The sequence below is a fragment of the Emydura macquarii genome, unplaced genomic scaffold (assembly GCF_026122565.2).
Source record: "Emydura macquarii macquarii isolate MOO-44397 ecotype Brisbane River unplaced genomic scaffold, CSIRO-AGI_Emac_v2 contig_3345, whole genome shotgun sequence".
In the NCBI taxonomy this organism is placed as follows: domain Eukaryota; kingdom Metazoa; phylum Chordata; order Testudines; family Chelidae; genus Emydura; species Emydura macquarii.
In genome coordinates, this window is record NW_027133482.1 from 1,967,108 (window position 1) to 2,039,196 (window position 72,089).

At 46.8% G+C, this 72,089-nt stretch overlaps 1 long non-coding RNA gene across 1 annotated transcript; it reads right to left on the reverse strand.

The window, feature by feature from the left end:
* Positions 1-1,003: 1,003 nt before the first annotated feature.
* On the reverse strand, positions 1,004-7,725 carry LOC137143685 (uncharacterized). Its single transcript, XR_010917234.1, has 2 exons — positions 7,508-7,725; positions 1,004-5,357 (listed from the first exon to the last, which is right to left on the reverse strand). It is a non-coding gene; the product is annotated as an uncharacterized lncRNA (long non-coding RNA).
* Between the last annotated feature and the right edge of the window lie 64,364 nt (positions 7,726-72,089).

Below are 72,089 nucleotides of genomic sequence, written 5' to 3' on the forward strand. Positions count from 1 at the left end.
CCCCAAACCCCCTCCCAGCCACACACTAGAACCTCACCCCTGTGTGTGGAGGTACTTTCAACCCAGGCCAGCTGCAGGAAAGTCTAAAGCCCAGGTGTTACTTTTACCTGGGCTGGTAACCTAGCCACGTTGCAGTGGGGCCCCAGGCTAAACCACACAAGTGCCAATAGTCCTCCGGTGTGCCCAGAAGGACAGACGCCTTCTCCCACAATTCGCTGTGAAAGAATCACAGAGCAGTTCAGCTTACTGTAGCACCAAGACCCAGGGGAGGTGCCCCTGGAAGCCCTACCAATACAGACGGGGAGTGCAGCACCAGAGAGGGCCCCGTAGCCTGCACAGGGTTTTGCGATGTGGCCACTCACAGCCAGGCCGAGTGAAGTGAAGACACACGCCTGCTCCCAGTGGGTCTTTATCAAGGGTAGAAATTAGAGATGGAAAAGCCCAGCATCCATCTACGGTCCTGATCTGGCTCCCCACTACTGACTGAGCACCTCACAACCTTTATTGTATTGATCCTCACAGGCCGGGGCTCAGAGCCATTCACCCAAGGTCACACAGGCCGTCTGCGGCAAAACAGGGACTCCCAGATCCTTAGCCCATGGAGGACAGGTCCCTCACTGGCTATTAGCCAAGACAGTCAGGCTCTGGGTGTCCCTACACCTCTGACTGCCAGAAGATGGGCCTGGACAACGGGAGGAATCACTTGAAATCGCCCTGTTCTGTTCATTCCTCTGAACACCTGGCACTGCCCTGTCGGAAGACAGGATACTGGCCTAGATGGCCCACAGGTCTGACCCAGCGTGGCTGTTACATTCTTCAGCTAACACCCTCACCATGGGCCTATCCTTCATCTCCATCATGCAGTCCAAGACGGGCGCAGCCACAGGGGCAGAACTGGCAGCAAAACACAGACGCACAAGTAAAGCTTTAATTGTTGTAAACTTGGGCCAAACCCTGGTCCGGAGCCCACGCTGAGCCAGCAAGAAACATGCAGAGGACGCTAATGTGGGTCAGGGCTCAGCCCCACGCCATAAGGTAGCTGACGTGCCCTCAAGGCTGCTGGAGCTTCCCTGGCTCTAGTGCCCGCTTGGAGGTGCTGGGAGGGATGAAGTCCCACACTCAAGACAGGGATGCAGCACAGTGGTTGTGGCCCTCCTGCCCCAGAATCCAGTACCTGGGTCAACCCTGATCCGATTCTGCCCCCCTCAGACCCCCGTGAAATGCACACAGGGTCTGCTGCTGGACAGGTCATCTGCCCTGATGGAGGGGGTACGATTTGCCCTATTGCCTGGACATAGGAAATCAATGAAGCTTCAAATACTGTCTTGTATCCTACTCAGCCTTCACCCCCAAGACCCTGAACCTCAGGCCGTGTCTTTTCTTTCCACACTCCCAGGGTAGAAGTCAGACCTTACTCCACCAGTGGGAACTTCCCAGAGTCTCCCGGCATTTTGTGCTGAGACTTCAAGGCTTTTCATTCCTTGAACTGGAGAGCTAGGAGCTGGACTAGTCACAGTGCACCCAAATCTCCAGGGATAGCTGCATACAGTCACTCCCGGGCACCCCAGCGCTAGGCATGTCTACCAGAGAGCAAGAGGAGGCTGACTTTGCTCATCGCTCTGTGCTCAGCGACATCCCATCACACCACATGGCTGCAACAGCCAGGGTAGCAGGACAGCCTGCCACAGAGGTCTCCAGAGGCTTCTAGGCCTGCCACAAAGACTCCGGCTCACTTGAAGGAGAGACGTGTTCAGTTTGGATTAATTTTTAAAAAACAGTTTTTAAAACTCTCACGTGGCGAAGGATTTTTGCAGCATGTTTCAATGCGGTGCTTAAACTCTCACTCTCCATTTCACCCATATTTCAGACAAGGCAGCTGTCGGGCCTGCCCCTAACCAGGGCTTTGAGGAATGTTACGTTCCTCAGCAAAGAGGCGCAATAACTTCCCATAAATATCACGTGCCTTGCTCCCCCAAAGGGCTCTGTCAAGCTATACAGAGAAGATTTCTCTCCCCCACCCCCATGATGCAGCTACCTCTGGCATGGAACACACCACCTGTGAGGCAGCACACAGCAACAGCTGGAGGACAGGCAGTGAAGAATACAGGAGGTGGTTGAACATGCAAGGGAAGACTGTAAAATGATCCAGTCTGGCTACTTAAACTGAAATTTATTCAGGACACCTAGAATAATGCATTGGCTTGTGCACGTAAGCAGTGCCTACCTGTGTGGTGCTCTGTCCCCCCCGGTGACGACTCAGCCACCTAGAGATTGAGGCGCCTGCTACAGCCTTGGCTGAGAGAGGTAGCTCTTTTAGCTCAGCTAGTGCTCATGCCCCAAGATCCGGCGGTCCCAGGTTTGAGCCCTGCAGCTATCAACCCGCTCCGGGGCATCGCAGTTGCATGCATAAAGCACATCATCATCTGAAATGATCACCATGGGGTCTGGCAACCAGACTAATGGCGCATTCAAAAGATGGCATCACCAGTAGGCTGATATCCCTTGACACCAGGGTGGGACGTGGGTTCCGCCCTGACTTGGATGAAAGGTCTCAAGCTCCTAAAATCACCAGCATCACTTCCTGCGGAGCTTGGCTTTTGTGAAGGCTCATCATCCAATGAGTGACCAGTCCTAGCCCCGTTTAGCTCGTCAGAGCTGACGAGACCATCTGCGGAGGTAGCCGGCTGCAGTTACTAATAGATGACACTTAACTAGTGCTCTACAAATATTAACTAATCAAGTCACACAACACCCACGACAGGCAGGTAGGGAGCTAAGCAGGGTCTGGATTGGACTGGTACGTGGTGATTTGGTGCATTGGCACATCTCTAGAGTAGCAGATCGGTTTTCCAGAATATCAGCTGTCATATAAAGCAAAAAACGTAACTAGCTGTGGTGATCCCAAAGAAAACCTTGACAATGGGAACGGAGTGTACCCAATAGCAAAAGGTCTGCCAGAGTCTGCAGAGAGCCTGGAACAATTGTGTGGAGGGGTGTGAAATGTCCCCTTCATCTTGGTGAGGGGTAAACTCAGCTGCCCAGTGATAACTAAAACAATTGAATTGTCAATGGAAGAAAGAGGGGACGTGACAGCTGCGTGATGTCGGAAAAGGTTCTTCCTTTGATCAGAGCATTTGCCACCTAATGCTCCTTGCTTTTGCTCTGCATTACTATGGTGCTTAGTTAGCACAGCAATGGGCATGGCCCAAGGGTCTAGCTGTAGGCAGATACAGCCCGTCTCACTGGTACGCCTGTAAAAACTCTCCTTCATAGCACTGCAGAGCGCTAGCCTGTACCTGGCCAGGGCTACACTGGAAACTTGTGCCTAAATAGCATTGTTGCTTAGGGCTGGGATTTGCTTACAACACTTCTGTTCTGGCAAAAGGCCTAGGGGAGATGCAGTTAATACCAGCAAAAAAAGGGCTTTTGAGGAGATAGCTTATTTAGTTCCAAGAACGGGAGAGAGAAAGAAGCCATTGGTGTCAACTACCGTTCTTTACAAGCAACTCCTGTCTCACCCCTGACAAACTCACCACGCCCAACACATGGCTTTCTTGGTATTTATCCATAAAGGATAGCATGGGAGGTCTTTACTGAAAGTGTGTGATTCATCAATGACCATAATCATTGCAAGATATGTGCGCAGGCAATATTTAGGGTAATAATGTAATTTTGAAAATGAGACCTGTTCATGGAGTAAAAGTTAGTCACCGGGGAATCACAGGTCTTGGTGATGGCTTATTGAAGGAGGAGGCAGTTGTCACCCCTCCCTGACCAGGCAGTGATGTAGTTGAGCCTTGCATCGTTTACCCTCACCCCATTTCTGAGCAGTCAATGGAAAAACCATCAGACAACTGCAAACTGTCAGAGCCACATGGACATTAAAAGGGAACATCATAGCAGGCTGGGGAATCCCCGTCAGTGAATAAAGACAAAAGACCGATTCAGTACATCACAGGGTGGAGAAGACCTTCTGCATCCATTCACTGAGGAGACCTCTTGTTGGGTAGGGGTGTTTCATGAAACATTGGCTCCTGGTTCCAGGGAAGCTAGCCAGCTCTGCAGCAGATAGAACATTGCAGGGGATGGGGACTTACTTTATTAGCTAGGAAAGGTAATGATTGATTAATGAATGGTTCCCATTTTATATTGGAACCATTTGTTTCCAGCGCTCTCTCCTGTGTCTAGTGGAACCTCTGTCCCTTCTTCTATATTTTTTTTAAAAATAGTAAGTGCTCACAAGTTCTGTGTTATACAGGAGCAGTGATTGAAGGTAAAAACCAATAAAGTGGGGTCCATAGAACTTTTGGGGGGACAGAGGATCTGGAATTTCTGAGTAGTCAGCGTCAGGGGCTGGATATCACAGGGGAAAGATTCAGAGACACTCAGGGACAGGGGTGCAGCAATTGTTAACTTGCAAAGCCAAGCCAGGATTGGCCTAACCCAGAGGGGAGTGTTTGAAAGGCTGCTGGTGGTACGGGTAGGGAAGCCACCCCTCCCTGGAGAATCAATAGGTGCTGTGGTAGCTGCTGTCAGCTGCCTCCCACCACAGATAGGATTCACTCACACGGGAGGCAGGGGTCATAAGGTGATGCTCAGTCCGCGGTACCCTGAGAATGGCCTGGTAAAAAGTTAAATTCGCAGAAGCCCTCTTGTGCTGGTATAAGTGGTGGCTCTAGTAGGAGGATTTGCTGCTGTAAAGTGTGGTGCATTGAAGTTACACGCTATCACTTTAAGTGCAGGGGTTTCCAGTTTCTGCTTGCAGGCTAGGGAAGCTTGCAAGCCGGGTCTTCAGTCAACCGGCACAGAGCCAGCCCAGAACAAGGTGGGGTGAGTTGTGCCTTGCTGCGGTCGGCAGCAGCCTACTTTGTCTCTCTCTGTTTTGAGGGTCGTCTTTGTTGAGAGTCTGGAGTCTAAGAAATACAGTGGTATTGCAACCTGTCAGAGAGTACTTGGTGTTTTTATCTAGCTCGTCTGTGTTTACACCATCAACATAAAAGGACCAGCCAACCTTGTCTAGCAGGGAGTAGGCCATGGCAACAGCCTGCAGTTTTAAAGCAGGCAACCAGGCAGAATTCTGTTCCTCTGAAGAAGCACTGAAGTCCTGAAGTCCCCTTCTGAGCACGCATGCACGGAGAGAGAAGCAGGTGAACCATTTCTCTCTTCACCCTCAGTGGGCTGAATTATCACACTTCAATCTGACATTTAAATCCCGTAAGAGTTGAGAACAGCCCCAGTCTCTCTCCCGTCACATTCACACAACGCCGCTGTAGGTGGACAGATGGGTAATGAACTCGGCAGGGTGCTTTCATCAGCCTTGCCAGCCTCCTCATGGGCCCCTCTTGGACAGATTGCATCTGATAAGGCAGAGGAACAGAATTAGAAACCTGCTATTCAAGCCGTCTCCACTCAGACGGCACACAGCGGTGCAAATGCATTAGCCACCAGCTAATAGTCCTGCCTGCTCAGAAGAGCGTTGTGATTCATCACAATGCTGCCACCAGGTCATTAACAACAGGCTTGGGAGCGGAGCACCTCTGAGAGCAGTAAATCATACGGCACCTGCCTAGTGACAAGGCAAGTGGAACACCCAACAACTAACGCACAAAAACCCCTTCGTCAGGAGGCCCTGAGGGTTTGCGACGCACACAACGTACCTGACACCAACCCACAAAGGCAAGGAAATGAAAAGATAAGGCACCCAGCCATGCATCCCCTCTGCTCCCCCTACCTGCCTTAGCATTACCACATGTACGTAATGCCACAGACCCCCCACCCCCCACAACCTGAACTCTGCTGCCACCCCGTTACTGGAGTTGTGGGCACTTGGCTTGTTTGTGTCGGGAGAAGGTAGCTTGGGAAAGGGTTGTGTGTGAAAGGGTGGGGAAGAGAGGATGCTGGACAGCTGGGATCTTTAGAGGTGTATGTGTCAAAGCCTGGCTTAGTATGTATCATCATGTTGCCTGCTAATGGCTGGCACCCGTGATACAACAGCCTGCTACTTATCCATCTTTCAAGGAGTTCTCCTTTAGCTCATGGAGTGGAGAGATGGTGTTTTTGCCCCGACGATCCCAGGTTCTGTCTTCATCACGGACCATGGTATCTGCACCTCTGGGGTATTGGTTTATCACAGCTGGGCATTGCACCATCTAGAACGGGCCATGCTCAAAGACAGGAGAGCAGACTAGACTGAAGAATTACAGCATCAGCCCTGACTAACTGTCAGTTACTAGGAAACAACTAGCCCAGCAAATTACTTTCTCTGCTTGCCTTGCCCTGGCTTTTTGTGTACTGTTGTTCATATCGTGGCAGGGCCCGCAACGTGCCAGGTGCTGTACAGATATAGCAAGGAGGAGAGTCCCTGCCCCGCAGGCTCTGAAAGACAGGGAGCAGATGAAGCAGAACAAGGAGCAAGCGGGATTTGACATCGCCCCACAGAAATCTGTGCTTCTGCTCTGTCTTCCCCCCCTGCTGGCAGTCATGCATACAATAGCCTCTAGTGGCTGGAGCAGCTCCCTTGCACAAGGAGACCCTCTGCAGGAGGTATGTAAGCCGGTGGTTGGTCAGCCACACAGCACAGTAGTATGGCTACAGAGGCGGTGCCCAGCCAACAACACCCTCTCCCCCCAGAGGAGATTTCTTGCATGCATGGTGGCAAGCGTGGGTTTTCACAAGGGATGTGAAGGAGAGGTCGGTTGTCTCGCAGACCAGCTAGAGCAAGGCTGAAGAAAGCACAGAGGAAAAAGGGGGCACAGGAGAACCAGATTCCAGAAGCCTGGTGCTTGGCATTGCCACGCTGACACCAGGCTGGAGGTGTTGGTTTCCCTTCTGCCCCCAAAAATCCCCTTTAACATGACAATCGGGCAGCCCTGAAAACCCTCATTGGCACACGAGGGGAAAAAACTCACGTCTTCTGCAGGAGCAATGGCTATTTCTGCTGCAAGAGAACAGTTTCCAACTTCTAATTACATACGCATTTACAGAATTCATTAGTGCAAGACAACATAGCAAATATAAATGGGCTTGTGGGGTGCGTTTGCTGTGGCCAATAAACATTTCCATTTCAGGTCAACCACTCCGTCTGGCATTTGCAATCGGCAGGAGCTTGCTGCACTCTTAAGGAGTTCAGACTCACTGAGCTGCAAACGCAGGAGGATACAAGAAAGCATTCCCTCCTACAGAGCGTAACACGCATTGACAGGAGCATTTTGGATTTTACCACAGTTAAACACACACACACACACACACACACACAAAGACAGCAGGGCAAGGAGCCGGACGTGAGGGGTGATCTTTGCAACAGCACTGTGTCAATGGGCCGGCTGCCTCCCAAGCACTGCCTCACATCCCAAGGTTGCTCTGCAGTAGCCCTGCCTCAGTTTACCCACTTCACCAGACTCTCAAATCAGATTCCCAAAACCAACGCTTCTCTGCTTCAGCCTCCTTAGAGCTGGATTTATTAACATAACAAAAATGAATTCCCCTACCCCCCCCATCAATGCCTTACTCTTCAGAGAGTCCCTATCCCCGGTCTTCCCTGCCTGGAGACTTTTCCCTGAAGACTCAGATGTCTCCACTGAACCCTACTCAATCCTAGTAGTCTCTGCAGTGATGCTAAATTCCCAGCTGATTCCTCCTGGCTCCCTGCTGCTGCTGCTGCTGCTGCTGCTGCTATCTCACACCCAGTAGCTGTTCCCTGCCTTAGCAGACCTCTGCTAAAGCCTCTTACTCCAGCTTTGCTCCACTTGTTTCTCCCTGCTGCTCTTTATAGGATAATCAGCCCCTCCATCCCCAGCTGGTTCTCCTAATTAAACCCCACCCCCATCCCACGTGGGGCAGGCAGAGTTAATTGTACAGGGCTGGCCACCTCTGCCCCTTACACAGTGACTTACACTTCCAAAGTGCCTGGAACTCAAAAGCATCCCAAGCCCTTTACCAATGATATTCGTGCAGCAGGAACTTCACCACCGCTGGAATGTGCCCACCCGGGTGGCAGGGGGGAAGGGGTCATGACAGAGCACAGCAAACTGGAGAAGGATTGACTGTCAGAAGTAAAAGAAGCTTTGATGAAATTAAAGTGATGGGCGGGTGTGAAGTAATGACCTCCGACAGAGTGTGGGCAGCAGAATGGGCTAATACGCTTGCACAAATGAAAACAGGATCTTTGATCACAAAGAACTCAGGACCTCCGGCTTTACATCTCATGCACAAGGCAAGGCCTCCGGCAGCACGGGGCTCTGTAGCACCACTCCAGGGTGTTTCTTCATTGTGAATGCAAAGGGCAGAGCACCAGCAAGGCTTTCCGCAGCCTCCTGTGTCTCGCTGGCAGTTTGCCATCCTGGTATCTTCCTAATCTAGCTTTACTTTCAGGAGTTAAGAGACCACGAGAGGAGGAGTTGGAGTGGCTGCAGATACTGCTCAGGCGCTCAAAAGTTTTCTTTAACATCAGCATCAAGCTGAAGCCTCTGATGAGGCAGCAACCCCAGGCAGCGATGAGCAGCGACAGGGCAGCAGGCATGCTGCGGATGGACGCATATCCGGGTCTAACGCATGCACCCCCCCGCCAGCTTTGTGATATTTGCTGATAATGTAACAAGCTCAGATCAGCGCTGGAGTGGTTCAAGATGGCGAGGTGCCTCCCTTAATTAGATAGTTCCCAGATCATCGCCCCAGATTGTGCATCTAGCATGCAAGTGTTATTCTGCAGAATGGCTCACGGCGCTGTTCAGGCAACCGCCTGCTTGGCCGGGCACAAGGGGAACACACAGCAATATGAAATTGAGAGGTGAGAACAGCAGGGTCAGGTTGGGGGAAGAAAAGGGCTGGTACTCAGGCGCCACCCAGAATCCTAAATACCACCTGCTGTCTTCTTGTAGCTGGATGCTTCTGCAAACATGACATTGACATTGAGACTGACGTTGACATTGAAAAAAAATCCATTATTAGGCTCCAGGGTTAACCTGATTAAGGTGACTGGAGATAGTACATCACTCTTTTAGGACCAAATGCTGCCCCCAGAACAATGTCTGAGTGTAGGGGCTTTCCACTCAGGATCGAAGAGATAGCACAGAGAAGAAAAAGAATCCTTCACTTCCTCCAACCCAGCAGCTTGGTGCAGAACCGTTATTTACCAGCTTCACTGTCATTACTAAGTCCATGATCTGGAGTATCCGCGAGGGACCCTGTTTGTCCCTACAGAGGGGTAGGGAGCCTTGAATCTGTCCTGCCACTCCAACAAACCCCTCCTGTGTGCCGAGACCTCCTGCAGAACCATAGCAGCTCTGCTACCCGGGAGCAGGCATGCTGCCGCTAGCTCACTGAGAGTTCACATGAGTACGAAATCTGTCTGTAGCTGGGTCTTAGGCTTAGGGAATGTCTCACTACAACCGCTACAGCGGCACAGCTCCGGTGCTGCAGCAATGCCGCTGTTAGTGGTACAATGTAGATGCTTCCAACGTCAATGGAAGGGGGTTTTCTGTTAATGTAGTTAACCCACTCCCCCAGGTGTCTTCTGTCAACCTAGCATGTCTACGCTGGGGGTCAGCTAACACAACTGTGGCACTCAGGGCACGACCTTTTCCGAGTGACGTTTCTAGGTTGATCTCATTTTCAGTGTAGAGTGGGCCCGAGAGCGTCACCCAGGCATCTGCACTGGTTTAACGAAATCAGTTTTAAATCCAATTTAAGTTAAACTAATGCAACTTTCCCATTTAGACAAGGCAAGACCTTGCTCTCTTAACCCCTCATCCCTGACCAACTCTCTTAACCCTTCTTCAGTATGTCTACGTCTGCACGACGAGCTGGGGCTCTCCCCAGCTCACAGACACATACTTGCATTATCTCAAGGAGCGTGAGTATAAATTGCAATATCACCGTGGTAGCCTGGGCAGTGGCAGCACGGCCTTGCCGAATATCCACGTGGTTTAGGAGCGCTGGTACTGGTGCTAATTCTCACTGAGCCAGTGTGAGAATGTCTGTGCGAGCTGGGAATCACACCCCTAGCTTGCACTGTAGATGTAGGCAAAGTCTTCATCTTTTCTGCAAAAATAGATGTGATTTTACACCGAGTTAGCTACCTTGACATAAAATCTCTGGGGAGATAAGGCCCTGTAGTTTCTACCTCGATGTAGCTAGCCAAGGTCAACCTCAGGCATGGGGTTGATCTTGATTAGCCACATTGGGATAAAAATTTGCTTGGTCTCTGGTGGGATTTACATCCAGATCTAAATGTAAAAACACGCCTCTGTTTGTGGTGAAGACACAGCCTTATTCTCAAAACACCAACAAGCATAAAAATCAATGATTTAATTATCTTCTCCATCACTCACGTTAAATGGCATGCTGCAATTGAAAAAAAATCATTTGCCGATTTTTTTTCCCACTGCAGCTGAGCCCTCCCCCAACCTTCTCTTTTAATTAACTTCCTGGAGTATTCACACCGACAGTGGCCAAGACAAAGGATGATTTTTAATTATCTACTACATTTTTGGAGACTCAGATTGTCTTTCCTGAGTCATGCCAAGCACCATAAAGATAGTGAACTTTTTAATTAGCTTCTGAAATCGCTTTAACACATGGCGGGGGAAACTTCTTTAACCTTTCTATTGTCATTCTTCAACTGATTTCACACACCTGCTCCCCATACGTGGCCATCCTTCTCTTTGTTTGATTAACTCCTGCAGCAGTTTGACCAGTTGTCTTTCATGCTATTGTTTTTATTATCCCTCTAATGGTTTTCTCTACACCCAAACTGCACACTTTGGGGAAGGCACTGTCTCTGCTATGCATCTGCACAGTCTGTACTGCAAAGCGATTCATAATATAATAATTCTCTTCCAACTGCTATATATTGTCATCCAAGATGCACAGATGGAAAGGTGCCTCTGTGTAGGGGGTTCTCCCTGCCCTGATATGTGAATTTGCAAATCTTGTTAGACAGTAGGCATTTATTATAGACACAAATAAAACAGGCTTCCAACACAGATCGAGTCCCAGTTTTGTCTCCCTTGTTTACCAGGGACCACACCAGGCTGGAACTCTATGCAGCACACAGAGACATCTAGTGGCTGAATGATGTACTGCAACTAAACATATAATTGCACCATCCCTACAGTGTGGCAGTAGCATAAGGCCACCCCAGTGGCCCCATTCCCCACGACACCTCTGGAAGCCTTTCTGCACAATCTGGCACCTATGCCGAAGGAGAGAGGCTAGGCATAAGGATTGGATGCATATCACAAACTCCACCTCTGCTGAGATTATTCAGAAAAGACCAGGTCTGGGGCTAGGATTTCTTTTGTGCACAGAGGAATCTTTGGTAGTACAGCTCCAATGGTGCTGCACTCCCAGAGACTTGTGAGGCCACCATGGGACCATAAGTGGGTGTTCCTAGGTGCAAGGGCTGCCTTCGTGTCCATGCTGCCCTTGCTGAGTTGTGGAACAGGAGAAGGGAGATGCAGGGGACTCCGTACTGCTGAGTGGGCTTAGCAGAGAGCGTGGTACTGGTAACAAGAGGAGACAAAAGAGAAGACAAAAAGGCTTGTTACAGTGCCAGGGAGCTTTTAGGAATATCTGTCTCTGTAGCTTATCTGGCTCCCATTACTGGGATATCTTCCCCCCGCACCATATTTAATGCATTTATCCTCCCACACCCCGTGAGACAGGGCTATTATCCCTGTTGTACGCATGGGAAACGGAGGCACAGAGAAACTAAACAACTTGCTCCAGGTCAGGAAGCCCAAGCAGAACAGGACATTGAACACAGGTCTCCATGGCCCAGGCCTTCACCTCTGAACTATCCTTCTTCCGACCCAGGAACTGGTCCAGAGCCCAGGCTGCTGTTCCTGCTACAGAGGCCGGGAGCTCTGCAGAGCATCTAGTGGGCAGATTTCCTGAGAGACAGACAGCCGCTCAGACCCGCCTCCCAAGAGGATCCACCCATCCCAAAGGGCAGCCCGGCACTCTCTGGGTTGAGTACCACACACTGGGGTGCCTCTTTCACCCAAAGAAAGGCACTTGTTACCTTTGGAGAGCACCGATAAAAGGCCTCTCATGTCCGGCTCTTCCAAGGCACCGAACAGCATGATGACCGAATACCCTCATAGTAGCTGATGTTCTACTAGGACGTTCTCCTTCCATAGATTTTTGTACCCTTACCTCATCACAGCCAGCACCAGCTCAACCCCTTACCCCACCATCATTACTTATTATTTGTACTGCCATAGCACCTAGGAATCCTCGTCTTGCACCAGGACTCTGTTGTGCTAGGAGCTGTACAAACACAGGACAAAGATGGCCCTTGCTCCCCAAAAAGCTTACAATCTAAATATTAGGCAAGACCACAGATGGATGCAGAAAGTCACATGGGGGAGCACAAGGAAACAATGAGACTATTTTGGTCCAGCATGACAGACAGCGGTCTCAGCACACCAGCAGCCTAGGCATTTTCAAGTTTTTCGTAGGCTTCACTGGAAAGGAGAGTTTTGAAGAAGAACCGGGCGTTTATGTAGCAGATGGTTGCAGGGAGAAAGCACCAAGTTGTTTGTTTGAAGATTTAACAAGGGGGAGCAGGAGGCTGGGCATCTTGGGCTGACGGGAAGCAGAAGCCGTCATCTTGATAGTGAATTATGAGTGTTTATTAGTAGGGAGGGGATAGGCCATGAAGGGGCTTGAAGATGAAGACAAGTAGCATGTGGTGGATACGATGGAGAAGGGGGACCCAGTAGAAGGGATATAAAGAGAAGGGTGATGTGCTCAGAGCACTGCTGTGAGACTCCGCAGGGCCAGAACTTGGGCCTGTTGGTCCCTGAGTGACTGCCACATCCAGCAGCAATAGCTGGGCTGTGAGCCTTGTAAGGCCAAGCACCACAGGAAGGGACACCCCTGTGGGCCTGACTGGCAGTGTTTCCAGGTCCCTAATTGGTCCAGGCACACTGCTTAAGCCCAGAGGTGTTGTGAGAGGACTGGATTTGACATAGCTCCCAGCCATCTCGTGCACTTAGCCCCCGTAAACTGGAAGCGAGGAAACCACGGAGTCAGAAACCAGTCCTTGGTGCAGACAGATAGAACCAAAACAGCTGCAAGCTGCAGTTTTACTGACTGGGATAGATAGAGTGAAAGGACAGGTTCATGAGGGACTGGGGGAGGAAGAGGGCAGAACGGCGGAGGAATCATAGAAGCTTAGAGTTGGAATGGAAACTCAGGAGGTCATCTAGCCAACCCCCTGCTCAAAGCAGGACTACCCTCAGCTAAATCATCCCAGCCAGGGCTTTGTCAAACTGCAGCTTAAAAACCTCTAAGGCTGGAGATTCCACCACTTCCCCAGGTAACCCATTCCAGTGCTTCAGCACCCTCCTAGGGAAAAACGTTTTCCTAATATCCAACCTAGACCTCCCCCACTGCAACTTGAGACCATTGCTCCTTGTTCTGTCATCTGCCACCACTGAGAACAGCCTAGCTCCATCGTCCCTGGAATCCCCTTTCAGGTAGTTGAAGGCTGCTATCAAATCCCCCCTCATTCTTCTCTTCTGCAGACTAAACAAACTTAGTTCCCTCAGCCTCTCCTCATAAGTCTTGTGCTCCAGCCCCCAAAATGATTTTTGTTGCCCTCCACCGGACTCTCTCCAATATGTCCACATCTGTCCTGTAGTGGGGGCCCGAAACTGGACACAATACTCCAAATACGGCCTCACCAATGCCGAATAGAGGGGAATAATCACTTCCCTCGATCTGCTGGCAATGCTCCTACTAATGCAGCCCAATATGCTATTAACCTTCTTGGCAACCAGGGCACACTGCTGACTCATATCCAGCTTTTTATCCACTGTAACCCCCAGGTCCTTTTCTGCAGAACTGCTGCCTAGCTCGTCAGTCCCCAGTCTGTAGCTGTGCATGGGATTCTTCTGTCCTAAGTGGAGGACTCTGCACTTATCCTTGTTGAATCTCATCAAATTTCTTTTGATCCAATCCTCCAATTTGTCTAGGTCACTCTGTATCCTATCCCTACCTTCCAGGGTATCTACCACGCCCCCTAGCTCAGTATCATCTGCAAACTTGCTGAGGGTGCAATCTACCCCATCCTCCAGATCATTAATGAAGATGTTGAACAAAACCGGCCCCAAGACCGACCCCTGGGGCACTCCGCTTGTTACTGGCTGCCAGCTAGACATCGAGCCATTGATTACTACCCGTTGAGCTCAGTGATATAGCCAGCTCTCTATCTTTTTTATAGTCCATTCATCCAACCCATACGTCTTTAACTTGCTGATAAGGATACTGTGAGAGACTGTATCAAAAGCTTTGCTAAAGGAAGAGTATGGAAAAGGAAAAGTTTTGCAAAGGAAGAGTATGGAAAACTGACCTTGATTCTGGTTGTCTGTGCTTGTAAGATTTCTTTGCTGAGGCTGCTTTGCTGATATGTAGAATAATGAATTGTTATTGGCTGTTGCTAGGAAATTGTTAGCCTATTAGGGGCTATTATGAGTTATTTGCTTTGTCTGGAGAAAACCTATAAAGAGTTAAATTAGAAAGTGTGCTTTGGAGAAGACTGTATTTTCTATGAGCATGGAGTTGCTGACGTAAAAATTCTCCAGCAGCTAGGCCAAAGGCTGGTCACCGGAACCCTGTTGCTGTCATTTGACACTATTTCAGATTTTGGGTAACTAAACTTTTTTGAGGTGCACTAGATCAATTGCTAGGTTAGATGTGTGCTTTGTACCCAATAAAAAGAAGGATTGTTGGGTGAAAGCACTCTTGTGTAAACCAATCATTTATCGGACGGAAGTGCTATGTCCCCCATTGATTTATTTCCTTACACCACATGGAAAACAGAGACTAGTTACCACAGTTTTGGATTCAAATAACTCTGGGTAACAGAAGGAAGTGCAGGAAGTTGTCTATGCAACTGGGTGGATCCCCCAACTAGCTGCTTCAGTAGACCCTGCCCTTTTCACCTTGCTTTTGTTCCTGGCCTCTGACCCCGGCTCTGACCCTACACCAGGGGTGGGCAGTAATCTTCGCAGAGGGTCCACTCCACGAATTTTGGTAAGTTGTCGTAGGCCTGGGCCACTTCCAGCTTCCGAGAAATGGCCGAGAAACTAAGCTGCCCGACACGCCAATTATCTTGGCAACTGGAATGTCAGGCAACTTAGTGATTCTCAGCTGGTCGTTTCCTAAACTTCTTGCTTCCGGCCACATGACCAGAAGCTGGAAGTTCAGGTAGCGACCGGCCTGATGCTCCAGGGTAGTTTAAGCAGAGTGTCAGCAGCAGAATCAACGAATTGTGTGGGCCTGCTTTCACCCCAGCATGGCGGGCCGGACAGAAATGTTAGACGGGCCGGATTCAGCCTGTGGGCCATATTTTGCCCACCCCTGTCCTACGCATTAGGCCCAACTTCAGCTTCACTTGCTAGGTCTGATTGCCCATGCCCCAGCTGTGACAAAAAGGCTTGGAAAATTATCTTTGAGACAGCATTCTGAATAGATAGGAGCAGGGCAAGAGTGCAATCATCAAGACCAGAGCAAAATACGTTGCAATAATCAGGCTCTGAGAGGAGGAGAACTTGGCCAAGAGTTTCAGTTGTGCGGATGGATCAGAAAGGCCGTCTGTTAGAAATGTTCTGCAGAAAGAACTGGCAAGATTTCGACATAGCCTGGATGCAAAGCCCTGCAGAGAGGTAGGAGTCAAAGATGACACCCAGGTTACAGGACTGAGTGACAGGCGATGACAGGATATGACAGGATATGATGGTATTGTGTGCCGCAATCAAGAAAGGAGGCAGCAGGGAGGGCTTGCAGAAAGATTAAGAGTTCTTTTTTAGTCACATTTGCTTGAACTGCTGGCTAGACCATCCAAGAAGTAGGGTGGCCACTCACGCATTCCCAGAATACCAGTACTTCTGAGAACGGCATGGGTCTGCCTCTGCCAGGGTGACCTTGGATGCACGGTGTATGCGAGGTCAAGCTGCATGGGGGGGAGAACCATTTTTGAGAGTGCACCATGATGACCTCAGACACACAAAGTGTGCGAGGTCACATAGAACGGGTGCAGGATCGGTCACTCTTCAAACTAGCATCCCCCGTCTAATACAACATCACGTCCAGTTTTGTGTGAGTACCAGATGGGGGACAAACCCTAGAAAAATAGGAACATCCGGTTTAATACCTGCCATGAGGAAATGGCAGCTTAACTTTACCTGGAAGGATAATGGAACAAATAATCAAACAATCAATTTGTAAGCACCTGGAAGATATAAGGTGATAAGTAACAGTCAACATGGATTTGTCACGAACAAATCATGTCAAACCAACCTAATACTCTTCTTCGACAGAGTAACAAGCCTTGTGGATTGGGGAAAGCAATAGATATGATATTTCAGCTTCACTAAGGATTTTGATACTGTCTCACATGTCCTTCTCATAAACATAGTAGGGAAATGTAGCCTAGAGGAACCTCCTATAATGGCTCACAATCGAGCTGGAAGGGCATACCCAGTACAGTCCCATTATCATTTCACATCTCAATCCCCCCAACAGAGAACTGTCCTGGGTCCAGTCCTATTCAATATCACCATAAATCATTTGGATAATGGCAAGAGAGTACACTGATGATGATATCAAACTGGGACAGGTTGCAAGCACTCTGGAGGACAGGATTAGAATTCAAAATGATCTTGACGAACTGGAGAAATGGTCTGAAATAAATAGGATGAAATTTAGTAAGGACAAATACAACGCACTACACTTGGGAAGGAATAATCAACTGCATAATACAAAATGGGAAATGACCACTGAGGAAGGACTGCTGAGTAAAGGGATGCGTGGGTCATAGTGGATTACAAACTAAGTATGAGTCAACAATATCATACTGTTGCATACGAAGTGAACATTGTTCTGGTATGTATTAGCAGGAGTACTGTGAGGAAGAGATGAGAAGTAATTCTTCCTCTCTACTCAGCACTGATAAACCCTCAACTGAAGTATTGTGTCCAGTTCTGCGCAGCACACTTCAGGAAAGATGTGGACAAATTGGAGAAAGTCCAGATGAGAGCAACAAAAATAATTAAAGGTCTAGGAAACATGACCTAAGAGGAAAAATTGTAAAAAATGAGGTTTGTTTACTCCAGAGAAGAGAAGTCTGAGGGGGGACACAATAACAGTCTTCAAGTATGTAGAAGGTTGTTATAAAGAGGAAGGTGATAAATTGTTCTTCTTAAACATTGAGGACAGGACAAGAAGCAATGGGCTTTGAACAGATTGGGGTTGACCTGGGGTGTTGGCCTCAGAAGAAGGCCACACTGCTTCACTACGGGCAGGCAAAGGGTCAGTAGCCCTGGCCCTCAGTCAGGGCAGGGCAGGGACAACACATCATCTATAGCCCAGGCCCTTCAGACAGGGTGGGATAGGCAAGATAAGCAGTCTACGGCTCAGGCCCTCAGGCAGGGCAGGCAAGCAGAGCAACTGACTACAGTCTATTAAGGCTTACCAGGCCGAGGTGCAGTCACCCCAGAGTTGGGGTGGCCAAGGTGGAGAGGGATGCAGGCCCACCTGACTCCACGGCATCCCAGCTCAGGGCCCTGACAGTGGCAGGGCATCCCGCCACTGGATCAGCGGGGCTCCAGCCGAAATGCGCTGAACCCAGCCGGACCACAGTTGGCTATCCCTGGGCTACTTCCTCTCCTGTGCCCGTGTATCTGTGGCCCAGGTCGTAGTCCACTTCCTCGGGGTAGATTGCAAGGGGCAGTCTCAGCAGGCCCTGAGGGTCACTAGCGTCCGGCAGCTTCTCCAAGTCATCGGAAGCAGGCTGTTCCGGCAAGTCGCAGGCAACTCTTCCAAATCATTGGCAGCAGGCCGCTCTTCCCAGTCATAGGGGCCCAGTAGCTCTGGCAGGCCCTCTAAGCTCCAGCCAACTGGTAACTTGGGAGGCCCTTTAACAGGCTCAGGGTCAGGCTCAAATCCCAGCCCTGGGGTGGGGGAGAGAGACCTCCTTCTCCTTCAGCAGCTTCCCCCAGACTAAGCTGCAGGGCCTGGCTTTTATACTTCCTGTCCCACCCCACGAGTGGTGCGGTACCCAGGCCTGCCCACCAGGTGGCGTGCATTGGTCCCTCAGTGTCAGCCTCGGAAGGAGGCCATGCCACTTGACTACAGGCTTAAATAGCAACAAGGAAGATTTAACTGGACATTAGGAAAAACTTCCTAACCATAAGGGTCGTTAAGCACTGGAACAAATTACTTAGGGAGGCTGTGGAATCCCCATCACTGAACAAGTAAGACAAACACCTGTCAGGGACGGTCTAGATAATACTTAGTCCTGCCTCAGCGCAGGGGACTGGAGTCGACGACCTATCAAGGTCCCTTCCAGTTCTACCAGTCTATGGTTCCATGGGGAGACAGGCTGAGGTTTTTATTTGGACAGAAGGGGACAGGTCTGGAGTAGAGAGAGAGATCTGTGGGCTGCCACTGCCCTACCAGGAGAATGACAGTGTTCTTATTGTTCTGAAAAGCCAGCAGCTTTCTCCTCTAATGGCATTCCAACCCTTACGCTCAAGTGCGAAAAGCCAGAACTTCTTGCCTTTATTTTTTGTTTTGGTCCAAGGCAGTTTTGCCACCTAGGAGCAAACATGCTGGGTTTGCTGCCGCCCACCAGACAGATGACGAACCTTCTGCCTTTCCAGCCACGCATTTCTACATAAGGCAACGGCCGCTGAGTCGTCACATTTCATGGCAAGATGCATCCTCCTCCCTCTGGTTAGCTTGGTTTCCTACTCATTAACTCTAGGACAGCTGATCCTTCATCCTCCGGCTTCCCTAGCCAGCATGTGAGTTTAGGATTCAATTGCAGCCTTTTCTATTATTCAGTAGAGCTCCTCAATCTCCGAGTGAAACCCTGGACACAATGTCGCCCACACGCTGGTTGATAAAGTGGGAAAATTAAGTCAATTTGTCCTCCTTTCTCCTTGGAAAGGAGGAGGTAAAGAAATGGGAAGTGTCATTCCTTATTTATATAAAATGATAGAAATTAGAAATGCAGAAGATCTGTGAGTTCATCTAGTCCCTCTTCCAACCAATGCAGGATGGTTCCCTACAGAAATATATCCGAGAAGTTTTGCCCAGTTTTAATTACCCTAAGTGGCTGGGCTTCTTCCATGTCTTTTGGGAGGCGATTGCATACATTTATACCCTGCTAAATTAGGGATTAATCTGCAGCCATTTTACTAATGTGTAAACTGAGTCAGTGGGCAGTTAAGTGATTAGCCCAAGATGTCATACCCTCCCCGTGGCAAAGCAAAAAAGAAAACACAGGAATCTTAATAGATTCATACACTTAAGGGCCAGATGGGACCATTACACCCATCTAGTCTGACCTCCTGTTTAACCCAGGACAGAGAATTTCATTCAGGAATTCCTGTTTTGAGTCCAATAGCTTGTGGTTGAACTGGAACCTACCATTTAGAAAGTCATCCAATTATGACTTAAAGGCTTTAACTAGAGAATCCAACATATCCCTTGGTATGTTGTTCCAATGGCCAATTACCCTCACTGTTAAAAAACCTGCTTCTTATTTCAGTTGGAATGTTTCTAAGTTCAATAGCCAGTCACTGGTGCTTGTTACACCTTTGTCTGCTGGATTAAAGAGCAGAGCCAGGAATAGACACCAAGTCTCCAGACTCCCAGTCCAATTTTCCTAGCCATTGGAATTAAGCTGTCTACTCCTCCAGAAAGTTAACTTTACTCGTCACGCTTCTGCTCTCCTGTCCCATGCGCACACAGCTCCACAAATGCTTAACCCACAGAGATGCAGGACTGGAAGGGATCTCAATAGGTCATCTAGTCTAGCCACTTCTGCTGAAGCAGGACCAAGTAAACCTAGACAATTCCAGACAGGTGTTTGTCTAACCTGTTCTTAAACACCGCCAGTGATGGGGATTCCATAACCTGTCTGGGACGCCTGTTCCAGAGTTTAACTACCAGTATAGTTAGAAAGCTTTTCCTAATGTCCAACCCGAAGCTCTCTTGCTGCAGATGAAGCCCATTACTTCTTGTTCTACCTTCAGTGGACACGGAGAACAATCTATCCCTGCCCTCTTCATAACAATCCTTAACACACTTGAAGACTGTTATCATGTTCCCTCCCCCCCTCCCCAGTCTTCTTTTCTCAAGACTAAATACGTCTTTTTTTTTAAACCTTTCCTCATAGGTTAGGGTTTCTGAACTTTTGTTTTCATCCTTTTTTTTAAAATCTTTTTCAAAAAGAGTATAGTCCCTAGACTGCTCACTACACTCTGCTCCCACCAGTGTGTTAAAGGGGTTTGCTGATGTGGCCTGCCCTCTCCAATCACATCACATGCCACAGGCTCTGGGGTCCTGTGGAGTTATACAACAGAACTGGGACTGGAATGCTTCTTCCTAACCCTCCTCTTGACTGTGGCCTTGAGGGAAGACATGGTCTGTCCGTCTGTCTGTCTCTCTCTCACACACACACACACTTCAGACCTACAGCCACCCATACAAGTGGCTCGAAGCACGTTCTCTTCTCTGCCTTCCTTCTTTGTGCTTTTCTATTTATTTATCAAGCTCAGGAATGATGCTTCCAAGTGTAGCTGGACTCCTTGATCAATCTGGCTCAGCCTGCAACCCTACCATTAATCCACCCTTGCTTCAGGCCTTTGTCTGCAGCTCATAGATCATTGTTCCATTCGAATCAAATGCCTTGGTCCCCTCGCAGCCAAGCCTGTGAAATAGCCGTCTCCTCATGTGACTTCTTCAAATAATCTCTGTTCTCTTTGGAAAACCAGAATGGAGACACTACATCCTTCTGTGTGGGCAATGACCGTGGCAGATTGCTGTGATATGTGAAGAGGAGCAAAGGGACACAAACCCAGAGAAGTCAGTCTGCTCCGTGCTGAAGGGGAACAAACACAGCACCAAATATAATCTCCCCGCAAGGCAGAGCGGGAATAACCAGGCTACTGCCCTGGCGTTCAGTGGGTGCAGGATTGCCCTGGGTGCAGGATTGGGCCCTAAAGCGGATCGAGCTCTTGGCTGGGACTCAGGTGACCTGGGTTCTATTCCCAGTTCTGCCATGGGCCTGCTGGGTTCCCTTGGGCAAGTCACTTCCTCGTCCCGTGCCTCGGTTTCCCCAGTTGTAAATTGGGGATAACACTACTGACCTCCTTTGTATAGTGCTTTGAGATCTGCAGCTGACTTAGAGGGGAGTGTTATTATAACTCCCTTTAGGACATCCACACCTGCCCCATTGATGTAAGTTGGTCCTCATTGTGAGTGAGGGTAGCACAACTGGGTGCTAAGGCTGACACACACACAAGGGCCTACACACCACCTCAGTTCCATTCAGTCGCAATGTTGCCTCCTCTTTGCCCCATCCCTCCTCTGACTCTTTCCCTGCCCCTCCTGCAACGTAGGGAATCCAAGGCCCTCTGGAGGGGCGCTGAGCCGTTCAGGGCAAAAGGGGGTGGGTGGATCAATGCTATGGAGACTGCTAACATCTTGGCCATATGGGGGGTGTAAGATCCACATGCAGGTCTAGAATGATTCTCTCCTCTCCACCCCCTAATTAATAAGGCCTGTACCTTTAAAGCACCTGCCATGGGAGGATAGGAAAGCCCTTCGCAAAGGTGGGTAAGTGCCATTAGCCTCATTTTGCAAATGGGAAAACTGCTGCGCCGTGAAGTGAACACACAGCCTGCCTGAGAGCCGCGTGCAGCACAGAATCGTTGGAAGGGCTGGTGTAAAATGGAGACCGAGATGGCTGGACTAAAATTGGAAGAGGAAATAACCCTGGATACCAAGACAAAGAGTAGGAAGTGCTAAAATTCTGAAGCAAGCATTTGACAGGAGTGAAAACTGATTAAGAGACAAGAAACAAAGAGGAGAAATAAGCGGCTCTCCATGTAATAGGGTTAATATTGGTGTGTGCTTGAACTACAACTGCTGGTGGGTAGGGCTTCTGGCCTGATTCTCCACCCCAGGAGAGATGGACACTCAGCTCACACTCTGTTCAAACCCTTCCTTCAGACACAGCTTATTTTTCAGACCCAATAAAACAGTTCAGCGCAAGTTCCATATATAAACACGGTCTTTCCCCCCTGCCCTGAGGTCTTCTGCAGGATCCCAGAGATCTTTCCCCTGGCATGTCGTCTCTGCCTCTGCTCCACGGCCAGCGACAGGAGCAATTTTCCTCCCGCAATTATCCTCCACGTGATCGCTTGATCAGTCTCAGCTGTGGGATGTAGTTCATCATCCACCCTTGAGTCTCGGCTCTGTCCGCCATGAAGGGCCAGCCACCTTGGGACACAGTGTTCAGTACTTTCACTGATGAGCTGAAAGAGGTTTGACTAACAATGCTTCCTGAGGGTGGCATTGTGAAGCAGCCCCGAATCGCCTTCAGAACACAGAAATGGTTTGCCTTGTGTGAACCATGCATGCCAACTTGGTTTGGCACTCTGTCCCCCTGGAGTGGTGGCTAAACCAACCAGAGACTGATGAGCCTGCTACGGCTTTGGCTAACAGAGCAGGCTCTTTTAGCTCCGGCAGTAGAGGGTCGTGCATTCCGATCCAGAGAGTCCAGGTTTGAGCCCTGCTGCCGACAGCCCACCCAGGGGAGTCAGCATCACAGGTGATAGTTAGTTATCGCTTGTATTACAGTAGCTCCTGGCGATCCCAAGCGAGGCAGGAGAGCCATTTGGGCTAGGCATGGCGACAGATCCAGCTGCACACTGGGTAATGCACACGGATGATTTCTGAATTAGTCCCAGCCTCTCTGGGAAAATGAGCGCGCCGTCATTGCGGACAGCTCAGTGAAAAGTTCAGCTCAATGTGCAAGAGCTTTCAGGAAAGCAACTGACCTGCTGAGAAAGCGCAAGGTCTCTCTATACATGGACAGGGCAGGGTAGCAGGTTCATGCAGGGGCCGTCCTCTGCTCCCAAAAACCACTCGCAGACTTTGGCTTCGTGCTCCCACCAGTGCACTTTATTTACAGGTTGTTACCCGCCACCGTCGATCCAGACACAATCCGGCCTAACAGGGCCTCACTGCCTCAGCCACTGTTCAAGTGAACCTCACCCTCCTGCTGTGGCATCTCCCTTTCCTGGCTGTTTGTCCCCTGCCCTCCGCACACTTCCTTCCTGTGAGCCTTTCTAGCGCCTGGCTAACAAGCCCGGCAGCTGCTCCTCACTGGCCCACTCCATGCAGGCTTACACAGCCGGCCCCAATTCCCCTCAGTTAGGGCTCCAGCGGCAGGAGGTTGGCTCAGTCTGTTTTCACCCAGCCCCCTGTCTCAGGCAGCATCACCGAGACTATTTGGATTCCCCCAGCCTCAGGGGAGGAACTACTGGGCCTGGAACTCAACTAATGCCGGGGGACAACAAAGGAGAAAACAGGAACTGGTGTGAAGATCAGAGGGCTAAACAGAGGGAACTTGAGGGGGACACTGAGCAGAGAACCCCAGACAGTGCCCGGTGCTCCTCAAAGTAGCTAAGGAGTCAGAGGATGCTGCCCAGAGGAACTCTGCCTGGAGGAATGAAAATAGGCCCCACAGTCGCAGAGCACCCCCCTGGCCAACCTCCTCTCCCTGGCCACCTTGGCAGCATCAAGCTGTTATAGATGTTATAGATGTAACACCTCAAGGTGTTATAGATGTTATAGATGTAACACCTCAAGGTGTTATAGATGGCCGCCTTGGCAGCATCACCTGGTTGGGTCACCTTGGAAAGGCCAGCCGTAGCAGGAAGTGAAGGTGCTCACCCAGGACAACGATGACTGTTAGAGGAGCCGGGCTCTACAAACATTAAGATTACCAGATTTAGGTTGTTAAATTTGGACGTTAGGATGAGGGGATCAGTTGCAACCCTGATGTAAGTGGCTGATACCAATAGAAGTTGCATTTGCTCAGGCCCTGTTCCAGTGAGGCACTGCGTTCTTCTCATGTCCCGTCTTAAGTGATATGTGGGGGTCAAGAGAGGCAGCTATACGTCAATAGTGGGTGCAATAACACCTCTTGGATGAAAGGTACCCTGCCAATATCAGCTATTATGCCTGCTATCCCTGCACAGTGTGGGCAGTTACTAGTTTGTTCTTACTGAGCAAGAAGGAATGAATATGTGGACATACACCATGGCGGGTGGCTGAGGCAGAGAGATGGGAAGATGAAAGGTGCCTTGAATCTAACAAGCTTATGTGTCTCTATGTGTAGATCAATCCCATCAGTAGAAGGGAAAGTCAACAATGACCCACCTAGTGAGCTCTGCTAGTCAGTGTGTTAATAATACCTTGCTAATTAAACTACAGCCAACAATGCACACTTCATCTCTGGGCAGATCTAAGTACCTAGGAGCAAAGTTCCCAGGTTAATTCATCAAATCCCACTTAGAGGAGTTCAGAAACAATGAGTTTGCCTCTCTGTGCTTAGCTATCTAATCAATGTCAGGGGAAATACATTCAGAAATTCAGAGGAGGATCATATCTTCAAATGACTCCTTTCTAATAAATGGGAAGTTAATTCATAATAGGAGTGAGTGCCTCACTAAAACCTCCAGGAGAGTTCACTGGATTATTCATCTTAAAATATTCATTGCAAATGCATTTTTCATTTCCAGGCTTTAAAATTGAGAAGCGACGAGGCTGCTGCTAGTGCTGGAGCCCCCCCCGCCTCAAAGCCAAAACAAAATGCAGTCGTCTTGCCCTTAATGAGAACAACAGCAGGTTCAGAGAGAGACTACACAACAGCAATTTGCAGTGAGGGCCCCTAAAGCATAACATGCTATGAATTAACATCCACAGCACTTGGTGGGTTGGCCTCAGGTGAATGCAAGAGAAGTTCTTACGCAACCCTCTTCATCCATAATGCATGAGACTCATCAAAATTCAGTGGCAGCCGCTGGGGTATTTCTGATGCCTCGCTTCAAAATTCTCCGGGGTCCTGTCTACCTCCATTTTAGCATTTCAAGTCCATTTGGAAGAGACCTAGTGGCTCATTCTCTGATGCTTGCTGCTGAGTGAGTTCCGGTTCTCAGATATCTTCTACTGCAGTCTTTTTAAAAAATGTGCACAGGCCTCAACTGTAATGTAGGCCCAATTCCAACCTCCACAAAGCTGGGGCTGAGACAGATTTTCTGATCAGACTGCTATATTATAGGTGTTACAAACAGCATCACCTATGGCTAAGATTGTTCGACATTTCCCATTATAAGATCCCGGTTTTCAATTGCTTACAACTTTGCTAAACTGAAATCCATTTAGGCTGATATTTTCTATGCTGGCTGTCTGCCTCAGGATGAATTTGTTTTTGAGACATTTCAGGTAAAACAGGTCAGCTGTTTCCAAGAACAAAGTTAGAGGAAATGTTTTGCTCATGTTAAAAAAAAAAAAATCATGCCATTTCACTGAGAGCTTCTAGCATCTCTATGCTTTAGAACAGGGGCTTTGAATTTGGCAGGGGGTCACCCTGGGATCCAGGCTGTGCTTTTTTTACTGTCCCCGTGAAATGTGGCCACGTTATGAGCCTTTGAAAAAGAATCTCAGTTTGCACATGCTCAGTAGAGAAACGTCAGTGTTTGGCTGCTAAATTCTCTGAAGATTCTAGCTGTGCTGAGCATGCTCCAGCATCTCACAGCTCCTAGGTGTGACTAGGCTGCACGTGAGCATGGTCCACCAGCCCAGGGATACAGGAGCTGAGCAGGACTTTCCCTGCTGTTGCTTCTCCCAGCCCTTGGGGAGGGCTGAGAACAGGCACAGGAAGACTGTCTGGGGCTCCACAGTGGGTGCTTAGGTAGAGGGGCAGGGAAGGAGCTAGAGATGGGGATGGGTGGGAGGTGAATAGGCAGAGAGGGTGAAAGGGGATCATTGGCAGGAACAGAGCACTGGGAGGAGGATAGGGGCAGGAGCAGTGGGGGCAAGACATGGACTGGATCTGAGGCAGGAGCCAGGCGGGATAGCAGCAGAGTGGTAGGGGCAGGGACAGGAGCTGGGGAGGTAGGACAGGAACAGGGAAAGGCTGGGGATCAGGGGCAGACTGCGTTTGTTACGACTGCAGTATACTTCCCTGCAGAACTTGGACCCCAACCCATTATTCCCAAGTCTCACCATTCCTTTCCGGACTAGCATATAGCTATTAAACCCACTAGCAAAGTGTATGTCCCCCTCTAGTGTTAGGTGAAAAGAGAAGATAACAGCCTTCTACTGCTACCAGTTACTTGGTTAGTTCAAGTACTGTAGTAGGGAGAGAGTTGTGATGTGGATCTAAAGGTTGGAATCCTGTTGATGACACAAGTTGGAGGTCAGCATGGTTCCGCATAATAGAATTACTTCTTTTTACATTGTTTTTTAAAGTAGGAAATTACATTTAACCTCCTCCCCACATTAAAAGAATGTTAAGGTTGCAAAGTGAAGGATTCAGATGTTAGACAATGCCAGAAATTAAGTTTGCTCTGAGAAATAATCCCACATGGCATATGTTTAAACAGATCAGCTGACACAAGGGGGAATTTTTATATGATGGATCTCCTGGGCATTTAGAATGGACAATGACGTTCTCATTCTTGCTAGTAAATGGTGAGGAAGGCAGAAAGGGGAAGGAATAGAAAGCAAGATAAAACTAAACCCTGGGCCTGAGTATCCTCGCTCACACTGCGCTAAATAAGGAGTAACTCCAACAGAGCTACAGCAGTGTAAACCAGGGGCTAAATTAGGTCCAATGTCCTTGCTTGTACTTCCATCTACAATATTAAGCCACTTCATTCTACAGCTGGCTGGAAAACAAGAATGCCATTTGGTGAAAACATTTCAAGGTTTTGACATTTGGTTTTGTTCTGATGCGGAACAAAAGTGAGACCCTAAAACAACCAAACAAAAAACCCAGCCTAGCTCATATCCCAGTGGTCAGGGCACTCATCTGGGCAGGTGAAACCTAAGTTCATGTTCCTGCCCTATCTGATTTGGATCAATGACTTAAACTTGGGTCTTCCACAACCAGGTGTATTCCCTAATTCCCAGGACATAAAGTCAGTCTCACTGGCCCAACTGCTAGTACAAAATGGAACAGCTTCCACACGACAGAATCATAGAATATAAGGGTTGGAAGGGACCTCAGGAGGTCATCTAGTCTAACCCCCTGCTCAAAGCAGGACTAACCTCAGCTAAATCATCCCAGCCAGGGCTTTGTCAAACTGCAGCTTAAAAACCTCTAAAGATGGAGATTCCACCACCTCCCTAGGTAACCCATTCCAGTGCTTCACCACCCGCCTAGTGAAAATTTTTTTCCTAATATCCAACATAGACCTCCCCTACTGCAACTTGAGACCATTGCTCCTTGTTCTGTCATCTATTACCACTGAGAACAGCCTAGCTCCATCCTCCCTGGAACCCCCTTTCAGGTAGTTAAAGGCTGCTATCAAATCCCCCCCTCATTCTTCTTTTTTGCAGACTAAACAAACCTAGTTCCCTCAGCCTCTCCTCATAAGTCTTGTGCTCCAGCCCCCTAATCATTTTTGAATGACAGAGATTGACTGTAGTCCAGTGGTTAGTGGGTCAGAGACCAATGTCTCTGCTCTCATTCTAACACCCCCTGGAAGTGTCCTACCCACTGGGCGATTGGCTGTTCTGTGGTCTCTTCTTTTGACCAGAAATTTCATCCTGGGCTTGAGAAAAAATCCCAAAGAAAGTTTAATCAAAACCAGTATGTTTCTGTATTTCTATCCTGCTGGGTGACCTTCGGCCATGCCTCCTCTCTCCATGCCTCATTAGTCATTTCCCCATTAGTGACATGCAGATAATGACACTGACCTCCTTTATAAAGCGCTTTGAGATTTACTGATGAAAAGCTATAGCAGCATTATTCTTCATACTCAGCCATCGAAACGGCAAGGGGCCTCTTCGGTCACCCAGCCCATCCCCGGCTCCCCTGTAAGATGCTCTTCATAGTTTCATAGGAACATCCCCACTTCCACTCAGTATCACATGGTTATTGGTGAGCAGGGTATGCACCTATCCACTGTGTGGCATCTCTCCTGCATCTGAAGAAGTGAGCTGAGGCTCACGAAAGCTTATGCCCACTGAAATTAAATTTGTTAGTCTTTAAAGTGCTACAGGACTCTCGTTGTCTTTGCTGTATACAGACTAACACGGCTACCCCTCTGTGACATCTCTCCTGTTGTGTTACATCCGTGTCCGGCATGTCACATGTCTTCCTCTGTTCCCATATTCCATCACATCGGCACTAAAAACATATAGCTTTTTATAAACATATTTTTATAGATAGCTGTCGGAAAAAGTTAAGGCCCCCCCAGTAATCCCAACTGAACCCTGTCGTACATACGTCCCTGACATGACTCAGATCTTCCACCTCTCCTGAAATACATATGGCCATTCTCCGCTCTCAGAGGTTAGTCCTGAGCCCATTGGAGTCCCTGAATCTGTATTACATGACTGAGGTTCCATTGTTCCCGGTCCTGAACAAACACGGCTGTGACACTGAGCCAGAAAGGGTGAAGCAACTAGCAGCCTAAATGTGGGAGTGTATTATCCATACACTGACCTGATGCCTACTTAAGTGGAAAGTTACAGCAGGCCTGGTGGTGGACACCGGGTCAAGTGAGGCTGCCTACAGGGAGCTGGAAGGTGGCCACTTTCACTCAGGCGCCTCACTGGCGGCGAGTTCCGCGGACTTGGCCGCCATCCACTAGATAGTAGAAAGTATCCAAGATCGTAAACAAGAAAGCTATGTAAGCTAAGAAGCTACCAATAATATGTAAGCTGTTCCCATGCTAAGTGTGTGAAATTATATAATAGCCAATCAGCAATTGTGTGACCATTGTATGCAAAGATGATAAAAAGGTATATAAGCTGGAGAACAAGATGGAATAAACGATTCTGCTTGCAATCATATTGGTTGTTGTGCTTTATCCATCCCGCATCCTCTGCCATCAGCAGTGGAATCCTCCCTCGTCCTCTGCTATCAGCATTGGAACCCGACACCTAAATGGCCCAAATTCAACTTTTAAAGACATATTAGAAAAGTATGTAAATGGCCCATTAGGGCCATTCCTTATAAATAGCTAACAAAGCCATGTCAGATAGGCTAGAGCTTTGAAATGCAAACCTGTATTGTTAGAGACACAGGGGGGAAATAATCATTGCGTTTGTACATGTTTACTTAGATGTTAACCATGTAACCAGATTAGTTTGTGAATGCTAATTCCCTTTCATGTCTTCATTACACAATATTAGGCTTGCGGATGGTTCAGTGAACCATAAGATCAAAGATGCAAGATATTGCTGGAAATAACATTACTTACATTGTCTTCAGTTTACATTGTCGGTGCCATAATGGAATGGGTTGATGGTTTGAATGGATAATTGTATTATGTTAATTGATAGTTGACCTGTGTCTACATAGTAAATAGGGATTTTTACTTTAAAGCAACAATGTGCGTTCCTATTTTTCATTCAAGGAACACCTGTTGTGTTATCACGCTGCCAAGAGGCTACAGTAGCCTGCCAGAGATCTATACAAACTCTAGGACCTGGTCTCAGATCTGATTAAGCTTGGTTAGGAGAAGCTTGAGTTGCAAGATTGAGGTCACCAGCTTCAATCCAGACTACCCTGCTAATTCTCATGGAAGAATTTGAACAGATTCTACATCTGGATTGCTTATTGGTTAATAACCTATGGAACCGCTTCTGAAAGAACTTTTTGCAACTCAGCAGCTCACCATCTCTACTATGAAATTGCCCTAAGAACTTTATTCATATCTGTATGTAGAATGATCTTTAATTACAATATTCTCTCTCTTCTCTTTTTCAATAAATCTTATATTAGTTCATAAGAATTGGCTGTAAGCAGGTATTTGGGCACGATCTGAAATATTCATTGACTTGGTTGGTAATGTGTCTGATCTCTTGGGATTGGGAGAGCTTTAGATATGATGAACAAGATTTTCAGTAATCCTCATCATATTTGACGGGGCTGGCTGGGTGGGAGTCTAGGGGCTTTAAGGGAGCTCTGGTTTTGGCTTCCGAGTAACCAGTAAGTTATTGCAGAAGCTGTTTTGTTGCTGGCTTGGCAAATCTAATTATTAGAATAACCATCAGTTTTGGGGATCATCTGCCCTAGTCTTTGCAGTTTGCCCTGATTGAGCAATCTCATTGTGGCCTCCCCTCAGCGACCACGGTCACAACATCATACAAGAGAGTCCCTGCTCCAAAGAGCTGAGTTCTACTGGGTCTACCTTGCAGTCAGTGCCATGCACCAGGAACTGTTTATGCCCCTATAACTTTCTGTTGAAGGCAATGGGGCTCCACAAGGGTTTGCCCATGTGCATCAGACTGCAGGGTCCTGGCCAAATTTAAGAGATGAGGCAACAAGTGGGCGAAATAAACAAGGGAATGGGAGAGGGAGGAGGAGGGTAACAGCGGTGGAAAATATTCTACTAGCTAACATCTGCCTATCATCTCTCTCTCACTATTGAGCTGTTGACCGGCCTCCAGTCAGGCCATGATGCCAGCCTCTATCGCTTACTTGTTAATTTTTCAAACACCTTCCTGCTTTCTCCCACGCTACCCCTCATGCTGGGAAAGAGCTCCCTGTAAACACCTCATTGTCCACCTGCTAGTCCCCCCTCAAACACTGTCCTCTGCGGTGATGCCTACAAAACTCTTGACAACAGTTAGGCTGCTGCTCTGCTGAGACCACTGCTGATCACAACGATCAATATTGTCTCTTTGTTCACTTGTTCTCCACCATCTGTCTATACCCATCTGCTGTCTCTCAGCTTATACTTAGATTGTAAATTCCTTGGGGCAGGGACCATCTTTCTGTTCTGTGTTTGTACAGTGCCTCGCTATGATAATACAAAGCACAATTAGGGCATCTCTGTATTGCATCAGAGAAAGACAACATTAGCTGATTGTTCATTCCTCCCTGTAAATTAGGATCTTCTGAGTTCAATTAAGATCAGAGAAACCTAGTCGAGTGATGAGAACATTTCTAAAAGTAGACAATCAGAAACCTGTCTTCTCATAGAGACACTCACAATGAATGTTGCAGGAGGTCCCTGTTCCCCATCATACCTTGGGGCAAAGTCCTTGCTGGTAGTGTCACAATGCAAGTGCAGTGCTGTATGAAGTGCCACTTTGTAGCTACTAGGGGGCTTCTTTACACGGGGACGCTCAGGAAAGATAGTGTAAATTAACTTTTACAATAGATTAAATTACTGCATTCAGCCCTGGCGTGGACACACCTAAACCCGATGAGCCCAAAGCTCCAGCCTCAGCGGGAATATCTGCCCTGCTATTTTTAGTCCCATAGTGCGAGCCCAAGTCAATGAACCCAGCCTCTGTGACTCATTGTTGTGGGATTTTTTGTGTGTGGCTGTTTAGACGTACCCTTGCTCAGAATTCAAATGGCTTAATTCACTTCCAGAGTGTATTATGATAAACCAAATTAATGCCACTTTAATGCTGAATAAGAGCATCCATCCACAAAGGGGTTTAATCAAATGTGGTTTAACTAATCCACTTTACATTCACAGTTTGTTAAAGCACTTGGACCTAGTCCATGGCAGGCTAAGGGAATGTCTACACTGCGGTTAGACACCCAGTGCCAGCTGACTCAGGTTGCCGGGGCTCAGGCTGCGGGGCTGTTTCATTGCTGTGTGAACGTCCAGGCTCAGGCTGGAGTGGAGGGTCTAGGACCCTGTGAGGTGGGAGGGCTGGGGACCCTGGGTACGTACTCTGGTTGCTAGCCCATGCCGGAGCCCTTACTGCCATGTCTTCATTGGTATTGTTACCCATGCCAGCTAGATTAAAGCTAGCAATGGAGATGTCTATCGGTGCTACAACCATACCTTCATTTCCAGTGTAGACATACCCTAGGTGCAAGGCGCTGTCCAGTGGCCAGGCTAGATCAGTGGCGTACTGTGGGTCTTCAGCACCCAGGGGCCAATACGTGTATTTGCACCCCCTCCAGTCGGTGGCTGCGACAGCGGCAGCGCCCCACGGGGGGAGGGACTGCGGGCCCATTTCCCGCTCTCTCCCACTCCCCCCCTCCACTGTGGGGGCGGCGGGTGCAGCAGCAGTGGCGTACCGAGGGGGCCATGCCCCAATGGCCCTGCCGACCCAGCCTGTGGCTCCCTTGTTGTGCCCAGCATGGGACGGAGGGGCTGGGAAGACGGGAGGTGGCGGGGCAGGGCGGTACAGCCGCTGGGGGTGTCAGAGGGGCGGCAACTCCTCTGAGGAGGGCCCGGCTGGTGCCTCCCCCAGGCCAGCACCCGGCAGCACGGCTCCTTCGCGCCTCTGACCCCGCACTTGGTATGCCTCTGGGCCAGATACCATCACTTGTGTTAAAAGAGCATCAGTGTGATACAATAAAGCTCATCCGAGCCTCTTTGCGAACATGAAACCCTCACAACACCGCCATGAGGTACAGTCTATGAGCATTATAACACTGGGTTGGCAGGCATAGAGCAGTTACAGGCTTTGCCCAAAGTCACCCAGACAGCAGCAGGGCCAAAAACAGAACCCAGGAATCTTGTCTCGATCTCGATTTCTGAGGTTGCCCAGCCCTGTGGAGTCTGAGTTGTTCTTAAGACACAGAGAGCTGCTGTTTGGCAATTATTTTTATTTCAACCTTACGTGACACAGCAAGAAGAATCTACAGTAAAAACTGAAAGCGAAGACACTGTTCCACCTCCTGCAGTCCTGAGCCACTATTGCTAACTCCAAATGTGCAAAAATCACGAGTCGGGGCCTGCAAAAATCATGGGATTGGCTTAAAAACCATGAGCATTTTAAAAATGATATTTATGGTTATTTTTTTCTTGCCTGGTTCTGATGTTTGAACCTTGAGGATACACTGAGTGGTCGCATTATCAATCCTTTCTCCACAATCAGGAGGGCTGGAAACGTTAACGTTCTCCCAAAATAAAATGAGTTCAGGAACAGAGGCTTTAAAAAACCCTGCCTGTTATCACAAGAACAGTCCTAAGAGTTGGCAACTCTGATACCTTCCCTCCAAAATGGCAGATGACCGTACGTCTCTGCAGGCACACATCCTTCCATAGCAACAGCCACTGGTCCTGCACAGCATCCGAGTACCTAGCCACTAAACCATCTGGGATCACTCCGTCCCTTTCTCTTGCCCAGCTGTTTGCTTTCTATAAGTGAGCTGAGTAAGTGAGGCATTTACACATACACCCCCAAGATGCGCCTGCTAAGCAACCTGGGTGCATGCCCCAGATATATGCAACATGGATTTTTAGAGCACGTAGAGTCAATCTTTAAATAGAAAGCTGGTCTAAACCTTAGTTACAGCAGACCTGTCGGTCCACCGTAATAAAGAGCTTCAGAAGGCGCTGCAGATGCAGGGGAAGATCAGAGCCGATATAGCTGTGGTTGGTCCTGTTGTGAGCAGGGGGTTGGACTAGATGACCTCCTGAGGTCCTTTCCAACCCTAATCTTCTATGAACCCACCTACCTGTGAGAACTTGCACGAGTTCCCTCTGACACAAGGGAAGGGTAGCGGCTCATGTCAGAGATGCACGTGCTAGCTGTAACGTTCCTCACTGCAAACGCAAATGACGAGAACCGGACGTGGGGTGTCGTGGGAACGGTGATGCTCAGTAGCCCATCAGCCTGCAAAGGGAGCAGAGAAATAATATTGCTGGTCTGAAGCAAGCCAGTTATGTTTACATGATGAGCAAGTGCATGTCATTGTCCCCTTTTCAGCGGAGCAACTGGAGCCATTGCTGTGGCTGGCATCTTGGCCTTGCTATTCCTCTCACCCCATATTCAGGGAAACTTTATCTAAAAAAAAAATCTGTGCCTTGCTTTGCTTTCTGCTCTCACTGTCTCTGTCTCCTTTCCTCTGCCTAAAACCAAAGTCCTGATTGTTTGTTATCCATAAAGTTCCCTAGGCGCTTTTCACAGGAGGTTGGGTATTGAAATGCAGTTTCTTGGACAACTTCATAGAGAGGAATGGTGACTGCTATGCTGGATCAGACTAGGAATCCGTGGAGCTTGGCACTTTGTCGTCAGTAGAAACCAGTGCCAGCTGAGTCAGAACCCCCAAAGCGGGCAGGTCTGACTTGGATAAAGCTGCTTTACCTGCCTACATTTCCTGTGCCATTTCATCTGGACCTGGGGTTACAGTGGACAAGAAGCTGGATATGAGTTAACAGTGTGCCCTATTGCCAAGAAGGCTAACGGCATATTGGGCTGCATTAGTAGGAGCATTGCCAGCAGATCGAGGGAAGTGATTATTCCCCTCTATTCGGCACTAGTGAGGCCACATTTGGAGTATTGTGTCCAGTTTTGGGCCCCCCACTACAGAAAGGATGTGGACAAATTGGACAGAGTCCAGCGGAGGGCAACAAAAATGATTGGGGGATGGAGCACAAGACGTATGAGGAGAGGCTGAGGGAACTGGACTTGTTTAGCCTGCAGAAGAGAAGAATGAGGGGGGATTTGATAGCAGCCTTTAACTACCTGAAGGGGGATTCCAGCTAGGCTGTTCGCAGTGGTGGTAGATGACAGAACTGGGAGTAATGATCTCAAGTTGCAGTGCGGGGGATCTAGGTTGGATATTAGGACAAACTTTTTCACTAAGAGGATGGTGAAGCACTGGAATGGGTTACCTAGGGAGGTGGTGAAATTTCCTTCCTTAGAGCTTTTTAAGGTGCGGCTTGACAAAGCCCTGGCTGGGATGATTTAGTTGGGGTTGGACTAGATGACCTCCTGAGGTCCCTTCCATCCCTCATCTTCTATGATTCTGTGACCTGGCAACCTCCTTCTTCATGTCTGTCTTAAACGGCTAAGGCCTCTTAAACCGGCATCCGCATCCCATTCCAGAGGTGGCTGCTTTTCTCTGGTGCAAGAAATGGTTCCAAAACCTAATCTGCAAAAAGCCACATTTTGGTCCTGCTTTATACCCTGGTTGTGCATAAGTCAGGGCACAAATGGGAACCCCCAGTCTGGGCGTTTGGCTGGGATGCTCTGGGCGCCAGCAGTTGCCTCATTACAGTGTGACAGGTGTGTGTCACCTTCCAGAGAGTGTGCGATGTAACCCGTGCCCTGAGTTCACCCGCCGATGTAAATAGAACCAAACTGTGTCGACAGAACATTATTAAAGTTGCTTGGTGGAGCACTCAAGAGTTAGGAAAGTCCAGAGTTAAGGTGGCCCATGAAATCTTAACTCAGCCCCTTGGCTGCGAGCATTATGATACAATCATTATGTTCATGACACATCCTATTTTTTTCCCCCACAGGACCCCAGCCTCATTCAATGCAGTGGATGGAGCTGCTCTGGGGACGAAGCAGGGTTGTGTGAGAGAGGCTGTTTTCTGTAGGATTCCTGACACATTTGTTACAGAAGCTGGATGGCGTGTACCATTTGTGGGCACTGGGACGGGAGGGTCTCGGCCCGCCCAAAGGGAAAGGCCCACCTCCTCCATCGAGGGGAAGGAGCCGTTGGACGTAAGCCATAAGAGACTACCGGGCACAGCAAAAGAAAAGCCAGAGATGGGAGTAAAAGTTAAAGGTTAAAAATACAGGAACCAGAGGGAGTGAATGAGGCAAGGGATTACAGGAAGCGATAGGCTGGTCCCATTGTTAAGGCAGTTTGAACAAGCAATTGGATTCTATTCTTTCCTCTGCCACACAGTTCCTGTGTGATGCTGGGCAAGTCACTTAACCTGGACTTTTCCCAGGCGGTCACTAATGGCGGTCACTAATGGCACATTCCTGATTTTCTGGGTGCTTGCCTTGAGACTCTGGGGTCTGATTTGTAGCATTGCTGGGCACTCACAGTTGCACTCAAAGTCAGTGAAGTTGTGCGGAGACACATCAAGTGCTATCGAACACTAAGGGCTGTGAAAAATCAGGTGCTAGGCATTTCACATTGGACACCCAAAATTAGGAGCTACTTTTCCCTTTCATCTCTTCATTCTTCAGTTCCCTAACTGTAAAATGGGGCAACTTTAATAACAGGTGATGCTACCAGCCCTGCCTGTAATACAAACGGTGTCTGTGTGGTCCTGTGACTAGTTAAACAATCTGAGTTCTATTCCCAGCTCTGCAACTGACCTGCTGTGACACCATGAGCAACTCTCTCTGACGCTGAATCTTTCTGAAACTCTGTCCCCTCCCCACCCTTTATCTAGTTAGATCATACGAGCTTCAGGACATAGGTGCTTCACATACTATTGTAATACAGAGAATAATATATTGCAAAGATACTATAGCGATAATCATAGATGCAGTCTTAGAGATTTATGATTATTTAGGTAGAGATGGCATAGTGGAGGGAGGCAGTGTTGCCTAGTGGATAGAGCATTGCACTGATACTCGGGGGACCAGGGTTATAGTCTCAGTTTGGGCATGAGCCTGCAAAAATCACTTCCCCACTCTGCGCCTCAGTTTCCTTCTTTTGTAAAGTGCTGATAAAAAAGCACTATATAAGACCTCGGTCTTCCAACCTCTCTAGAATATCTATAAATCAATTCTACTGCCATTGTGGGACGACGTTATACAGTCCCAAAGAGAAGAAGGTGATATTGCAGAAAACATTTAGTGATGGAAGTGAGAACTATAAACCCATCTCATAATCAGCAACAAATGCCACCTCAGCCTTTTTCAAAGTTCCCCGGGGAGACTTGTGTTTTCATCATTAATTACCACGTGACATCATCTCTAATCTGCTGTATTTAGCAACACATAGCAGGCTCCAGCCTGTCATTGTAATTAATTATTCTGCCTTTGTTTCTGCAGTTAAAAAACGATGCTGATTAAAAAGTTAGCTTTACTATTAAAAATGTTTCATAGACGTGCAGGCCTGAAAATATCCAAGCTTCAGGGAACAGCTCTCCATATTTACTGCAGAGATGCAGAAGTTAACCCACCGGAGTAAGTCTTGTCCCATTCTTATGTGCTGTTTTCTATACAGAACATCACCTGGAACACACTTTGAGCAAAGCCAGCTCTTAGATACCAGTCTGGTGCTCAGAGCAGCCATATGTAAAGGGTTTTATTGAAGAGGTGTTTGCTGCAGAAGGCAGAGAGCTGAGCAGGTATGGGACAGCATTGGCTATTGGACACACACTTTCCATTTCAATTTGGAGTATCATTTAGGGTCAGACAATTTATCCCAACTCAGAGCAATGATTCATTTAAGCATTGATAGTGGTCAGGGTCAGAATATTTTGTGGGCAGGCATGTGTGCATCCCTTCTCCCTCCCCCATGCCTTAATTTATAACTAACATAACAGGAATACATTCAAGGAAATCCTATAGTCTGTGTTATACAGGAGGTCAGACTAGATCATCACAGTGATCCCTCCTGGCTTAAAAATGTATGAATTGCTACATACATTGTTGTGTCTAGAAATAGGGTAGAATCCCTTTAGGTAGTCTGTGAGCCCTCATAGAATCGTAGAGTTGGAAGGGACCTCAGGAGGTCATCTAGTCCAACCCCCTGCTCAAAGCAGGACTAACCTCAGCTAAATAATCTCAGCCAGGGATTTGTCAAGCCGCAGTTTAAAAACCTCTAAAGATGGAGACTCCACCACCTCCCCAGGTAACCCATTCCAGTGCTTCACCACCCTCTAGTGAAAAACTTTTTCCTAATGTCCAACCTAGACCTCCCCTACTGCAACTTGAGACCATTGCTCCTCGTTCTGTCATCTACTACCACTGAGAACAGCCTAGCTCCATCCTCCCTGGAACCCCCTTTCAGGTAGTTAAAGGCTGCTATCAAATCCCCCCTCATTCTTCTCTTTTGCAGAGTAAACTAGCCCAGTTCCCTTAGCCTCTCCTCATAAGTCCTGTGCCCCAGCCCCCTAATCATTTTGGTTGCCCTCCGCTGGACTCTCTCCAACTTGTCCACATCCTTTTTGTAGTGGGGGGCCCAAAACTGGACACAATACTCCAAATGTGGCCTCACCAATGCCGAATAGAGGGGAATAATCACTTCCCTCCATCTGCTGGCAATGCTCCTACTAATGCAGCCCAATATGCTATTAGCCTTCTTGGCAACCAGGGCACACTGCTGACTCATATCCAGCTTCTTATCCACTGTTACCTCCAGGTCCTTTTCTGCAGAACTGCTGCCTAGCCCGTCAGTCCCCAGTCTGTAGCTGTGCATGGGATTCTTCCATCCTAAGTGGAGGACTCTGCCCTTGTCCTTGTTGAACCTCATCAGATTTCTTTTGGCCCAATCCTCCAATCTGTCTAGGTCACTCTGTATCCTATCCCTACCTTCCAGGGTATCTACCACTCCCCCTAGCTTAGTGTAATCTGCAAACTTGCTGAGGGTGCAATCCACCCCATCCTCCAGATCATTAATGAAGATGTTGAACAAAACCAGCCCCAGGACTGACCCCTGGGGCACTCCGCTTGTGATCGGCTGCCAGCTAGACATGGAGCCATTGATCACTACTCGTTGAGCCCTATGCTCTAGCCAGTTCTCTATCCATTTTATAGTCCATCCATCCAACCCATACTTCTTTAACTTGCTGATAAGAATACTGTGAGAGACAGTATCAAAAGCTTTGCTAAAGTCAAGGTATATCACATCCACCGCTTTCCCTACATCCACAGAGCCAGTCACCTCTTCATAGAAAGCAGTCAGGTTGGTCAGGCATGACTTTCCCTTGGTGAATCCGTGTTGACTGTTCCTGATCACCTTCCTCTCCTCCAAGTGCCTTAAAATGGATTCCTTGAAGACCTGCTCCATGATTTTTCCAGGGATTGAGGTGAGGCTGACCGGTCTGTAGTTCCCTGGATCCTCTTTCCTCCCTTTCTTAAAGATGGGCACTATATTTGCCTTTTTCCAATCATTAGGGACCTTCCCCAATTGCCACGAGCTTTCAAAGATAATAGCCAATGGCTCTGAAATCACATCAGCCAACTCCCTCAGCACCTTCGGGTGCATTGCATCTGGCCCCATGGACTTGTTCCTTCAGCACTGCGGGATGTTCACCTCCTTCCCATTCTGTGCCGCCCAGTGCAGTAGTCTGGGAGCTGACCTTGTCTGTGAAGACAGAGGCAAAAAGGACGTGAGTACCTCAGCTTTCTCCACATCCTCTGTCACCAAGTTGCCTCCCCCATTCTGTAAGGGGCCCACACTTTCCCTAATCTTCCTCTTCTTGGTAACATACCTGTAGAAACCCTTCTTGTTCCCCTTCACATCCCTTGCTAGCTGCAACTCCAATTGTGCTTTGGCCTTCCTGATTTCATTCCTGCATGTTCGAGCAGTATTTTTATACTCCTCCCTAGACTTCTTGTAAGCTTCCTTTTTGTGTTTAAGTTCACCAGACTTCTTTGTTAAGACAAGCTGGACGCCTACCATATTTGCTATTCTTTTTGCACATCGGGATGGTTTGTTCTTGTGCCCTCAATAAGGTTTCTTTAAAATACAGCCAGCTCTCTTAGATTCCTTTCCCCCTCATATTAGCCCCATATTAGCCCTCCACTGACCTTCGCTGCGTTCTGTTTCTAGAAGCTTTTCAGAAACCAATGAGAGCAGCAGGATGTAGGTGGCTAAGCCGTTTATGTTTATGTATAGTCAGTAAACACAGATGTTTGGGACACAGCTTTGCCTGTGTTTCTTTATATCATTTTTGTTATGTAACGAGCAACAGGCACAATATATACAATAATATACAGCCTGGCCCCAGCGGGTGCTCATGAACTAGTGTTCTGAAGCATCCTATTGTTATTTACATGAGCATGAGTCTGGAGGGAAGTTAAGAACTCAAATGGACTCCCTCCAGCTCACACTGGTGAAGGTTCAGTGAAACCCAGGGAGTCTCTCTAGCTTTCCAGCAGGATCACAGAGCAGAATTTGGCCCATAGTGAAGAGAGATTAGAAAAGGAAGTCTCTCTAACATCTGTGTATAAAGGAAAGAGAAAATGTAGATTAGATTAGAAAGTTCCCTCTGAGTCCAGAGACTTTGGCAACAGGGATTGTTTCTGTTTGCGTTGATGGCCAAGTAGTTGCTTTATAGTGTGGTTTGGAAATTCTGTTTATCACTCGCATTTCCAAAGAACATAGCCACAGGATCTAGATGTGCTGAGGCAATGGACAGCGATTGTATTTCAATTGTGAGTCAAGGTGATTCAAAGGTAAAAAGAAAATCTTATTGCTCTCTTTCCCTTGCTCTGAGCAAACACTACGGCCAAAGTTCAGACTTGATATAACTGATTCTGGTGGAAATGAACCGACATATTTTGTGTCTGAATTCGCCCCCCCACCCCTTCAACAGTGGATATACAGTAGAGCCTCATAGTTATGAACACCTTGGAAATGGAGGTCGTTCGTAACGCTGAACAAAATGTTATGGTGCTTTCAAATGTTGACAACTGAATATTGACTTAACACAGCTTTGAAAATGTACCCTGTAGGAGAAAAATGCTGCTTTTAACCTTCTTAATTTAAATGAAACAAGCCGAGAAACAGTTTTCTTACCAAATGAGGTGTGTGGTAAACCGGTCACTTTGTAACTCTGTTGTTCGTAACTTTGAGGTTCTACTGTAATTCTACTCTCAGGCCTGCTCTACACTCGTGGCGAAATTCGGCGGCAGTCAACAGGAGATATGCAAGCTATATAGAGTATCTCCCATCGACCTCCTAAATTCTAATTAGCGTGACATCCCTACTACACTGCACTGACGGGAAACGCCCTCCTGTCGACACAGCGTTACTCTTTTTGCGGGGGTGGATTTACTGAGTCGACTTCCAGATCAATTGAGTGGATTTCCAGTGCCGCTCCATCGATCCCGCAAAATCGATCTGGCATCACCGGCAGTGCCGCTGTGAATGTAGATATACCTTCAGTCACACTGGAGTCCAGCTGAAATAACTGAATGACTCCGCTTTACCCTGATGTGACTGAGTGCATAATCTGACCCACATTCCCTCAAATCAATAAGATACAGGGTGTTCTCCCATCAAGATAAAGCCTCTTTCCCTACTGCAGCCAGCGGGATGGGGAATGAACACACAGAAGGCAGGCTGAATGGAGGAGAAGACTGGTACAGTGAGTCCTCATTAGAAATACATAGGGTATCTTCTAATCTTATTAGTATAGTCATTCCCATCACTGCAGTATGACACCTGTCCACTCATGGCCCTTGAGGAGCTCTTGCCAACCATCCCTGGATCGGCATACCGTATTCGTAGATTCACAGAGTTTGAGGCCAGAAGGGACCATTAGATTACCTAATCTGGGCTCCAGAACATCACAGGCCATTACATTTCACTCAGCTACCTCTGTATGGAGCCTAATAATTGTGTTTGGTTGAGGTATAACTTCCAAAAAGGCATCTCGTCTCAGTCTCGAACCAAAGCTGTCAAAACTTCCCCCGAAGAAGTAGGAATTGGTCATTACTCAACAAGACCCATGCATTGGTTTTAAATATAGAACATCATGGCCTACAGACGATGAGATGGGCACATTTTGTATGTTAAAAATTAAACATGCTGTGCAGAGATTAAGACTTTAAGGCCTGCAGTGATGTGCAAAGGGCATTTTGATCCTTTACCTCAACTTCCCCTGAGGTTTTTGCTGTCTGTTCAGCTGGTTTCCTCAGACCTATAGACTGATGGCAGGCAGGCAGCAGGAGGGTCTGTGGTTTGGTTAAGCACTCAGAAGTTGGGATGCTTGTCTGAACAGTCTAAGCCCCTTGGATCCGTCTGGTTAGGATGGAAGGGTGCAAGAACAGGTTCTCTCCTGGGATTTCTGCGGCTTTCCGCTTCCCCATCAGCCCAGAAATCTCCTGAGAACTCACGTCATCCTGGCACATCAGCTTCCAGCTGTTATTATTTCTTGAGTGCCAGGCAAAGTAGCAGATAGGATAGCTGTCCTGAAGAATGTTCAGTGTAACTAGACAGATGACACCAATCAGACACGAGGGGGGAAAGGAGGGTGGTTCTCAGCTTGCAGTGTTTATTACAGTGAGTGGGAGACGGTGCTTTGTGGAAGTGGTTGGCACTGATGCGCTGCAAGGGACAGGTGAGGTCTCGGACTGGGTTTGGAGTAAGAAGATAGGGCCGCTGTTCCGGGAGGGGGAGCCGGAATGGAGCTGTGGAGTGGACCGTGGGAGAAGGGGACGGAAGTCTAGTGGGCTCAGTGAAAGGGATGATGGGAGAGAAGATCAGAGATGTAGGCTGGAGCTGGGACGAGCCTTGGAGGTCAAGATGAAGAGCGTGAATTTGACAAAGATACAGGAAGCCTGTGGAGGGATATGAAGCGAAAGTGGGTCTATTCATGGTCTCCGAGGCAAAAATTTAGACAGAGGGCAGTCAAGTGAGAACTGGCTCCCGGCAGGCACAGACAAGGCCTGGATAAGCCTAAGGACAGGTGGTGGTGAGATGCCTCCCAATGCTGGGGGTCTCCAGGAAGCATCACTAGTTACCTAACTAGATCAAGGCAATTTGAGTCTGGGGCAACGGTGTGAAAGTTTGTTTTATGTGAAGCTATGTGCCCAGCCCTAGCCCAAAACAATTCATTAGCTGAGACCCACAAAGCTAATGAATAACACAGTACTGAGAGCTCAAAAGGGGTGCTGCACAATTCCCAGGCACTAGCTAACAAGATTCTCACGGGGCTGCGTATTACAGTCACCACGTTAGCAGCTGAATTCATCCTGACCAGAGTTATGACAACAACATAAAGCAAAGTAATACACAATCAGTTCTGTTAAAATACCCCTGGCAATGATAATGCTTGGCCATTGATTACGAAGTGCTGTCCAAATCCTCGTTTTGTTACAATGCCGCCGTGTTTAACCCCGTAGCTAGCTGATAAACTAGCTAACAAGCCCTGCCTGGCAGGCACTTGAGGATCAATATGGAGAGACATTTGGAAGAGGTTCATTGACATGAGGAGAATATAATCACTAGGATATCCAGCTATCAAGGAGAATGGGGATCAGGTATTTAAAATGATGCCGGCTCCACACTTAAGCTATTATGGATCAGTAAACTGTACAAAACACAGCATGCATCATGTCCAACCACGGTCAGCTCTCAGACTGTGGCATGACACTGTTTGGGCTCATTCCACCCACAGCCTCTTTTTCTGGTTAGATTCAGTCTGAAATTGCATGACACAGGCAACAGCCGCCCTAGATGCTGGAACTTGGGATCCAGGGGGTGATGCTGCCCTTCCTGGCTTGAAGTGGTTTCCATTATAAAGAGAGATCAGAGTTTGGTTCAGTGGCTCGCATCACCCCCACTATAGAAATTGTTCCAGCTCCCCTGCCATCCACTCTACTGTGCACATGGGGCAACCTATTGTCAATGGAATTTGTTTTCAAGAGTAGTAGAACAGCCAAGCTAAGGTCCTTTTCATCCCTGACAGAACCGCTTTCTTTTTTTTTTTAATTTTGGAGTACCTGAGAGAGGGCCTATTATAATGGGTCCCAACCCCCAATCCCAGATGTGAACACTACACACCTGGGGACAGTCCAGGTTTGAGCCAAACTTGGTTTTGAGCCTATCTCAGGGTACAACAAAGGGTTAAGAGGAAACCACTTATCAGCTGGTTTGGTTTTTTTAAACCAGAACCTGCCACATCCCAATTCACGTAAGTCCTGGTGGCTGAAGAATCCCATTCACTCCCTGCTGACGACTGTGGTGTTTGTAGGGAGTGGTCTAGGCTGGTTATTCAGAGAGGGATCTAGGCTGAAAAAGATCTGGATTCCCCAGGCATGGCTTGTTTGGATCCAGATTCAGGAATGATAGGATCAGAGCTTGGACCCACATTTACTAAAAATCCCAACAGAAAGGAAAATACAGCTACTGACTATTAATTTGTTGAGTTCTGGAAGACAGCAGCTCCAGTAATTGCTGTGTTTAAGAAGTGTGAAATTGGATTGTTTTATTTAAACTTGAAATGCCATGTCCTGGTTTGCAGGGTGAGGGTTGGATGCAGGGATCTGTGACCAGAAAAGACTGTTATTAGAACCTACCTAAATAAGTGAGTGCTTAACTGGAATACTTCCTTCTTTCAGAGAGGAAGTGCAGGGAAAAGATATTTACTTTCCTTTAAATTCTTGTCCAGCAGGAACTGTGCATGGTGTGTACACACACAAACACCCATCTACCCTTCAGGTCAGAAACCAAACACAATAATGGATTACTCTTAAAAGGGACAAGGCTGTGTGTGATGTGATTGTTTGTTCAATAGCCTTTTCATCTGTTGGGGACTGAAGTTCAGATCTGGCTAAGGTCACACACAAAACAACTCACCCGGTTTTAATTTATGGTAGTCACAATTGCTTGTCATTTGGCTCAAATCCACAGGCTCCAACCGGTGCGGAATTCAGCTGCCCGTCTGCCTCTATGGCTCAGGCTGCCCTGAGCGCATCAAGCCTGGCCTCAACTCCCTCCCCTGGCTCCCAGTCAGCTTCAGGCCTTGGCCCTAGCTTTCAAAGCAGTTAATGGATCAAGCCCCGGTTGCAGAGGTGGAATTTCCATCTCTGAATCACTGCGATAGCTGAAGAATGGCCCCTTCTCTCCATATTTATGGCCCAGTTTTTGGAGAGTTCAAAGATGCGTTCAAACGTATCTGCTGGACAATTGCCCTTACTCCTCATTTTGGCCCATGTACCTGGTCTACTAGGAACATCAAAGAGGTCACCAGAGAGGCAAAATAAGAAGAACCAGATCCTCAGCTGCTATAAATTGGCCTAGCTCCACTGAACCTGCAGGTAGGCTGGTTTACACCCGTTGGGGATCTGACCCTATAAATAACTAACTCAGGACAAACAAAGGGAAAGAAAGTTTCCTCTCCTTGTTTTGTTTGTTTGCCCTCTAGCCTTAGTGGCCTATGTTGGGGTTTTTTAATTATTATTTTCAGTCCTGAGTCCTCAGAGGGCGACTTTGTGTGGTGGCAAACAAATCCAGCTGCTAGGTTGTGACGCTTTGGGGTTCAACTCAGACCAGGAAGGGGTTGTGTCATTGCCTGCCCTGCATGCCTTAAATGCTATGTTGTCATGGCTATCAACCACAGCATCAACAGCCAGCCTACACGCATGCAGCTCACACACCCAGTTACTTTTTGCAGAGTAACCTCAACACCCTCCAGTTCCAAATTTCCTCCAAACTGTTTGCCAGTCTGACAACCTGCTGGGGCTCCCAGAATTGGGAGTTGCTGTGTTGCCCCCCACCCCCTTAGCAAGTGAGAGTTTTGTTACTGCTAAGCTGGGTGACAACTCCCTGACACACCAGCTTGTCTGCCTTGCCAGCAAACACTTCAGAGCTCTGCCATTCAAACCTTGCCTTGCAGGTAACAAACACACACGGCAACTCCCAAGGTCCCCGGAGATGTCTCGCTGAAGTACCCAGCCTGGAACACTCCAAGAAGCTATTTGTTGCTCTTTTAAACGGGACAATAACACTACAGCTCATTCATTGAGCTGGGCTTTGACAAACACTCGTTTTTATCACAGCACTAAACTGGTTTATAGTAAAAAGTGAAACAAGTTTAACTTAACAAGAGAACATAGGAGTAAATGATCCCAAGTCTAAGGCAGAGATATTGAAAGGGTTACAGACAAACAGGAGTAAATACACACTTCTCAAGGCTAAAACCATTTCAGCCAGTTACAATCTTTGTTTAAGCAGGTTTCTCACCTAGTCTCAATTCCCAGAGACTTCAACCCCCTTGGCTGTAGGATCCAACATTGTGACCACCAAAACTCTTTAATTCCCCAAGTGAGGGATAACTCAAATGTCTTTATTCCCCCCACACCTTTATATTACCCCACACTTCACCGTCTCTGGTTCAAGACCTAGGACAGCTCCCTGCTGTCTTTCCCTTCCTCTGGGTTTCCCAGCCCCCTGCTGATTCATCTGCAAGGGGGTAGTATAATAGGACTGCCTACAATGGCATGTGGACCATCGGCAACTGCAAGTAGGCAAAATCCCCAACAGCCCGGCATGGGACCCAAGATGGGGAGGGCTCTGAGTTACTACAGGGAATTCCTTCCCAGGTATCTGCCTTGTGGGTCTTGCCCACATGCTCAGGATCTAACTCATTTCCATATTTGGGATTGGAAAGAAATGTTTCCCAGGTCAGATTGGCAGAGACCGTGCAGATTTTTTGCCTTCCTCTGCAGCATAGGGCCTGGGTTGCTTGCCAGTTTAAACTAGTGTAGATGGTGAATTGTCTGTAACTTGAAGTCTTCAAACCATGATTTTAGAACTTCCGTAAGTCAGCGACAGGTTAGGGGTCTATTACAGGGGTGTATGCGAGAGTTTCTGTGGCCTGCAATGTGCAGGAGGTCAGATGAGATGATCATGATCGTCCCTTCTGACCTTAAAGTCTATGAATCCTAGAATCATAGAAAATTAGAGTTGGAAGGGACCTCTGGAGGTCATCTAGTCCAACCCCCTGCTCAAAGCAGGACCAACCCCAACTCAATCAACCCAGCCAGGGCTTTGTCAAGCCGGGCCTTAAAAACCTCTAAGGATGGAGATTCCACCACCTCCCTAGGTAACCCATTCCAGTGCTTCACCACCCTCCTAGTGAAAAAGTTTTCCTAATATCCAACCTAGACCTCCCCCACTGCAACTTGAGACCATTGTCCTTGGGTCACCAGGACCAGATGATATTCACCCAAAAGTTCTGAAGGAACTCAGATATGAAATTGCAGAACTACTCACTGTGGTATGTAACCTCTTGCTTAAATCAGCCTCTGTACCAGATGACTGGAGGATAGCTAATACAATGCCAATTATTAAAAATGGCTCCAGAGGCAATCCTGGCAATTACAGGCTGGTAAGCCTAATTTTAGTACCAGGCAAATTGGTTGAAATTTAGTAAAGAACAGAATTATCAGACACATAGATGAACACAATATGTTGGGAGAAGAGTCAATACAGCTGTTGTAAAGAGATATCATGCCCCACCAATCTATTAGAATTCTTGGGGGGGGGGGGACAACAAACATGTGGACAGGGGTGATCCAGTGGATATAGCATACTTAGACTTTCAGAAAGCCTTTGACAATGTCCCTCAGCAAGAGCTCTTAAGCCAACTAAACAGTCATGAGATAAAGAGGGAAGGTCCTCTCATAGATCAGAAACTAGTTGAAAGATAAGAAACAAAGGGTAGGAATAAAGGGTCAGTTTTCACAGTGGAGAGGAGTAAACAGGGTAAACAGCGGGAGATCCCCCAAGACCTGTACTGGGACCAGTGTTGTTCAACATATTTATAAACAAACTGAAAAAAGGAGTAAACAGTGAGGTAGCAAAGTTTGCAGGTGATACAAAAGTACTCAAGACAGTAAAGTCCAAAGGGATCTCACAAAACTGGGTGACTGGGCAACAAAATGGCAGATGAAATTCAATGTTGATAAATGCAAAGTAATGCACATTGGAAAACAATCCCAACTATACATATAAAATGATGGGTCTAAATTAGCTGTTACCACTCAAGAAAGAAATCTTGGAGTCATTGAGGATGGTTCTCTGAAAACATCCACTCAATGTGCAGTGACAGTCAAAGAAGCTAACAGAATGTTAAAAAAACCTTAGGAAAGGGATAGATAAGAAGAAAATATTATAAAGCCATTATATAACTCCATGTTATATGGCTACTGCATGCAGTTCTGGTCACCCAACCTCAAAAAAATATATATATTAGAATTGGAAAAGATACAGAGAAAGGCAAGAAAAATGATTAAAGGTATGGAACAGCTTCCATCCGAGGAGAGATAAAAAGGCCGGGACAGTTCATCTTAGAAAAGCAATGACTATGAGAGAATATTCTAGAGGACAATCAAATCCTGAATGGGGTGGAGAAAGTGAATACAGAAGTGTTATTTACACCTTCACATAACACAAGAACCAGGGGTCACCCAGGGACATTAATAGGCAACCAGTTTAAAGAATATATAAGGAAATACTTCACACAACACAAAGCCTGTGGAATTTGTTGCCAGGGATTGTGAAGACCAAAAATATAACTGGACTCAAAAAAAGAATTTGGTAAGTTCATGGAGGATAGGGCTATGGCTATTAGCCAAGATGGGCAGGGATGCCCGGGATGTCCCTATGCCTCTGACTGCCAGAAGCTGGGACTGGACAACAGGGGATGGATCACTGCTGATTGCCAGTTCTGTTCATTCTCTCTGAAGCATCTGGCACCTGCCACTGTTGGAAGACAGGATACTGGGCTAGATGGACCATTGAGCTGACCCTGCAGGGCCATTCTTATTATGGTCTTCATCATCAAAACCATACTTCTACTTGAGTTAAAGGAGGAAGTCAATTGGCAAATGCCTATAACTGAGTATTACCTTTTTGCTCTGGCTATCCAGCCACTAAAGGGAGACATGCTCACATGTACTCAGTGTGGTCTTTCCAGATCAGATCTGATCTGGACAAGCTTTTCATAGATTTTAAAGGCCCAAAGGTATGAACATCTAGTCTGGCCTTCTACTTAAAACTGGCCATAGATCCTCACCCAATAATTTTTGCATCAAGCCCATAGCTAAAGTGGTGAGCTAGAGCAGATCTTTAAGAAAGATATCCAGTCTTGATTTAAAAACTTCAAGTGGCAGAGAACCCATCACATCCCTTGGTAAGTTATTTCAATGCTTAATTACTCTCGTTGCTAAAAATGCTACCTTTATTTCTAACCTGAATTTGTCTAGCTTCACTTTCCAGCCATTGGATCTTGTTATGTCTCTGTCTGCTGGACTGTGGAGCTGTCTCCTCTCACAAACCTTCTCCCCATTTAGGTACTTTTTCTAGGCGTCCCTGTTGAATGGACTATTGCAACTATTGCCCAGAAAATGAAAACAAGGATCTACCAGCAGGGATGGCTTTGATCTATAAAATCATAGGAGATTGAAAGGGACCTCAGGCGGTCATCTAGTCCAACCCCCTGCTCAAAGCAGGACCAACCCCAACTAAATCATCCCAGCCAGGGCTTTGTCAAGCCGCACCTTAAAAACCTCTAAGGATGGAGATTCCACCACCTCCCTAGGTAACCCATTCCAGTGCTTCACCATCCTCCTAGTGAAAAAGTTTTTCCTAATATCCAACCTAGACCCCCCCCCACTGCAACTTGAGACCATTGCTCCTTGTTCTGTCATCTGCCACCACTGAGAACAGCCTAGCTCCATCCTCCCTGGAACCCCCTTTCGGGTAGTTGAAGGCTGCTATCAAATCCCCCCTCATTCTTCTCTTCTGTAGACTACCTTCTACCTGCATATAGGTAACCTCAAACCTGACTAAAATTAGCGGGCGTCACAGGCAACCTTTATTCAGGATAAATGGAAGAGGCAGGTAAGCGCCTTTTGGCGTAAAACAGCTGTCAAACCTGCATCTGAGAGCAGCAGAGGAGTCTGTAGTCAAGTTCCAGGCCAGGGTCAATACCAAGGACCAGAGTCCAAGTCGAGATGAGAAGGCAAAGTCCAAATGGAGCCGAGGTCAACACCAGGAGTTCAAGAACAGGAAAGGTCATGGCAAGTACAAGAAATCCACACTTTTCCCTGAACATGTCCTAGAAAGCTCTTTGGGTTTATATATGGCAGAGAGCCAAGTGGGAGGCGTGAGGCTGCTGCCTGTCAGACCCCCTGAGGTGGGACTTCCGGCAGGTTGTGTCCTCAACAGTAGGTAGGGGAGACCAACTTAACCATAGCCACTGCTGGATGGCAGCATGGTATGTCTGCTCCCTAGCACGTCTATACGGCTCTGAATGTGAGACCTGCGGGTACCTACAGATGCCAAAGAAGTGCCTCTGACTTCTTTCCCATTCTTGGTGTGATCTCACCCTGTCCTTGCCTGAGGCAGTAGATGCCTTCCCTCCCAGCTCTGACACTGCAATCTTCAGTAGCACAATAGAAAAATCAAGCAGCCCTTCCCTTCTGTCTGCCCTGTCTTTCAGGGTCAGGCTGGATATCAGGTTATTTTCCTCTATTGCTTTTTTCTTTCCCTCTGGCCGCAAAGAGATAGAAATGTTTCTTTTGTGGAGCTGCTGCTATCTGATGAGTAATAAAAATAACTGCCCTGGGCGCCTCCTTATTCTCACTTGTCTTGCTTCCCTCGGTTCTAAACGTTCTCCCAAGATTATGATCCTTCGCAGAAGCATTGTGGCAGACGCCTCGAAGAGCAAGCCATGCTTTTTTCTGACAAGCGAATCTTTCTTTAGCAAGTGAAGCATTCTGTATGGGATATTTGCAGTCATTTCTGGCCCTTTGTGGCTAGGGTGATCAGATGTCCCGAGTTTATAGGGACAGTCCCAATATTCGGGGGGTTTTCTTATATAGGCACCCCTTACCCTCTACCCCATCCCGATTTTTCTCACTTGCTATCTGGTCACCCTGACCAAACCTGGAAGAAGAAATAATACGTCCTTCTCCTATAGCAGCTTGCATTTAACGGCTGCAAAGGGTCTCTTGCACCCAGTCAAGCCTCATAATCCCCTCCATGGCAGGAGTTATCGTCCCCACATTTCAGATGAGAAACCTGATGCACAGAGAAATCACACCAAACTAGACGGAGCTGAACAAGTACCAGAGCTGTGGTGCCGTAGTGCCTGTAATGTAGATGGAGATTGCACCAATGGAAAGAGTTTCCCCCATTCCCTGGCAATGGTAACGAGGTCAATGGAAGCATTCTTCTGCCAGCCTAGCTGTGTCTACACCTGGGGTGAGGTCGACATAGCTACGGGAAGGTGGATTTTTCATACCCCTCAGCACCATAGCTATGTTGACTTAAGTATAAGTGTAGACCAGGCCTGAGTCTCATCCTGTATGCAGATCTCCCCATTTCTGCATTAAAAGGGGGCAGGGGACAACCCCGACTATGGCACATGCGTCCCATACAGTTTTTAAGTGAGCCCAGCAAGGCAAAAATACAGACCATTTTACAAATGGACCAACATGATTCCAGATTCCCAAACCTCCTGGGACAGTCATGTGCTTAAATACCCCAGACCTGGCATCCTCCCTGTGTCTGCTCAGAACACCTGATTCCATGCAGCGGGGAAGGTTGTCATTAAGTGGCAAGCACATCAGAGCACCAGGAGGAGCGGGGAGAGATCCTAGAGACTGGCCCATAGAAGCCAACAGAAGCTTATGTTTACAGTTAGGCATGTCAGGATTAATGGTCTGTGATATTCATGCAAGAGATAATGTTAAGGAAAAGTGATGAGATTTACTCATACAGGCCATAAGTATTGGCATTATCATTCTAACTTACTCTTTGGACCGTCTCCAGATGTAACAGAGCACAATTACCTGAGCATAATTTTCCCTCACTTGCACTCCAGGGGGGTGGTTCTCAACTTCTTTAGCTGACATTGTGATCAGCTGATGACAACTCAAGCTTCTTGGTGTGACAAAAAACACAGTTTCGTGTTCAGCTTGCTGGGGCACTGCGGCGTCTGCAGACTGCAAATATTCCCTCGCTGCAGAGCTGACAGGCCCGGATGCTCACGGAAATGGGCTCCTGCAACAGGCTGAATAAAATTAACCCCACCACAGCCGCTTACGACCCGGTCCATTTCATATCCCAACGTATAATGCAAATGAACAATAATGGTGCTAAATCACTAGTACATCGAAAGAGGGTATCAAAGCACTTTGCAGACATTAGTGTGGTATTTTTCATAAACACACGTGTACCGCTGTGAATTGACAGGTTGCCTTACAGTCACCGACCAGATAACGTACCCGAGAGCTTAAATTGGGTACAAGCTGCTACGCGCCATCAGCGTCCACCGATATTATTGTATGACTGAGCAGCTCACAGGTCTGGGCTCTGGCAACCTCTTCCCTCTCCCTGGGGAGATGAGTAAGCAGCGTTTAATCCCCATTTTATAGAGAGGGGAAACTGAGGAAACCAAAAAGTAGTGATTTGCCAAGCATCACACAGGGAGCCAGTTGGGCTACGGCGACACAGGAGCTGGAAGCTGTAATTTCCATCTTGGGTAGACAGACCCGTGATAGGGCTGCACGAGCTAGCTCTAAAAAGAGCAGTGTGGTGCAATGGCCGGAGTGATGGCGCAGGCTAGCGGCCCAGGGACGTACCCAGAGAGTTGGGTAGGGCTGTACTCACACAGCTAGCCCAAGCCACCGCCTGTGCACCGGGGCTGCTATTTTTAACTCGCTATCTGGTTCAAGTGAACACGGGTCTGCCTACCCGGGCTGGGAATCACCCCTCCCAGATGCTCTGTAGATATTCTCTTACAAGATGAGTTCCTAGTTCCCCATCCATGCACAGGCTTCTAGTCTACAGTGTCCCTGAAACATCCACTAGAAGCCCTTCTTTTCCATATCCATCCATTGCGCCTTCTTCCCTGTCACGTTACCCTTTCTGCTGCCTCGGCCAAGCCAGACCTGGTGACTGAATCGTTCCAGGATCCTTCCGATCTGTTTCTTTATTAACACGCAAATGTCTCCTATGCTTCTCATCCCCGGCCTGAGGTTTGGGGCAATCACGTCTTGCTTGCCTGGGTACCCATAAGAGATGTTAACTTTGGAAGAAAGTCCGTGAGGAGGCCAACATTTAGAGTCAGATCATGTAAAACATTCAGGTCAAAAGATCCGGCTCCAGATCTCTCTCCTTGGTTTTGCTATCCTATCCTGTCTAGAACAGGGCCCACTGCTTTGGTTCTTCAATACCAAATGAAAATGAAGAGCTAGATTGCATCCAACGTCTACATCGAAAGGCGATAAAGGGGGCCAGGACCTCTCTCTTCCTATTAGCCCACTGTGCATGGACAGCACACTGTGGGAGTGAGATGCGAGGACAGCACAGAGCTAGTGGCACTGACAGAGCTAACCTCTTGTGACACTCTGTACCGCGAAGTAGCACCCTGGAACCCTCATAGCCACCATTGTGATATGATGATGATATGTTTTCTACAACACCTCCCCCACTGCAACTTGAGACCATTGCTCCTAATTCTGTCATCTGCCACCATGGAACTAGGCTGTTCTCCATCCTCCCTGGAACCCCCTTTCAGGTAGTTAAAGGCTGCTACCAAATCCCCCCCTCACTTTTCTCTTCTGCAGACTAAACAAGCCTAGTTCCCTCAGCCTCTCCTCATAAGTCATGTGCTCCAGCCCCCTCATCATTTTCATTGCCCTCTGCTGGACTCTCTCCAATTTGTCAAATCGTTTTTGTAGTGGGGGATGTAGGAGAGTAAAGAGTTAAAAACTGGAGGAGTGGCCAGGCCTAAATTACAGGGAACAGGGTCAAGGCATGAGCAAACTTTGTTTCTGTGAATTTTAGTTAAGAGTCTGTTATCTCTTTTCTTCTCCTCCCTTCCCGGACAGCTGGGCAGGGGATAAGTTTATCGCTATTTCTGTGTAAGGTCTTTTGGTGGGAAGAAAGCATTATCTTCCTTCTCCCCCTGGCATGCCGTTACTTCAAAGAACGTTAGTGTAAAATGTATAGGTTTTAGGGTGATGTGCCTGACCTCTGTATGGTAATCCTGTAAACAACAAACATGTCCTGGGGTTGCTGAACAGAGGGGGGATATTGCAGGGATCTGCACTGAGCTCCACTAACCATCTGCTGGGAAGGGTTATTTTAACCCTTGGAAACCTCACCAAAAGCCTTATGACAGATTTGGTGGGAAGTGTTAAAACTATTTTATGGGGAGAGGCCTGTGACCAGGTTCAGCAAACTTTAACAAATCATTTTGTAAACCTCTTACAGAATGCCCGTCTCAGGAAATGACCTTCTGGATTAGAGGGCATCAATGTGGCAAAGCAATTAAAAAGCTGTTGGCCTTTCAGAGCCACCTGGCGAACAGCCCTTGGAGAAAAGGAGTAGCTAGAGGGAATTGGACCTCTACCACCCTATTGCAAGCAGGTTTTGAGGGTGGGTGCAAATGGGGATGGTCCCGAGAACCGGTGTGGCAGGTGCAGGTTGGAGCAAATACACAATTTCTGGTTGAGCCAGAGGTATACTATCCGCGTATGGAACTAATTTGGGCAGGACAAGGTAACACTTGGGAGGGATGGTGACAAGAACCACCACCATTATAATGTCTAGAACCGGTATCCCCTCAGCACGAGGTGGAACAGGGAAATGCATGCCGTTACTTCAAAGAATGTTAGTGTAAAATGTATAGGTTTTAAGGTGATGTGCCTGACCTCTGTATGGTAATCCTGTAAACAACAAACAGGGGCGGGTATAATTATATTCATTATGTAGTTGTTAGTATTCATTTTATAGGTGTCAATGTAACCAAATAAGGGTCTATGGGGAGTTGCTGGAAATGTACACATTTACATACTGTTATGGATAAAGGAATTGTAAAGTAACCCCCTCGTTTCTCACTCCCGGCGTGGAGGTGGAACGAGCAGGCAATAAAGGGTTCGGTCTCCCCAATCCGCCCCCGGGACAACCTGTTTGATTATTTCTAACAGGGGATATTGTCGGAGAGGCGAACTAGGTAATGAGCTTACACTGGATAGGCTTCTGCCCAGTGCAAGATGTTACAGTTCTGGAGTGCAAAGCTGGGAGCTGGGGGCGGAATTGGCTGGAGTCTTTTTATTGATGGTTCATGAGTGACTCGGAAATCATTCATGGAACTCATTTGGGTGTGTCCCTGCCTCTGGCTGTCTGTGTAAGTGCAGTGCCTAGTGGAGGTTCGTAGCTTGACAGCAGCACCACAGGGTCACAGGCAACCAGGGTGGTGCGTTTGGAGAGTTCACAGTCCAGGCGGCACCCCAAGGACTCCGTCACACCTCTGCAAAGGGGACTCTCTGTTCTTCACTTCCTGCCCGAAGCTGTCTGTCCCATGCGGCTACTAGCAAAGCGATCAGAAAAATTTTACTAGCCGTCGGGGTGGCTGGCATAGCACCATTTGTGGCCCAGAAGACTCCAAGAATTTTCTCAGTCTCTTCAACTTGACAGCTAGGGGACTGGTTTTCACAGACATTAAGCCTCTGCAGAAGCTGCTGAAATCAGCAGGAGATGCTGGCGTTCAGCACTTGTGAAAAACTAGCCCATTTCACGCGTCTCCAGCCAAGCACCCAAAAACGAGGCAACCACAAATCAGAGCCTGCAGTTGAAGATTGGGACCGGTCTCCCTCGATATTAGTTCTGGTCACTCATATCATCATATCAACGTGCTTGCTGGTGCTCAGAGATATTTTACGTCCCATAGTAGATGAACATAGGTTTATTTTCACATTGGTGCAGCAAACGAAGGGGCAGGGTCAGAGCGTGGATCCCCTGAGAGTATTTCCAGCCACAGTAACTGACCACCATAACTCCTGGTGGTCTTAACCACCACTGTGCTTTATTGTACAGTATCCCTTCAGCAGGCCACAGCCTGGAGTGTTATTCACATGCTATTTAAAGTCAGTCGCTGGATTTCCCCCACTTGCTTCTGGGGACGCAGCCAGGCTACTCCCCTACCTCGCACCCCCTTCCTGTCTGTTTATAAAGTCCCAGCTGCTGGGGTTTCCTTCCATCCAATTAGCCCCACAGCTGCATCTCTCCACACTTAATTGGCACCCTCTGCCAGCTGCCTGTCTTGCAAACAGGTCCCAATTAATGCATAGTGGTGAGGATTTGAGTGAGTGAGTGCTAACTCACCTCCTGACGCCGCACACTCTCATACAGATGGGTTTATCAGACGCCCCAGGGGAAAAGAAGCACCAGACTCAAAATGATCCCGAGAGATTCCAGAAGAGCTGCATTTTTCTGGCTGGCATGGGCAAAATTCCAAGGGAAAAATCTTTTCTTTGGCCAGAGTCATCACAAAAGACAAATCCCTCTTGGCTTATGATGGCTCTGGGGGTGCCCTGCTCAGATTCGGTGTGTTTGCAAGACACAGTTACTATTGAAAAGAAGAAAATATGATTGATATGTGCACACGGATTATCATGGACAAACTGCTCTGACCTTTCTCCAAATGATCTTTTGCACAAAGTGGTTTTTTTTCCCTCTCTAATATCTGAAAAGAAAACCAATTACGAATCAGATGATTGACTTTCTACAGGTCACTGACTTAATCTCACTCTTCATAGCAAACCGAAGCCCGTATGCATTCTATAGCCATGGAATCCACTCCTTGCCTCTGAATTGCCCTCCAGTATGCAAACTGACATTTAAAAACAATATCTAGCCTTATGGTTGTGAATAAAGCTTGAAAATCTAACACACCTGTAACTAATGCAGTGTTGTCTTCGTGAGCCCGTAAAGAGCCTGAAACAACAGCTTTCGCAAAGGAGAACGGTCTTACTTAGCTCAATGGATTGATAACTCTGGAACATAATGAGGGCTGTTTAAATATCAACACCATTGACTATTTCACTGCTGATCGTTTTAGCAGAAACATTTAGCCACAGCATTTATTCCACAATCCCCAGTTGTCTCAGATCCCTTCTTAGGAGCTGAAATCCATCCTTTACCCAGGTATTAAATTCTGTAGCTTTCACTTCCTGACAACTTCTAAGAAGCATTTATGCACCGATACAAAACGTGCAGCATGTTGAGAAACCAAAAATGTGGGGATAAGGTAAAATAAATTGAATTAGACAGCAAACAATGCACAGGGACCTCTACACTTAGTGCATTATTCATTTTCCACATAGAACCCATGATCACACAGGGTGACTTTCAGTCCTCCTCTTGCAGCTGGATCATAAGTGGCCTATGAGTGACTTTCTGTATGGATTTAACAGCGGAGATGCTTTTAAATCTAGGGATTTGGGGGTCAATCCCTGTTCCCGGCAACCCAGCCAGGGGAGTCAAACTCTACATAGGTTTGGCAGAATTCAGTTTTTATTTATTTTGTATAGTTTCAATAGATAACATCAATGTTTATTTTTAAGCATTTATATTTTTACACTTGCGGGAAATTATGGTGGGGCAGACAATGGGGAAGATCAGACAATAGTTATTTAATGACAGAAGGCACTGAGATTCAAAACGTTAAGGTTTTATAATCGTTAAAGCAGCAATTGTCAAAATCACCTGTCAAAATATACAAAGTAAATATTTTTAAATCAAACTCTAATATGTTCTCAAGCAGATTTTTCTTACTTTCCCTGTCTGTAAATTTCAATTATTGATGGAAATATTTTTTGCTTGTGAAAGCATGGTGAAATTGACATTGACTGATAAAAAGCTTCTCCTTTCAAGCCTAATTATATACGTATATTCAATGAAAAACCTATTTTTAATAGACAGAAGTTGCTGCACCAGAATCTTGCTGCAGAATTCGGGTGTAATTTGCCACAGAGTAGCCAGAATAGGCAGACATCCCCCTTCTGGGATCATCAATGATCTGAGATCATCAATGAATGGCTCTTGAACCTTGATACTGTTCACTCCAGGCTGCCTGGTTCTGTACATGCAAAGTGTCACCCGGTGATGATGTGGGTGGCTTTAGCGCACAGCTGTCCATCTTTTGAACAAAATATTTTCTTGTTGAAAAAGTATCTTTTCCTCCTCACCTCCTCCGCCCAAAAACCAGCGTTTTCCTTCCCATTAAAAATTCTGCTGTCTCAACATTTTTTAGTTTTCACAACATTTTTTTTTATTGGAAACCATTCCCAACATTTTTCAATTATTCAGTGTTTTGCTCAATGAAAAATCTCAGTGTAACACCGGAGTACAGATGCTTCCTCCTTAGACAGAAGGTTGTTGTGGCAGTGGTGATGCTGGGTTGATTTGGGTTGGTTTTTTTTTTTTCTTGATCTAGTTAATCCACCTGTCTGAGAGGCATCAGCTAGGTAATGGAAGCATTCTCCTGTCAACCTAGCCATGTCTACACAGGGGTTAAATTGACCTAATCATGGCTTGAAATTATTCACAGCCCTCAGTGACGTAGGTGGATCTAGTTTTTACGTGTAGACCAGGACTTAATATCTTGATGCCTCAGTTCCCCATCTGTAAAATGGGGATACTAATACATCTTTCCTCCCACCTTGTTATCTGTCCCACCTATGTCAATTGTAAACTCTCCCAAGCAGCGGCCGTCTGTTACTAGAGACACGCACCATGTAGGTACCACCGCAATATATTTAACTACAGTGATAGCCCATAGAGAGACGGGTCTGCAGGTGCAAATTAGAAGCCTCCATTGAAAGCAGGACTTGAGGGTCAGCTGCTCATGGGGATGCTGCAATTTCTAGAGGGAGTAACAGGTGCCAGGGCCACTTAGGCCGGAGTCCTGTGTGAAAGGACATGTAGCATCACAGCCTGCTCCATGCTAGCTGTTTCTGTTTAGCCACAACCTTTCCCCCCACTGGGCTTTCCTAACTCCCTATGATGACCTGTTTATAACAGACCCAGCTAGTCAGCTACAAAACTGGCCAGCTCCCCGAGGAAGGGGAGTGGAGGGGCCTCCAGAGAGTGGGAGGGAATTGTCTGGTCATAGGTGAATGCTGACAACAGGAGCCGCAGACAGGGTGGGGCCAGGGTTAGCCGCCCTTGCTGCCTTTCCATTGGGAAATACCTGACGGTCAGTGCATTTTGTTACTGATCCAGCAGGAAGCAGGCCCAGGGCCCCTCTGAAGTCAACAAATCCTGGCCCCTCTGAAGTCAAGAAGAGTTCTGCTAGCGACGGCAGGGTAAGCCAAGGTGTCACCCCAGGCATTTTACGCTAGCTGGTTTAGACCCAACAGCCGCAGGACTTTGTCAAACATCCCGCCTGCATTTCATCAGCTTCCGACTCGAGAGCAGGTGCCTCTGAACTCTCTGGACAAATCCCAGACTGGTTTCTGGCTACAGCCTTAATTAGCGCGTCTCACACTGGGCTAAATACATAATTCTCTCTGAAGTCGCAGGCCATTTGCGACAGACTCTGCCTTGCGGTGTGAAGGAGACATGGGGTGTTTGCTTCAGAGGGGAAGCTGGGCGGGGGGAAGGCATGTCCCTCGACGCAGCATTAACACATTTAAACCCCAGAACTCCATGTCTGGAGTTTGTGTCATAGCTTCTCGAGCGGTGTGTCTCAAAGGTATTTTTCCCTCCTAGTCTATTCTCTTGAGGCTATAAGAAATAAGAGCAATTGCGCTCCAGATCCAGGCTAAATCACTTATTTTGGCACATTTTGAGTAATAATAATCTTATATTTATATGAAGACTATATAGTGCTGTTCAGCTAAAGCACTTCTGTAGCCCCAATATTACACCTAGGGGAAACTGAGTCACAGAGCAGCCAGGTGATTCACTCAGTGGCAGAGGAAGCTGATAGGGGCTTGATGCAGGAATCACTTGGCAACATTCTCTGGCCCGTGTGATGCACGAGGCCAGACTAGATAATCACAACAGTCCATTCTGGCCTCAGCATATGTGGTTTAAGTGTCACACCCAGGGATCTTTTCCTCCGCCACTGAAAGGCAGCCTAGGGTAGAATGTGGCATGTAATTAAGAGTGGCACAGCCGCACTATGCAACCATTTAGGACTGGAAAGCTTACTCTGCATTAGAGAGCCCTGGATATTGTCCCCAGTGCAATCGACAGCCCCTTAAGGTCATCTGTAGCCAGAGCAAAATTACAGTAGTCCATGGGGCTGCTGTAGTTTATCCCAGGGGCCAAATTATCCTCCTCCCCCCCCCAGCTCATAATCCAGGGGGTGCAAGGGTATGAGAAAGCTACTTTTGCCTCCCTCCCCAGTCTGTGCAGAGCTCAGCTCAGATGCAGCCCAGACTCGGGGCCTGTGTCTTTATCTATTTTGCTAAGCACTGCGCTCACCTGCGGCTCTTTAAAAGCAGCAAGGCGAGCCAAAGGTCCCGTCTGAAGAGATTCAGCTCTGTGCCCGTTAAAATACATGGCAGATTCCTTAGTAGCATGACCAAACTATTTCAGCAGAGGAAGCATAGGAAGAAGAGGCTATTGTACTGCAGGGCATGTCCGTCCCATAACGCAGTGCATCGTATCTGGAAATTGCCCCACAGCCTCTGAACTTGGCAATAGAGCTGGGAGGGTAGAAATGACATCCCAAGAATCCCGAGATGCTTTGGTACAATAGTGATCGATGCAGCTCTTTACACCACACCCTCCAACACAATGTCCGAGCACCATGGTCAAAATGGTGTCATCAAAACACTGTTGCTGTGGGGGCCCTAAACCATTTCAAGGACAAAACAAGACAACCCAGACGTTTCACGTGGAAAATGTCCCTGGAACAGCTCGGGCTAACTCCACTCAGCCCCCAGCCCCCATAGCCAGGGGAAGCAGCAGGATTTGAACTGACGGGGATGGAGTGGGCAAGGCCAGGACTGGGATGCTAGAGACTGGAGTTTGAATTCGGACATTCGGTTCCTCCTTCATCCTTGGCCAAGACACTTAAAGCTCCTGGAGTGCTGTTAGTGTCTGTGATGTGCTTTTTACAGTCAAAAAACTAGATAAGTGGTAAGCTTTATTATTATTTTTATAACTGCATCGTGGACTGTGATGCTTTCTTGAGGCACCCAGGACTATAGGTCACTGTTCCTTTTCTGTCTCAGCAAGCGCGACCTTTTCTGGGACTTAAATTGTGTCATAGAATCAAAGGGTTAGAAGGGACCACAAGGATCATCCAATCTAATCCCCTAAACTGGATGTCAGCTCCTTGCAACACACCCATTTTGTCAGCCTTATCAACAAACTCCCAGAGACTCTGCCAGTCTTGCAGGTAACATTCAGGAAACCCCAGTTCCCGAGTTATCAAGAGACGTTTCTCTGCAGCATCCATTCCCTCTCACTGGACACTCTCTGAAATTATTACGTCCGCTGTCTCCAAAGACCGGGTACTCGCCAGCCTGCTAGTTTACCAGAGGACTCCCACTTTATTTTAATACACAGCATTGAAAAGATTTTATAGTAAAACTGAGATTAAGCTTATTAATAAAGAACAGAGATTTAAGTGCTACTAAGAGAGAAAAAGAAAAAGGTTGCAAACAGAATGAAACACACTTTCTAATATCTAAGACTTAACTTTAGCAAGCGACAGTCTTTGCCTACACAGCTTTCTCATATCCTCCTTGTCGGTTGTTGGCTGCATGTGTGTTCTCCCAGTGTGTTTGCTGTCCCAGCTCTGCGCAGTAACAGAGACACCAAACCACAATTAGACTATCCAATCAGACCAGAGATCCATTTCAGTAATGAAGGCAACAGCCTAGGTTCATTGCCAATCGAGCATGGTAAAAAGCGCCCTATATGTACTACAAGTACACTTAACACATGCATGCCCCTGACGATGGTACTGGCTCAGTAAACAGCGGAACTTTCCGTTCCTCACCTGGCCAGACAAAGACACTCCCTTTGAGACCCTCCTTTGAACACTGATACAAAAGAGTTGCATATTGCCCTTGTGACGTGTGTAGTTGCCATCCTCTGACGTGACAAGTTACTTTCTGTGACCCGTCCGTGCCTAGGGTAGCCACCTGAAAATGCCAAGGTCAGGGCAGGCTGCAAAAGGAGAGCAGATTCTCCCAGCACTGGTGGGTGACACTGAAGTCAGACTTCCCAACCAGCCACAAACAGTGCTTCTGGTTCCCCACACTGGTTATCAAGAAGCCAAAATAAAAATATAGACAGCCCCCTTTACTGTATTTCAGTCTCCGGCTCCCAATCAGCCACTAGGTCCAGTAAAGAGATCAGTTATTTAAACTCTATGCTCCTTACCAAAAAGGTTCCCCTAACCCCAAAGGGTCAGCCAAGTACCAGATCAACGTAAGTTTGGATCTTATCCAAAACACCACGCTGCCAGCCAATCCTTTAGTAACTAAAACTAAAGGTTTATTATACAAAGAAAGAAACAAACTATAAGAGAAGTGTTAAAGGGTTAAAGCAATCAGATACATACAATTGATTTGAAAGTCCATATATAATCAGGTTTCTAATAGAATTGTGGAGTTTGCAGGCTTGTATAGTCCCTCTGGTGTGCATCCAGTACCTGGATGGATCTCAGTCCTTTGTTTCACAGCTTCAGTTCAGTTGTAGATGAGTTGATCCAGAGGTAGGCTGAAGTCTGAAGACAAAGGGATGGGGTGCAGCTGCCTTTTATGTCCTTTGGCCTTTGCCATGCTGCTTGTGGAAATTTACAGGAATAAGATGGAGTCCAGGGTCACATGAATAAGTCCTGGTGACTCATCAGGTATATCCCTGGCTTCTCCCCCTGGCCCATTGTACCTGTGAATTTCTTAATGGGCCATTAAGCAGACTAGTGCTGCAGCCATTCTGTCTGGGGTGTCACCCAGACAGCACAATTTGAAATACAGATATATCAAACATATCCATATCTTCCATTACACATATAACACATGAACATAAAGATTATCATCTTACTTAGCACGTTATGGCCTTTCTAACAGTACCTGACGTGGCATATCTCACATGAATCATTATGATTCTGACGTATTGATGTTAAATAACATCATAAATGCTCTCCCTGCCCCAAATCCAGCCAGCATCACACCTTCTTTTACCTTGTACCGGATGGTTCAGTCAAAACATCTCTATCCATCATATTGTCCTTCTGAGGGGTCAGTTCTCCTCATTATCTTTGGGATATTGACATGTTCCGGTATCTTTCTGGAATGTGCTTGCGTGAGTGTTCTGTACCTAGTGCTGCTTAGAAACGCATGGATCGGCTCTGTTCTTGCCCATTACTGAGAGTCTGCCAGCATTCGCTGCATGACTTTTGCTAACTTTGCTTTCTAACGGCAGGGTTTGACCATTACTTTTGCTCAGGCCTTAGGCCTCCTATCTGCCCTGTTATATTAGGCCTCATGTCTCAGGCTCTCACTTTCTACTACACCGGTATCTGCAGCCCTTCCGGCAGGAAGATTCAACATTCAGACAATCAGAGAGTGCGGTCCCTTTTGTCCCCGAAGTGATAGATAACTGAGGGTTCTCTCCCCTTCTTTGTATAGTCCAGTAAACCTTTGAAATGGATTCTTCTGAAGTGTACCCCTAGCTAACGTGCTTCTCCTCCTCTGCTGTTTGACTCTTCCTGTTGTCTTCCCATCCATCCCCGTTGACTCTAACTTCCATTGTCCCTGGCATCACCTTGCTCAATTCACATTGGCGATACAGGCAAAACAACATTCCTTTGTCTAGGACAAACTGGTTTATCAAGTCGACCCCCAAAACATATTTTAAGAACACATTCCCAGCATGCATACATAACTTCACAGCCCATCCACCCACACATCACGCAGTAATATTCATGACCAGCATGTCACCAGTTCTTACAGGATATTTCACAAGACACTGGCTAAATATTCTAACACCAGTGCATTGGATGCACCCTTTGCCAGTCGGCATAAGCCAGTTGACCTCAACGGGCTTTTAGGATCCCAGAGACCATAGCAACGTATGGGGGGCTATAATGGCCCAGGCTGGCATAATAAATAAAGAACCTACGTTACTTCAACATGACTCCTGGTCTGAAAGCACCATTAGCGTCTAATCCAAGAGAGGCAGGTGAAATAGTTCAGCTTTCCACATGCTAAGGAATTGAAAAGCCATTAGCCATCCTTGAGATACGTCAATAATGACTCAGTTCTGTAATTAAATGTCAGACTGCTGCTTAATTGAGTTTGTTCCAACTCCCGCCCTGTCAATTACACTCAGAGTGGAGGGAGCTGCAGCCAAAATGAGGTTAGTCAGCTAGTCCCCAAGGGTCTATAGAAAGAGGTGCTATAGGAAGAGCGGTCCATGGACCAGCTAGCATTGATTGCCAGGGGAGCCTTTCCTCCTGGTCTGGGGGAAAAAAAAAGGATTTTCCCTTGAAGAGCCATTACATTCTGCTGGTCAGGACGGAGGTGCATTGGCCAAGCTACATGGATGGTTGTGGCAATGAAGGGGCCTTTTGCACAGTGGTTACAGCATTATACCAAGCTCCAGCCAATGTCACTCTTCTCCTTTCTCCCATCTACTCCAAAGTCATTTTAAAAAAGCCAGAGTAAAGATTACTCCTGAAGAGCAAAGAACAATGTCCTGCGATTATTCCATCAATCAACACATTTCATTGGCACAAGCACTAATGCCGAGGGGGCTACAGTAACCACTGCTTCTCTTGTCTAACAGTAGCGTTTGCTTCAGGCATCTAGGACCAAGTCGCCAGAACTCCCCCGTGTCTTGCCAGAAAGAGAGATTTTAGAAGAGAGAATCAGAAGACAACCGTTCTAGGGCTGAGTTTTCATTGGAGATCCTCAGCTAGCTCTGAGTCAAAAAGACACAAAACCCACGGTTGTAGCTTTGTGGAAATTTGACACATACTTCCAAATCTGAAAAGGGGAAAATCTGAATTGATCAGAGTGGACCTGTTAGGTGAGTAACTGGTCCTTCAATGGCACTGTAGAAATGGTAGAGCTACCCAGAGGCAACACACAGAGAAAATCACTACCACGTGTTTCCAGCTGGCCATTTTGAACATAATAAATCATCTATTCAAAATGAATAATATCTGGTCTGGGTCCTGCTCTCCGCTACATCTGTGGAACATTTGCCATTGCCTCAAATGGAGCAGGGTTGGGCCCTTTTTGACTAGATGGTTATAAAAAGTGGAATCTCATTTTAGAGGTTAAAGTTTGCTTAGTGAATAAACCTGTTGTGTCAGTGGGGAAAAAAACCGAAACTTATTGAAAAGGTGACCTTTAAAAATATACAGAAATTGCTTTCCTCTATTATGCCTCCTACTAGTTCAATCAGAATACACCTTATTAGCCGTTACCTGGTGACGAGTTCCACTTAGCAGTATGACAGTCACACGTATGCATCTCAAGCTTGCAACTTCATTTTAGTCTCCATTCTGCCTCCCTTTGCTCGACTTAAAATGTTTCTCTGTTCTCCAGCTGTATAATTACATTGGGTAGGTATCAGAAAGTTACACACAATTTATGCTATTGGATTTTCACTGGGCCACCTTCATCCTTGGTATAATTCCATTGACTGCAGCGGAGTACGCCAGAGATTAATTTTGCTGGTAGAGTTTAAGTGGCGGTTGCACAGCTAAGCTCTCTGTAAGAGCAGGGCAGGAATTGTATTTTCCATTCTGTGGGACATTTCACAATTGCAAAAACTTGCACAATCAATCAGCAAGGGAACCAAACCCAAAGAACGAATTTCCCATGAAACAAAATTCTGGGAAAAGCATCATTTGGGGTCAATCGAAATGTTTTGTTTGGATAAAATCATAACATTTCATGCCAATATTTATTCTAATTTTACATTATATCCTATTATAGAAAATAAAAATTGAAACAAAAAGACATTCTGAAAGGGAAAAAATCAACACATTGAGCTCTGAAAGGGCCTTATCAGACCACCCTGTTCCTTCCCCCACAATGAAGTTTAATCAAAATGGACATGATTTCTGCAAAACATTTTGCTTTTGATGAATCGGCATGTTCTGATGGAAAACGTTCTGTGCGAACATTCCTGACCATCTCTAGTCCCTACGAAACTGCTGTCCTGGAGCCTTACAGCTCCATCTGCCCTCCACAGAAGTAGTTCCTTTTTATTGCAGGAATGCATTGTTAGTCAGTGGAATGGGCAGTTGGAAACTCAAGTGATCCAAGATAAGGAGGGGGAAGTTGGTTCGGTGGCGAGGGTGCAGGCTAGGACTCAGAAGACCTCTGGAAATTCATTAAGGCCCAGTCTACATTGCCGCTGGCAGTCGCAGGGAGAGACGCAAGCTACATTACATAGCTTGCGTATCTCCCGTCGACGTACTTATGTTGCCGTACTGTGGCGTCCCCACTGTGCTGCATCTATGGGAGATGCCCTCCAGCTGACGCAGGCTTACTCTTCTCGGAAGGGTGGATTTGCAGCTTCAACCGGAAAGCGCTTCCAGTAGCGATTGAGCAGGTCTCCACAGCCCGTTCAGTCGATCCCGCTGCATTGCTCCATGCAGCCCCAGCGGGGTAGACATACCCTAGGTCTATCTGTGCCTCAGCTCCCCGTCTGTAAAATGACAGCACTACCCTAACTCACGGGGGGCGTTGTGAAGATAAACATGTTAAAGATTGTCAGGTGCTCAGATGCTACATATAAGTATCAGAGATTGTTTGTACTGATAAGCACAAATGCAAAAACATCTAGAGATTCAATCCAGGTGCTTGTCCAAGCCTCTTTTGTTGATGAAGTGACGGGGTCACTCTTGCTGCTGCCCAGGTTGGAAATACCATGAGTAGCAGCGTCCCTCACGGATCCGTGATTTCTTACATCATAACTAGGCTTGGAAGGTTTAGATTTTTAGCAGTAAACATCAGTTTCACCATACACACGCAAACGGGTGGCAAACATATTTCCATTGATAAGAAGCAAAATTTACAGATAGGAAACGTAAGAGAAATGCTGCTTGAGAGAACATATTAGAGTTTGATGTAAGGATATTTACTTTGTATATTTTGACATGTGAAGTCACCCATGTGTGGTTTAACAGTTAGCAAACTTTCACTTTTTGAATCTTAACCTCTCCTGTCATTAAATAATTATTGTCTGCCCTGCCCAGCCAATTTCCCACGATGGTGAAAATGTAAATTCGGTGAAGATAATATCAGTTTATTTTTAAACTTTTTTTTTTTTAATCGGTCAGATGATACAAAATAAACATTGAATTCTGTCAAGTCATATCATAGCTCTCATCACATTTAACAGGAGGTAAGTGCGCGTCGTTTAGTGCTTTGCAACGAGCCTGAAAGAACTGGTCTCATTTAAAGCCCACCTCATGGGCTGCACGCAGAGACTCTCATCCAGCTGCAATATTTAATCCTTCTCCGTGGATCTCGTGGTGAATCTGCTCACTGGATCACGAATAATAACATGTTGCGGGAGACAAGGCCTTGACTAAATGCTTTTAATTGTTAATTAATTGAACTCTTAGGTTTAGTACATCCTATTCCCTCTGTGTTAATTAACTTCACTCAGTCTTTCAGTGTCAGATAGATTAAAGTCATGGGGCTAGAGAGCCTGAAAAATGGCATTCTAGCGGTGCACTCTGTATCCTGGGATCACATGAGCTGGGTGTTTCATCCGACTGACTACAATGATGGAAAAATGTGTGACATGGTGATAATCTCAGGCTGCAAGCGCCTTAAACCTTTATTCTTTACAAATCAGAGATTGTGCTATAATACGATTCCCACTATGATTCTATGATGGCCAGGAATAATATGTTTGTAGCTGTCTGAGTAGTGAAGTTCCTTGCATATGGCATTTTTTCCTCTCACTGCCTTTCCACCCCAACGTTCCTGGGTGTAATACCTGCATAGGATACCTACACACAAAATAAATGCACTTCAACTAAAATTCAATAAAGCAAAAATAATTACTCGTATACGAGCCATCAAGCAATATATTGTTGCGATGCTGGATTTCCACTAGCCAAGGAGCAGGCCCTAAATAGTGTAGTGGATAATGGTAGATGGAAATGTAGTGGATAACTTCCACAGAGTTACAAAGGGCTCAGAAATCTCAAAGACATTCGCAGCAGCATAGAAACGCGGGAAGTAATCAGAACAGTTTGATTGAGTCTGGCTGCCTTTCAAAGAGTATGATGTAGAGAACAGCTTGGACTTTAGCCTACAATAAGTGTTAAAAAACACCAACAAAAAACTCTCCTGAGTCTAAGAGTTTTTATTGACAACTTTGAGAACTCTGCCATATCCATTAAATCAGGGACGGCCTGACACTGTGGTGTTGCCAACTCTTGTGATTTTATTGCAAGTCTTACAATAGGTAGTGTTTTTCTTAAAGCCCCAGCTTTAAGATTCTACTGATACAAGAGACCATCAGCTTTCATTAAAAAAGTATGTTTCCAGCCCGCCCAGTTGCATAGAAAGAGCTTGAAAATGTGACAAGTGAGCACGGAAGGATCAGAAAACAGAAGACAAATAAATCTGACTGGAAATGAGGCACAATCTTTTTTTAAAAAAAAAAAGCAGTTACGGTAATTAACCATTGGAACAACTTACCAAGGGTTGTGGTGGCATCTCCGTCACTGGCAATTTTAAAATCAAGATTGGATGTTTCTAAGAGCTAGGCTCTTGTTCAAACTGTGGCCTGTGTTATAGAGGAAGTCAAGAGTAGATAATCAGAGTAGTCCCTTCCGATCTTATAATTATGACCTGTCTCTTTAAGGCTCTCAGGTCCCAGGCCAAATGGGTAAGCGGATAGGTTGGTGAGCGGGTGTATACTGGCAGCGAACAGCACGTTTCGTACACACGATTTGCTCCAGCCAAACAACTTCACGCACCACCTCTGGGCACCAGGACAATGCCTTCATGTACAAGCATTTCCGATTTAGAATTATATGGCTCACAAAGCACACACTATAAAATGCCAGAAAAGGGACTTTTAGAGAACTGCCGACCTGCACATCAAAAGCCCCAGAATGTGCATCCAAAATAAAATTGTTGCTTTATTTAGTACAAGATCTTCACCAGCAAGAGAGCAGCCATGCTCCTGAACAGGGACACCATATGAGAAGCCGTTGCCAGATGCTATCATGCCTGCGGGTTATTCACAGCACCTGGGGCAAGCAAAAGCAAACAAATCTTAGTAAGGGAGGGTTTCAGCAACTGGAAAAAAATCCCTTCTCTTCACTAGTATTGCCAACACCAAATGTTCAAAAATCATGAGTCAGATTTACCAAAAATCATGAGATTATGTAAAAAATTATAGATTTGGGGTTCTTTTTATTTGTCTTCTGCTTTTTGAGTCTTTAGGATGCACTGGGATCACATTTTCAAGCTTTCTCCACAGTCATGAGGGCTAGAAACTTACTTTTGCTTTAAGAATGAAGGCTGAAATCATTACATATCCACTTGACTCCAGGAGCTGGGGCTTTAAGGAAAACAATCATCATGTGACTTATGACAAAATCATGAGAGTTGGCAACATAAGAACAAGCAATAGAGCTGGTTTTAAACTGGAATTTCTGTTCCTGGGGAAATCCTGAAAAAATAATCTCATTCTGAATTAGAATAAAAACCCAATATTTTAAAATTTCCTGCAGAATTCAGATTCTGAAAAATTTCTATTTGGAACCATTGAAATATTTTGATAACGTTGAACCATTATCACATCATATAATATATTAAATGTGACTTACATGCTAAATTAGAATACCTGCAAATATAATCAAGTATTAAAATTAATCATTTTGTTTTGACTTGTATAATATTTCAATTAATTTTAATAGTATATAAAAGCCAAAACAAAATGACTTGTATTGATCGTCACCACAACATGTTTTTATCTTAAAGAAATGAGAATCTAAACAATTCATTTTGACTTCTTCCCATCAAAAATGTTGTAACTGAAACACTTGTGTAAAACATTTAGATGTCTATGGAACTATATTTTCCGATAGAGAACTGTTCTATCATGCAAAGCAACAACAACTTTGGATCCAGCTCATGCTTGCTGGCTAGAAAAGCTGAACATCATGCACGGCCTTATGCAACAGTCAGACACCGTACACAGGTGAATAGATACAGCAAGATCACAATACAGGGCTTGTGCTGTATGATTAGAAGCAATTGTATGTTAGCACTGAGCCCAGTTCTGTAAGGTGCTGAGCAACTTCAAATGGCAAAACAGCACAAGATGAAGCCCCTTGGCTGTACTGATAGCAGATGTATGGCAAGGATCTAGAACTCCCCCAAACCCTGTGTTGTGTGTCCACACATATTATGTATAGGACACCTGGGGCACTTCTGTACTGTTTCAAGATGAATTCTTATTAAATGGGCGCGTTACAAGCTGTATGTCATTTACCTTTCTGTATGTTTCATTGTCTTGTTATGAAAATTAATAACGCTTAATCACAAAAAATGGGTGTGTTGCTTAGAGGGAGAGGAAAACCAGTCCTCTCGCACTTGATCTGGAGAGATCTCTTGTATCCTTGCATCATTCTGCCTTTTCCCGTGGGGGTTGATAATGGGAGTTCTGTACATACCAGAGGAAAGGTCATCATAAAAACAGCCATCGTGGGCAGCCCAATGGTCCACCTAGCCCATTATCCTCTCTTTCAACAGTGGTCAAGGCCAGGGGCGTCAGAGGAAATGAACAAAACAGGCAAACATCGAGTGAGCCATCCCTAGTAGTCCACTCCTAGCTTCTGGCAAACAGAGGCTAGGGACACAGAGCTCGGGGCTGCATCCTGGACCATCTTAGCTACTAGCCATCGATGGACCTATCCTCCATGAACTTAATTCTTTTTTGAACCCTGTTATTGTTCTGGCCTTCACAACATCCCCTGGCTTCGAGTTCCAAAGGTTGACTGTGCACTGTGTGCAGAAACACTTCCTTTTTTTTGTTTTAAACCTGCTGCCTATTAAGTTCATTAGTTTTTTGTGTTATGTGAAGGGGTAAATAAACACTTCCTTATTCACTTCTCCACACCAGTCACGATTTTATAGACCTCCATCATATCCACTCATAGTCATCTCTTGTCTAAGCTCAAAAGTCCATGTCTTTTTAATCTAGCCGCATACGGAAGCTGTTCCATATCCCTAATCATTTTTGTTGCCCTTCTCTGTATCTTTTCCAATTCTAACATCTTTTTGGAGATGGAGTGACCTGAACTGCACATGGTATTCCAGCTGTGGGCGTACAATGGATTTATATAGTGGCATATTTTCTGTCTGATTATCTATCCTTGTCCTAATGGCGCTTAACAGTGTTAGCTTTTTTGATTGCTGCTGCACATTGAACAGACGTGTTCAGAGAACTATCCGCAAGGACTCCAAGATCTTTCTTGAGTGGTAGCAGCTAATTTAGACCCCATCACTTTGTATGTAGAGTTCGGATTTTTTTCCAATGTACATTACTTTACTTTACATAAAATAATAACTGAAGAGACTTCAGCTTTCATACATGAGGTATCTCAAAGTGCTTTACAAAATAACGAGGTCGTTAATGGGAGGGCCTTGATCATACGTGTAGCAGCCTTTAAATGCTCAGCCAGGCTCTCCTAGACATACTCCTTTAGTAACGGGGGAGAACATAAGGATTTTGGTTAGGACACCAGGGTTCATCCCCCTTTTCTCCAAAACATCTCTGAACAGATGTTTTATTTCACCAGAATTGCGGGAGACACTTTGTATCAAAGTTCACTGGACATAAACCATCCACATAAGCAACGGGATGGACATCATCAGACAGAGGAGTCACAGAGTTTGCATCAGGACCTCAACCTTTTCAGAGTTCAGCGTCCATTCAGACCCACCATCTCTGGCCAGGTCCAGCTCGACTCCCGGTAGTGCCTGCTGAATAATGAATGCCTCAAGCAGGCACCTCTGTGAGTTAAGTTGTGTGATGAACTCTGGGGCAGCTGGCTTAGAGAAGAAAACTGCATCTGAGCTAGGAACCTGAGAGAACAGCTGTATCTCCTTGGTAGCGGATATGGTTAAATAGCTACTAAGGCGTAATGAATTAGTAGATCTTGAGTTGCCTGGTTTGTTTGGAGGCACGAATAATTTGCATGAATGACCTGGACTAGAAATAGGGCCTTAGAACAGAGCAAAAAGGAGGCACTCTCTCTCTCACACTTGCCAGGGATTCGGGCAGCCATACAAACATTTTGGGATGAGGCTGACAGAGGTAATGAGCACAGGCCTCTAGGGAATCTCCCTCAGTCCTAAATAGTGCCTGCAGGGGATTACCGCTGGTACGACACAGAGTTAACACAGCTGCTTCACGGTTTACTGTCCCCAATCGTACTAGAAAAGCATTTCTTCAGAGCAGAGACCAACATTGCAAAGCAGGAGTGGGGAATATGGATTAATCTCACCAAGAAAAAAATGCACCAATGGGGCAGATTGCAGTTTACCCACAGGGACAGGACTTTTGGAACCCAAATGATTTTCAGCCATCAATTTCTATAGGGCTTAGAGAGAGAGAGAGAGAGAGAGAGACTCCTTTATGCATTTGGCCCTCTGGATTACCAACATGTAAATGGTCCTGCCCTCAAACATGAAATATGGTGCTGTCCTCAAGTGCCATGGGATTTTTAATTTCTGCTTGGACTGTCCTTGAGCTGGGCTGCAGGGACCCTTATTTTAGCATCTAACCCCAAGAATGGAATCAGATTCGTACTGGAGCTTGGAAGCAAATATTAAGCACTAAAGCGCAGAGACTAGAGTGAGAGGGG